Below are 54,015 nucleotides of genomic sequence, written 5' to 3' on the forward strand. Positions count from 1 at the left end.
TGTGCACTTAGATTTTGAACACTATCCCATATGTCTAAAATGCATTCACTTTTTGGAAAAGTATCCACAGGAAATAAGGGGGATTAAAAAATGGAAAATGTAAAGAAATAGGACTGGGGCTGTAGCTCAGTAACAGAGCTAGCAGGTGTGAGGCACAGGGTTCAATGATTAGCACCACATTAAAAAAATAAACAAATAAAGGCATTCTGTCCATCTACAACTACAAAAAAAAAATTAATAAAGAAATAGGAAGAAGATCAAGATTTTATACATAGGTAGCTGAACAAGCTGTCGAGATGAAATAGAGTGGGTTGGGGGGCATTGAATGGAGTAGGGAAAAGTTGTCTCCAGTTCCTGACTGGACATACACATCAGTCATAATTCCCAGGCCAACCTTAGGGATTCACAAACCTGGTATTCTGGAGGAGGCCTAGTGTTTCCCAGTATCAGATCTACTTCTGTCTTCAGGCTGAGAGACTCAGTATTTAAAGCCAAAATTGGGATCTGAGACACTGACATTGGCTTCACTGGGTCCCCAAAGATTGTAGGCCCTTAATGCAAGGCCCCAGTAGCTGAGCTGCTAATCCTAGGGTACTGGATTGGAGGGTACGGGGCTGGTTGAGTGTATGTATTTTTAATCGCTGTCCAAAGGAATGACTTGCTCAGGTTGCTGTGTGTGCCCTCGGTGCATACGTGTGCTGAAAATTCCATAGCCAGCCCTGACGCTTCTTCTCAGGTACATCTCTGTTCCAAACTCCCGTACAAATGCCCCGTGCGCCATTTTCCGCGAGGAAAAGGGCAGGAAGGAACCTCTGGTCACAGGTTCCACCGACAAGAGAGGAAAACCTGACAGTGGGGGTTCCTTTTGGGGGAAGGGTCACATCCCCTGCGCGAAAACATCCCAGTGAGAATGAATATTGTGGGTCTGCGTTGGAGAGGTGGGGACACCCCAGGGAGGAAGTGGCAAAAAGCGAGCTTGGGAACACCCCTCTTTGATCCCACAAGGTGCGTCAGGGAAACTTGGATTTCATTTCGCTCGGGATAGAGGCATCTGCCCCACCGCTACCACCCGTGCGGCCACGAGGCTCAGTGGGTCAAAGGAAGGCGCGCCCCCCTCCCCGCCGCCGCCCTTACCTCAGGTGATGTGTGTGCGACCCCGGCCACGAGTCTGACCTCTTTTTTCCCTCCCTCCCGCCCATCCCCACCCCTTTGAAGGCTGGGACTTTATTAAGACCGGATTCGTAAGGGCCAAGTCATTTGCTTTGAGGAACGCGGAACCCGGCGGAAGCGCGACGTGACCAGTCAGCGAGAGAAGAGCGGGGTCCAAGAACTGGGTAAGGACGGTTGGGTCCGGGGACTAGACGCGGGGAAGGAGCAGCGGATGGCTGCTGGAGCTCGCGGGACCGGAGCTGGTTGGCTGCTCCGCAGGGATGTTGGCCGGTCGTCTGGAAGGCCAGAGGCTCGAAGGAAGCACTCGAGATGCCCGGGGACCCGCGCACAGGCGCACTGGCCTTTCTAAGGCGACAGGAGCTCCGGCACTGCGGAGCGGACGCGATGGCGGTGGGACTGCGTAGTGAGCGTCGGCCAGCAGGGACATGGGGCGGGCCACTGGCCGATGCGCGCAGGGACCTGCTGGCCGCTGCGGCGACAGCCGGCTCGCAGTTCCCGTCACTCCTCGCCCAGCTTTTCCCCGGCGCCCCGCCTTCGTAGCACAAAGCGAAGGAAAGGGGCCGAGCCGAGGTTGGGCCCGCCCTCATACCGCTCCCCGATTGGCTGCTGCAGCTGTCCGTCCAGAATCTTATTTTTTTATTTTTGATGGAGGAGGGGGTGCCTCCCAGTCTGCCCCAGATCACGTTTGCCACCGGCAGCCAACCAGTCAGGCCCAAGTCGGCGGGCAACAAGCGATTGGGGACGAGAGAGCTCGGCTCCCCAGTTCCCCCGTCCAGGTCCCCCCCCCGCCGGGCCCGAGGCGGTATATCCTGCTCTCCCCGGTCACCTCCCACTCGTGGAAGCGGAGCTGCGGCCTCGCTGTAACGCAGAAACGAAATGTAGCCAGCCGGGTGTCGCGGCTGGACGCTCGCCTTGGCTGGGGGTGTGGGGGGGCACGCGGGGGGCCGAGGAGGACTGCCAAGGAAGAGGAGTGATGAGAAGAGGGGGAACCCTGCACCCCCCGAGACCACGGGCCCCTGCTGCCACTCACCAGGCGCCCCCCTTCCTCCCAAGCGAGGGGCAGGTCAGTGCTGTTGGGTCTGGGGACCTGAGTAGGTAGCGGAGGGCGGGAGTCTTGGCGCGTAGCGCATTTGCTGAGTGTGAGTCCTGGAGAGACGTCCGAGGCCACCCAGTTACTTCTCCTCCTCCTTAGGGTTGGGGGGAATACCAAAACGGGTCTTTTTTTGTCCCCTTCTGGGAGGAGGGTATGGGGCGTCTCTGGGCCTGAGGCCCGTCCCAAGTCTCCTTACTGTAGGAGTGGGTGAGGGACCGGCTGCTTCTCCCGCAAGCCCCCCTTTCAGGTTAAGTGGCCTGCCAGGAAACCAGGAGGGGGCGGGGGTGTCAGGTTTTAGCGAACTCAGAAACTTTTCTGGCATGGGCCAGTGAACTCAGAGGTTTCTCCTGGCCCTCTAGTGAAGATCTTTGAAAGGACCCCAGTACACTGATTGGAAAAGGGGTCTTGGTGGTGACTGAATTGATAGGAAGAGAAAATAATTCCCTTGGACCTGTTCCTGGGGTTTGATTCAGCCTTTCCCCAACTGGAGTTGCCTAAGTGTGAGTGTGTGGAATACTTAAGGGCCTGTTCATCCTACCTGTGGGAACCCTCTTTCAATTTATTTTTTATTTGTGAGAGTCATTCTCATGAAATGAAATAGGGTGAAATCAAGGCCCAGGGATCCTTTTAGGCAAAGAAAAGAAGGACCATGACAGCCAAAGACATGATTTGGGAGCAAGTGCATATTAGCTTATGGTGCTTGGGTTTTTGTTTTGCTTCTTTGCTTTTCTTTTTATTTTCTATTGATATTTTGGGGGATTTGTTTTCGTTTTTAGGAATTACACTCTATCAGACTCACTGATTCTGATCTGGAGAACAGGGGGGATCCTAGATTACTGAAATATATGAATAATAATGAAGAATAGTTTTACCCTCTCTCCCTTCAAATGGAGATAACTGCCTTGTCCTGTCTGACAAGCTCACAGGGCCAAACACAGGGAAGAGAAGCAGAGACAGAAGCCTGGACCAGAGTCAGCGTCTGAGCTTTTTGTAACACTGTTGACTCTCAAGGGCAGGAGTGGGTAGGCCTCTGGCTGTTGGCCTTGGTTTGGCAGGCTTGCCCCACTGCCCAGGGAGTCCTCCCAGTTTCGTTGTGTTTTTTCCCCTTAGGGACTGTAGCATTTGGTGGTCTGAGGGCTTTACTCTGATCAGTGTCCTGTCTTACCGTTGCTGTCTTGTGATGGTAAACAGTAACCTTCTGTAGCGGGGTGTCTGTGTAGGAAGTTTACAACTGAATTTGCAATTTTCCCATGGAGAGAGAGATCACACTTAAATAATCCTGAATCTTACTGGAATTCAAAAGGGATCTCCCTGAGGACACCCCTGCCCACCCCAGGCTGCTGAGAAGACTAGGTCTTCCACACAGTCTTCCTGAGGCAGTGGATGAGTGGTTGGGAGGACGGTGGGAGTAGCACCTGCTGGGCCTCTGGATGTAACTGAGCAGGACCAAGTAATTTTAGTGGAAAGAGAAAGGCAAATAGCAAACTCTATATAACAAACTGTTAACTGCCTTGAGGGAGAATTCTGCCAGTATGCGCTGTTCTCTCCTGTATCATAACATATTCTCTCTCTCTCTCTCTCTTCTTTTTTTTCTCTTCTTCTTCCCACATAAGGTGTTCCATACAGATTCTCGTGACTTTAAGGACCAGGCAATTGGGGAGACACAAAGTCTTCCCAGGAAGGGAGGAAATCTCTGGAAGAGAGGGGAAAGACAGCAGACACTGCCCTGGGACCACCGGAGCCTGAGGTGCTGTGGGAAGCCGAAGGCACCGAGCAGGAGGAGCAGGAAGGAGTCCCAGCCCCAGGTGGAGGCTGTGTTCTGAAAGATCTGAACTTGGTCTACTTTTTACGAGAGAGGGGCTGCCTCCGGAGGCACTGCAGCCTTGGGCTGGGTCCTTCTCTGGATGCCCCCTTCCCTGAGGAGCTTGCCGCTGAGAACCAAAGAAGATAAGAGGTCAGACAGACTTCCCCCAGGCAAGAGGCCCGTTGGCTGGAGGCAGGCATCTGCACCCCTAGTGGTGGGCTGCTGAGCCTGGTGAGGAGTTTCTTGCTCCCCTCCAGAACCCGGCTCCAGTGCTTCATGGGGCTGCCTGTTGGTGGATCAGTTTTTGCAGTGCCTGGTAGCAGCAGAGAGCCGTGGGAAGAGGACCCGCGGCACCCAAGCCTCGGTTCCCCCCAAGACTAAGATCTTTCCTGAGTTAGGGAGAGAAAAGCAGAAAAAAAAAAAAAAGAAAGTTCTCCCCTCCTCTCCTCCCTGCCCGTCATGTCCTCTAAGCCGGAGCCGAAGGACGTCCACCAACTGAATGGGACTGGCCCCACTCCCTCTCCCTGCTCTTCAGATGGCCCCGGGCGAGAGCCCTTGGCCGGGACCTCAGAGTTCCTAGGGCCTGATGGGGCTGGGGTGGAGGTGGTGGTGATTGAGTCTCGTGCCAATGCCAAGGGGATTCGGGAAGAGGACGCCCTGTTGGAGAACGGCAGCCAAAGCAATGAAAGTGACGACGTCAGCACGGACCGTGGCCCTGCACCACCCTCCCCACTCAAGGAGACCTCCTTTTCCATCGGGCTGCAAGTGCTGTTCCCCTTCCTCCTGGCAGGCTTCGGGACTGTGGCTGCTGGCATGGTGCTGGACATTGTGCAGGTAAGGCCTGAGCAGGGTGACTCCTTGGGAAACTACAACTCTTGGAACTTCCTCTCTGCCTCCCTGTCAGAAGCATCTGCTGCTTCCTAGAATACTGTTTCCCTTTGGATCACATCCTCAGTTTCTTCTTGGTCTCATTACTTTCTACAGAAGCTGAGTAGGGTAGTATTGCTTAACGGTAACAGATTTAAGTCCAGAGCTCAGGCTTGGGGAGGGAAGAGAGGACAGACAGGGCTGCTTCCTGAGCCTTCCTGCCAAACCCAGCTCAGTAGGAGACATCTAGCTGGGTCTCCTCCTTGTGCCTTCTTTCCCCTTCACTTGAGGTTTCAAGGATACCCAGGGTAGAAAGCTCGGTTTCAAGTCTCTCCTTTATTCCCCTGCTGGGCAGGAATTTATTCAGCTGCCAAGAGGGTCTCAGATGAAGTGAAAAAGCTCTTAAAGGCATTTGTGTTGCTTATCTTCCTGCAACCTTGGCAGAGTCTCCTTGGGGAATGGGGATGGGCACATGCGCTGTATGCACGATTTGGGGCGTTGGCATAATAAGACCTAAAAGAGCTAATTATGTGCTGTAAATTGGAACACAGTGTAACCAGGCCTGGGCAGAACTGTCTCTCCTCTTTGCTCCTCACCTTGCTGTCATGAACCTGCCCTGGGCAAAGAGGGCTATTTATGAGGGTATTGGGTAGAACGAAGCATAAAAGTTGGCAAGACCTGGAAGCTGAGAGCCGGTGACTGCTTAGCTCATTGTGAATTGGGACTTACCCTAAAACCCTAGGTCAGAGAGATAAAGTTGCATTTCTGGCTAAAAGTTTTTGAAGCACAGTATGAAGGTACCCTTTTAATTTTTTATTTGGGGACAGTCTCAATAAGTTGCTCAGGGCCTCACTAAATTGCTGAGACCAACCTCAAATTTGTGATTCTCCTGCCTCAGCCTCCTGAGTCACTGGGATTACAGGTGTGAGCCACCATGCCCTGCAGGTGCTAGGTTTATCTAATTCAATCAACAGTGTGTTTCAAGTTCCTGCCAAGTTCTGGGCTCTGTCCTAGGTACTCAAAATAAGGAAGCAGGAGGAGATCAGGCCTGTGCCTGTTGGGACATCCCCACCAAGGTCCCCACCCACCCACCTGCCCAGTATTTCCTGACATACTCCCAGAGGAACACAAAGCTCAGCATCACTTCCCCATGCCAAGTCAGTACTACAAACCATGCATGTAGTGATGCAGTGACTGCTGGTAGAGTTCACCCTATGTCCCAGGGTACTGAATGTGGTTGTTCTAGGTGATTCCTCCAGTACTGTCCACATAGCCCTTGAGCCCTTCAGGAGAACCCTGAACATTTGGTTATTATTGAGAATGGTGTTTGTGTCAAAATGCCCCATACTGCCTCCCCTCTCCCCAAACCTGTTTTCATGAGAATAGTTTCTACATGGAAGTTAGGCAGCTAGTGCCTGTTGGGACATCCCCAATAGGCACTCCTAGGGCATCGAGGAAGGGAAGGAGAAAGAGAAGAAATGAGCTAGCACTGAGTCTCTCCACCATTTCCATCCCTTTCCTATGGCCTTGGTCTCATTCTTTCAGTTTTGGGGCTAGTTGGTGTCTGTATAAGGGGTATGAGACTGGAAGTGCTGGCCTAGCATGCAGAAGGCCCCAAGTTTGATCCCCAGCACCACAAAAAGAAAGAAAAGGGGGGCGTGGCGAATCAGGATCCGATGGTGAACTCAGAAGGTTGTTTTATTTTCTGGATAATTACAGTAAAGCATTTGGGGGACTTTTCTATAGTCCCATAAGGTAGAAATCATAATCACCTCTATTTTATAGATAGAAAAACTATGGCTTAAAATGATTAGGTAACTACCATTGGTCATCTGTCCCCAGAACCTGTGTCACTAACATCTGAGACCTTCAGCATGGCCGTGGTTTGCCAGTCAGTTAAGCCTGCAGTCTTTATCTTCCCCTGAAGAACAAAGTTATTGGAATCTGGAACAATGGAGCTAGCTTCTGAAGGGAACAAGAACAAAAGTTCTTAGGGGGAGGAAGGGATCCATCGACCCCCTATCCTACACTACACAGCAGAGGATTCTAGAGCCTCTGAATCTGGCCTTACACCTGTCAGCCTGAGACATTGAGAGGCCTTTAATGCTGCCTGATGTGCCCCCAGAGGGCCACCATTTGCCCTCAGAGTAGCGTTTCACATACCTCACCCCAGAGGGTCCAGTTGGTGTGGATGACAATGGCTGGTTTGTCCTTGTCCCCCTCCCCCAGCTTCCCACTACAGCTGAGCTGGAGCAGGCCCTGCAGATGACTGCTACAAGATCACAGGAGGGGGTGAGTGCATAAGGTCAGGGCATGGGACTATAGGAAGATTCTTATTCCACTTCCAGGGGAACAAAAGGGGAGACTGAAGATCTCAGACACAGAATGATTTCTAAGAATTCACACCTGTGTTCCCCCTTCATACACTAAGATGGCTGTCATTGAGACAGCCTGAAAGTATCTAAGAGACCCATCTGGAGGAGGTGGCTATAGAGGATCCCAAAGTCACAGAGCAACAGATAGAAGTCTGTGTGGGCCCTGGTTCAGATGCCTCCTTGGTCCAGGGTCCCCCATGCTGCTGAAGACCCAGTCTCTTCCTGGAAGGCCTCCTCTTACTGACCCTCTGGTCTGCTCTGTGTGTGCGAAGCAGCCTCTGCAGTGAATGTGGAGCTCATGTACCAGCCAGAGTAGAAAAAGGTTAAGTGGACTGCAGTTCCCTCCAGCTTGACCACTGTAGCCAGAAATTCCTGCAGCGTTTGGAAGGGAAGCAGACTTGGGCCCAGTGTTGGCTTCAGAAGGGGATTATATAGGGAACTTCAGGCTGCCAGTGCTTTATGGTCCTCCCCCAAGTTTGGTCCTAGGCTGCTGCGGCACATCCCACTCCCTTTTCCTGTCAGCCTTTGTGGGGATGGAGATGGCAGGAGGTGGTGTGCAACCTCCACTAGGATTTTCAGCTAGGTTAGGATGGGGAACTCCCAGGACCTTATTTTAACTCCTCTTTTTGCAAAGGATCCCAAGAAAAGTAGATAGACACCTGCCCCAATATCTTCTCCTCTGTGTCTACCAAAGAGTCTACAGAGATGAGAATGGATGGCTGTGTAGCCTCAGGGAAGAGTGGGGAGCAGTTCTCCGGCAGCTGGCCTCATGGCTGCCACTGTTCCTGGGCAGGACACTCAGATCCCGTCTTCCTTGACCACCTTCTGCATTTGCCTGTTTTGGGGACCCCCATTTGCTTTTCTCACATTTGAACATACTGTTTGCCTGGGTGTTACCCTGAGTCCCTTCTGTTCAGACACCTCAAGGATGCCTCTGGGACACGTTTCAGACCTATGGAGGCAGGGATACTATAATTTGACCCCGAACCCAGGCCTCACCTTGAAAGGTCAACTACAGCTCAAATCTCTCAGGTTCTTGTGCAGCCTGGCGCCTAGAGCTTGAATCTAAGAATTCAAGTCTTCTTAATGTCTGAATTTCATCTCTTCCTGGCTCGGACTTTCCTCCTTGCTGCTACCCTCCTGGAGCAGAAGACTCAGGCCAGAAAGCTTGAAGACAGCTGGGGGTGGATGTGTGAGCCTGGAGGGGCAGAAGAGGCAGGTTTGATGTATAAGGAAGAGGTACTGGCAGGGCCACTGAGGTTCAGGACTTAGGGTGATTGCTCAGAATCAGGATTAGTTTTGAGTGTGGGAAGAACAGTCTCATCCTCCACTTCTAAAACATCAAGGAGTGATGAGCCTTCCATACCAAGGAGAGAGAGAAGGGAAGGGGGCTGTGCTTCTGAAAAGCAGTGAAAATCCATAGATGCTCCCCATGCCCCTAAGCCAGAGCAGAGCTTCCTGGACCCTTTTTCATCCCCAGCAGAGCAGGAAAGTGTAGGTGGCAACTTGGCTAACTGCTTTGACTTCAGGGGCATACACACTCCCAGCCAGAATGAACAGGAAGGGCCTGAATTAGGCCAAAGGAGGAAGAAGAGCTACTCACTGTCTGTCCCTGCCACATCCTACCCACTCCTAACCCCAGGACACCCTGCTTCCTAGGCTGGTTCCACATCACCAGCCTCTCAGCCACTCTTCCCAGAGCCCTGCACATGCCTACATGTCACAGCCTCCCTGTCTGAACTGCATCTTTGAGAGGGTTTTGTGGGTGAAGAATGTATGTGACTGTTCTGACCCAAGTGCCAACTTTGCTGGGCCAGGGGTCAGGTAGTGAGTTCCAGGCTGCTTCATAGGGGCTATTCCTGTGGCTGCTTGTTCTCCTTACATGTCTCAGCCTATCCCTCCTAAAACCCCATTCCTTCTAGATGTTTCTGTAATTTAAAAAAAGGGTACATGTTTGCCAGGAAGTGAAAAGATTTGGGGATGCTTAGAATGGTAACCAGAAAGGCTTCACTGAACTGTACACATTTCTTTTCTTAAAATAAGGCAAGTAGGGGCTGGAAGTGTAGCTCAGTGATAGAGTGCTTGCCTAACGTGGGAAGCACTGGGTTCGATCCTCAGCACCACATAAAAATAAGTAAAATAAAGGTATTGTGTCCATCTACAACTAAAAATATATTTTAAAAAATAAAGACCAGTAATAATTTCTTACAAACAATTCAGAAAATACAACTTGCATACACCTGAAGTATCTCCCCCCAGGCTTTTTACCCCGCCAGCCCATACCCACTGCACCCACCTAACTGGGAAGCTCAGCTGTGCATGGAGCTGGCATCGTGGAAGCAGACGGGGCAGATGTTTGGGGGCAAGGATACGAGATGAGGCTGTGCTTTGAAAGCTCGCAGTCAGCACCCTCGTCAGGGGAGGGGCAAGGAGGTGAACCCTTCCCCCTTCTGGAACTGTTGTCCAGTTTGGGAAGAAGGAGCCAGTAAAACTAAATGAGGTCAGGACTACAGGGAGCTGGGACCCCAGTGGTGTGCACCGGCCATGTCCAAGAGTAACAGTCCCTGAGCTCCTTCAGGCTGATGGGGCTCACTGGGGCTGCCTCTGAGGTGAGAAGGGATTCACATCCTTGCAGTGTTTGGAAGGGACCACCTCTTCAAGGGGCTGCCTGGAAGCTCAGGAGCTGCTGTTGAGGTGGGAGGTGCTTCCTCCACCTCCGTCATCCTCAGAGAGGGGCTTCCCTGAGGAGAGTCCTGGGTCCTTTCAGACTATAAGAAGAATCCTAGGGTCTACAAGACAAGTGTGTGCTCTGACGCGGATGACATGAGCCCTTCCCCAGGTTCCTGTTATGGCCCCCAACATCCGCACACTGAACTGTGATGAGAAAAAAGAGGTCCCAAAAAGAAAAGAGAGCTCTTTGCATTATGGGACTGCCCAGTGTCCAGCCTCCTCTAGTCCCTTTCCCTGCCCCCAGCCCCCTCTGATAGTCTTAACTCATTTTTAAAATTTTTTTATTATTGTGGTTAAGAAAAAAAACACATGAGGGCTGGGGTTGTGTCTCAGTGGTAGGTCGCTTGACTACCACGCATGAGGCACTGAGTTATATCCTTAGCACACATAAAAATAAAATAAAGGTATTGTGTCCACCTACAACTAAAATATATATATATATAAACACATAAAATTTACTGATTTAACCATTTTGAAGTGTATTAAGTGTATTCACAGTGTTTGGAGTGCAACAAATCTCCAGAATGTTCATCTTTCCTAGCTGAAACTTTATCCATTTAACACTAATTCCTCCCCCACCCACAGCCTTAGGCAACCCGCTTTCTGCTTTTCCTTTTAATGAATTTGACTACTTCAGATACCACATATAAGTGGAATCATATAATGTTTGTCTTTGTGCAGTTGACTTGGTTGGTATAATGTCCTTAAGATTCATCCACAAAGTAGCATCTGACAGGATTTTCTTCCATTTTTAAGTCTGAGTAGTATTCCATAGTGTGTGTGTACTGCATTTTGTTGATCCATTCATCTGTTGACAGACACTTGAATGCATCCATATCTTGGCTATTGTGAATAATTCTGCTATGAACATGGATGGATGTATCAATATCTCAATATCCTGCTTTCAATTTTTTTTTTTTTCCAGCATTGGGGATTGAACCCAGGGACACTGTTCCACGGAACTCTATCCACAGCCCTTTATAATTTTTTTTTTGAGATAGGATTTCACTAAATTGCCAGCTGACCTTGAACTTGTGATCTTCTTGCCTTAGCCTCCAGAGTAGTTGGGATTACAGGCAAGAACCATGGTGCCACCTCCCCACCCCCGTTTTGTGAAACATTTTGCAATCCCACCAACAGTGCACAAGGATTCCAATCTCCACATCTTGCCAACACTCATTATTTTCTGTTTGTTCGCTTGCTTGCTTTCATAGTAGCCATCCTAGTGGGTGTGGGGTGGTATCTCCATATCTCACTGTGGTTGTGACTTGCAGCTTTGCTCATATTTAACGATAAAGTCATGGTGCTAGAATTGCCCTAGAGACCATCTAATCTGGTTCCTGAATTGAGCGTTTTAGTCAGGAGTTTGAGGTCCCCAGCTGAGATCCCCAGCTGGTCTATGTGAGGGGAGCTAGCATGAGGTCCCTCCCTGGGTCTCCTGTAGAAGACCCCAGGCTCTCAACCAGTGCCCTCACCCATTACAGCACTTCACCTCTAGGCCACGACGCTCATACCAACCTGCACACATCCACTTGGCCACCTACCGCCCACCAGCTCCTCTCTCTCCAAAACTGGAGGCTTTCCACTCTAAAAATAAATAAAGGAAACCACATTGCCCATTAAGGCCAAGGAGGGGACGAGGGCTGAGGGAGTGCAGAGGTGTAAGAAAGCCCCTAGATGACCAGCATTTAGAGCCGCACAGTCTGAATTCAGAGCCTGCTCAGGAGCGTCGCCATGGCTGAGGCCCAGAGCCCTTGGAGATAGAAACCAAACAAACGCTCTAATCTTCCCAGCCCCATGGAGCCCAGCTTTCCACAGCTGAGACAACACCGCCCAAGGCTGAGGCCAGGGAGAAACTAGACTAAAGGCAAAGGGCTGGACGCGCAATTGGAGCGGGGATCTCAAAGGAGTTCTGGGGTGTAAGCCAGCTTGAGGTGGCTCAGCCATGTGGGTCCCCACCACCTTTTCCCCTTGGCTGCAGAGGAAGTAGAGCCATGCCAGGGGTCACCCCAATCTGGGGACAGGATGGGGATTATGTTATTAGGAAGCTTGCTTTGCTTCCAGGTTCTTGGAGGGAAGGTGCTTGGTGCTGTCTCCCTGCTCACCCCATTTCCTTCCCAAGACCCTGATCCCAACCATCTGCTCAGCCTCAATGCCAGTCCTTTGGGACGCTGAAATTCCTGAGCTCTGTTTTCACCTCATAGCACTGGGAGGTCTTCCAGAAGGTGACGGAGGTCTTCATCCTGGTGCCTGCGCTGCTGGGGCTCAAGGGGAATCTGGAAATGACCCTGGCATCGAGGCTGTCCACTGCAGTGAGTATCCTGGCTGGGAGGAGAAGATTCTGGCCAACACAGAGCCAGAGACTGGGAGAGGGCCACTCTGCCTTCCTGAAGCATAGACTAGGGCGGGAAGGGAGGGCCTGGGCAGGTGTAGGGAGATCCCAGGATGGGTGGTTCCCAGGCTTGGTTTCTGGATGTCCCAGCCATCCCTGGATGCCTGCCCCAACCCCTGCTTCGCAACCTGCCTCGTGACTGTTTGTACAGCTTTGACAGGCGGGCACCATGCTGGTTTCTCAACCCGCACCGGTGGGGGCCGCCTCTGATCTCCAGCCCTGCTCTGCAGCTGGGCAGGAGCAGAGCCAGGCCCTCCCAGCCCCCCTCCCAGCCCATTCCCTTTCCCCCAGGCATCTTGTTCTTTAAGGAAATAGTCAGGGAGAAACTGCTCATCACTTCCACCTCCCATAATCCCTTAGACCAGCTGTGACCATTCAGGGACGAGCCAGATACAGGGCCACAGAGTGGGTGACTATAAAACTCAGGTGGCCACTGAGTCCCTGCATGGCCAAGAATCTGGAGAAGGTGGCAGAGAGAAGGGGGCACCAACATAACCCATCCAACATTGTCTACCCTGCTCCTGGCCCATGCTACCCAGTCCTTCCCAAACACTTGCAGCCCCAGTCCTACGCCAGCCACTCACATGTCCTGGGAGTAAGAAAGAGATGCAGCTGCCTCTGGAGCCCCCTTCCCAACCCTCTAAGCTGGGGGGGGGGGGGCTCTTTTTGGTTTTTTTGGAACCAGCAATTGAACTCAGGGGCACTCGACCGCTAAGCCATATCCCCAGCCCTATTTTGTATTTTATTTAGGGTCTCACTGAGTTGCTTAGCACCTCACTTTTTGCTGAGGCTGGCTTTGAACTTGAAATCCTCCTGTCTCAGCTCCCCCAGCTGCTGGGATTACAGGCATGTGCCACAGTGCCTGGCTTGTTTTGTTTTTGCAATACTAGGAGTTGAACACAGGTCTTCACACTTCCTAGGCAAGCACTTTGCCACTGAACTACACCCCACCCCTTTTAAAATTTTATTTTGAGAAAGGGTCAAGGTTGCCCAGACTGGCCTTTAATTTGTAATTCTCTTGCCTCACCCTGCCTAGTAGCTGGGATTATAGGTGTGTGCCACTGCATCCACCTTTGCTTCGCTTTCTAGGACGTTCATGTCCTAGCCCCAGAGTCTTAGGCCACATGCACTGCCTCTTGATTGGATCAGGGGTCTAACACATGGAGCCCCAGGCCTTTTCAAGCCTGAAGCTTCAGCCCTTCATCCTTCTTCTCCCAGGCCAACATTGGACAAATGGATACACCCAAGGAGCTCTGGAGGATGATCACTGGAAACATGGCCCTCATCCAGGTAAGAGAGTCAGCATAGAAGCCAATGAGCTAAGCTTCCCCCTTAATCATAAGTCTCTAAAAGACTTAGGTCAGGCCCAGCTGGCTTCTGAGTGAATCTCTAGCACCCTGCAAAGTAACTCTCAGAGCTAAGCAGGAAAATGACCAAGATGGGGAGAGCCATGGCATCTCCCATTCAGGTGGAGTAGGGGCCTTTAAGTAGGAGCAGTCTCAGGAGTGCTAAAGTGTCCGCTGCCACTGTTGTCCCATCTCCCCAGGAGGCCACGCGGATTCCAGACTGGACATCTTTCCCCTTGAATCCCAGGTCTTGACTCTGGCTGAAGTCTTTGGTTTATTGATCTCTGCCCCCGTTCCCAGAGGAACACTCATTCAGCCAGTAACATGTCCTGGGCTCCCGCAGGGTGCACTGCCCAGTCCTAGTGTCTGGTGTGAAACTAAATAAATAAAGACATCCTTCCAGCATGGGAGGACTGGACAATCCAGTCCAGGCTGCCTCCTGGGACTGCCTAGGGCCAGGAAGAGTCTGCTGAGTGCTCAGTGGCCCTCAGCTAAGCAACCTCTGCCCACTCCTCTCCTCAGGTGCAGGCCACGGTGGTGGGCTTCCTGGCATCCATCGCAGCCGTCGTGTTTGGCTGGATCCCTGATGGCCACTTTAGCATCCCACATGCCTTCCTGCTGTGTGCCAGCAGTGTAGCCACAGCCTTCATTGCCTCTCTGGTGCTGGGTAAGGAAGGGAAGGGAGTGCAGGAGTAAGGAAGGCTGCCCCAGAGTTGTTGACTATGCCTGGCACCTCCACTCTCTCTTTTCCTTTCTTAGTACCCCTTTATTTCCACTCACCCTGCCTGGCCCGCCTCCCCCTCCTCTCCAGGTATGATCATGATTGGAGTCATCATTGGCTCTCGCAAGATTGGGATCAACCCAGACAACGTGGCCACACCCATTGCTGCCAGCCTGGGCGATCTCATCACCTTGGCACTGCTCTCAGGCATCAGCTGGGGACTCTACCTGGAACTGAGTGAGGCTGAGGCCACCGAGAGTGGCTCAGGTGGACTCTCGGGTGGGATTGGGAGATGTGGTCATATATTCTTAACTGCTTGGTTTGAACAGATTCAAATTCATGCAGGCAGCAGAGACAGGAAATAAAGTATCAGAAATATATTCCTGCTTGGTCCTGTGGATCTTGTTTCCCTTAGAGGGATAAAGCAGAAAGGATAAAGGAAGGAACTGAAAGCTGGCAACTTGCGAGCTGAAGAAGTGAATAGGAGATAATAACCTCTGAGATCTAGAGGCCTGGAGTCTGATCTCTGCCTCTAGTAAGTTCAGTATCAGGGTAGCTCACTACCTTGGTTTCCTCATCTACAAAATGAACAAGGCTGGTGCTGCTGACCTCTTGGGCTGACAGTGAAGACTAAATGAGGTTGTACAGGTGTTCAGTGTATTATTGCTGGTGATCTGTTGGTCTGTTGGAACATATGCAGGTTGAGCCTGGGTGGGGGCAGGGAGTAGGGAGCCACAGTGCTCATCTCCCTCTGATTTCTGCCCTCTCAGATCACTGGAGATACATCTACCCCCTGGTGTGTGCCTTCTTTGTGGCCCTGTTGCCTGTCTGGGTGGTGCTGGCCCGACGGAGCCCAGCTACAAGAGAGGTGTTGTACTCAGGCTGGGAGCCTGTCATCATTGCCATGGCCATCAGCAGGTAGGCTCAGGCCCTGAGTTCCCACCTACACCCTACAGTAGACTCCATTGAAACCCCTGGAGAGAAGGGTCTAGGGAGGACTCCAGAAATGCATTCAATAGTACATCAGTCTCACATTTTTCCAGTGCAGCAGACCGGCACCACCTGAACTGGGTTTCATTCCAAAGTAGGGTGTTTTGACCAAGGAAACTGAAAAAGCACCACTGGATTCATGGGCACATATGATGTCATCAGGGCCCCAGGAGAGTCTGTCTCTTGGCTCTGCTCTTCCCAGTGATGGCTTACAGCCCAGGTTTACACTTTGCTAACCCCTCCCAAGTCCAGCAGGAAGAGAGATTCTTTACCCCAACAGTTGCGCAAAGTCCTAGGATAGAGTTTCATTGGGTCTCACCTGGTCACGTGACTATCCCTGAACCAATGGGTGGTCAGGAGCTGAGCTATCATTGACACAGTGTCATCTGGACCACAGTGCCTGAATTTGAGAAGGTGGTTCCCTGAGGAGGAGCCTAGTGCTGTTACCAGAAAGGAAAATGAATGCCAAGCAGGCAGAATGAAGGGATCCTCACAGGCAGGCAACCCTGCAGGTGGCTCCTCAAACCAGCTTGGGGGATGGGTTCAGGAAGTGGCTGCCTGACCTGGCACCATCAGCTTGTTCTGGGCTCACTGTGCCAAGTCAGGGTGTTCTGAGCAGCAGCTGGTTCTGGCAAGGGAGGCGAGAACTAAAAGATGAGGAGCTATCATGCTTTCCTTTGTTTCCAAGGCTAGGTGGGTCTGTTCCTTTCATCCCAGAGACCAGGGAAGAACTCTTCAGTGGTCTTGATGTCATTTTGTCTTTGTATCTCTAGTGTGGGAGGCCTCATCTTGGACAAGACGGTCTCAGACCCCAACTTTGCAGGGATGGCTGTCTTCACACCTGTAATCAATGGTGAGGTTTGAGTATCAGCTATCAAGGGGAAGGAGAGGGACAGGGGAAGGAGAGGGACAGTGGGGGACAGGTAGGGGGTGGATTTCTGTTTTAGTCCAAGTTACAGCAGGCAAGAGAATCCAGCTCAGAGTTTAAGACTATATTGAAGAGACTTCTCACAAGGTAGGGGCAGGGTAAAAGGACCCAAAAGGGATATTGAGGTACCCAGAGACTAGCAACAAAGGGAGAGCCTTCAGGCCTGAAAGCCACGGAGACTAGAGAATCGTGTTGCAGGAGCCCATCAACATGGACAAGCCACTGTCAGAAAGCACAGAGGGATCCAGAAAGAAATACCTGACCCCTCTTTACCCCACCATCTGTTCACCTGCTGATACCTCCCACTGCACAAACCCAGGTGGAAGCAGCCAGCAAAGATGGCCAGGGGATCCCTTTGCCACCTCCTCCCAGCCATGTGTCCTGGGACTGCCTATAAATCTGCCATTCAGGACTCAGGGCAAGGCTGAAAAGAGCAAGACTAGGTCAGAATGTGAAGGCAAACAAAGCAACCAGCACAGATCCTGGGAAAAGCACCAGATTTGAGTTTGAAGCTCAAAACACTACTTGAAACTGATTACCGAAAGGAATCCAAGCATAAACACCAGGTGCCCGGGTTTGCTCGGAGCATTAGAGCATACAAGGTGAGGCAGGACTTGTCCCCTGTGCTATGTGGGCAGGCAGGTGCTCACTGTCCTGGTGAAACATCAGGCTCTGAGTCTGCAGATCTGCCTGTTTCCTTGCCATTGCTCTCATAGTCACACTGGGGTCCCTTGGGACCACCACATTGCCATAGCAGGGAGGAACCTAGAAGATCACTGGAACCAGGGGTGTATTCTTCTCTTGAGGACTAGGGACTGGGAAGTGCCTACTGAGGCCTCTACAGATGGACACAAAAAGTAAGAAGGTTGTTTCTCCCCACCACCCTGAGCCTAAGTCCTGTGTGTTCCCTCAGGTGTTGGGGGCAATCTGGTGGCAGTGCAGGCCAGCCGCATCTCCACCTTCCTCCACATGAATGGGATGCCAGGGGAGAACTCTGAGCAAGCTCCTCGCCGCTGCCCCAGCCCTTGTACCACCTTCTTCAGTCCTGGTAACAGCAGATTCGTAGTCTGCTGGTCCCATTCCAGCCTTGGAGTTTTTTGGGGGGCGAGGGGTTTATAATCATGTAGTTTGCTTAAGCTGGGGAGGCCCAGGTCCAGGATTCTCCTTTGCTAAACTGCCCTCTGTTCTGGAGGGCAGAGCCCAGGCCAGAAGGTTATCTTTCCTGGGACATCCTAGGGACTGGGGACCACAGGGTGGAGAAATAGAGACAGTCAGCTGTCTGCAGCCTGGGAGTGGTGAGGGTCCTCCTGACCGTGGCCTGGGACCAGAAATTTTCTCCCCACCAACCTCATGCCCGCTCTTCTCTGGTTACAGATGTGAATTCCCGCTCAGCCCGGGTCCTCTTCCTCCTTGTGGTCCCAGGACACCTGGTGTTCCTCTATACCATCAGCTGTATGCAGGGCGGGCATACCACCCTCACACTCATCTTCATCATCTTCTACATGACAGCTGCACTGCTCCAGGTATGGCCCAGCAAGAGCAGGAGTACAGGGAAAGGCCAAGGCTACTCCCTTCCTGGATAGAAAAGGTGGCCCAGTTTGGGCCCATCAGACACCTCCTTCTCTGGCTCTGGGTAGCTGATAAATACTGAACAGAGTTCAGAAGAATAGACATTGTTTCCAGCAGAATCACTAACATGCTGCATGACTTTGACCTAGTGATTTTACCTCTCTGAGCCTCAGCAATGTACATTTTTTAAAAATTGATTTATTATTTTTTATTTGTAGATGGACATATACCTGTATTTTATTTTTTTATGTGGTATTGAGGATCGAACCCAGTGCCTCACACTGCTAGGCAAATGCACTACCTCTGAGCTACAACCCCAGCCCCCACATTTGCAAATTGAGAGGAAGGGGTGCTCAGCAAGTGTGCTTTGCTACCACCATCACTAGCCTAACCACAGAGTTCCACTTGAAGATCCCTCTGTTTTGCATGCTGGGCTTCAGCTTGAAAAAGCGACAAAACCATTGCACTGGGTAGTCCATCTATAGGAGCCCATCTACCCTGCCATTCCATAATACTGTGACACTTTCTATGTAGTAGGTCCCCTTTTACCAAACCTCCCCACCCCCAACTTTAGAAAGGCTGTGTTAGGAATCTTAGCATGGGCTAGGCTTAGAAACAACCATATGCTGTTTCCCAGCAGGAGTTATTCAAGTTGCCATGCTCCCTTGCGAGTGGGGTCGCATAAAACCCCTAATGGGAAAAGGAGGGGTGGGTGGTTATGCTGAGGGTCTGCAGTGGAGGTTTTCACTTCATTCCTTGGCTGAGATTGGAAGGTGAAGCCCTGGAGCCACTCTCACCTCTGCTCTTTTCTCTAGATCTGTGGAGGGACAGAATATGACACTTAATCCCCTGTAAAGTTCTCCCTGATCCTTTTGCGGCCTCCTCCCAGTGTGTGTCCTGGGACTGCCTGAAGGCTAGAAGTGAGGACAGCTGCTGCCATTCCCATCCTGGAGCATGTCGCAAGGGCCCCCTGGCTGCGTTCTTTATTTGGGACTTTTCTGCAGCTGCTGGAAAGGGTGTGAAGTCATGGGTTCTGGATCTCACCCAGGGCCATAGAGCAAGGCACCTGTGTGCAGTTAAGGGAGAACGTGAAGGGTACTAGAACTGTCACCCCTAGCTTCCTTGACAGAGGACAAGAGAGCAACCAAGTTTGCCTAAAAATAGGTAACAGCTTTAGCTTCTGCCTTCATTAAGGGCTCTGGTCCTGCATCTGAGTCTCTTAGGGCAAAATTTTCATACCACAGTATTTGCAAAGTATAGTTGAGAGTGAAACCTCTCAGATGACTGTCAGGGTTAACGATCTGACATCATTCCATTCTCACATCAACACAGTCATTTAAGGAACCCACATGTCAAGCACTGTGCAGGTGCAGCCTGCCCCACCACAGTATTCTAGACTGAAGTGCATTTTTTTTAATATTTTTTTTTAGTTGTAGTTGGACACAATACCTTTATATCACTTATTTATTTTTATGTGGTGCTGAGGATCAAACCCAGGGTCTCGCTCTACTGTTGAGCCACAACCCCCCCCAAGTGCATTTTAAAGTGTGAGTGAATCTCATTAAAATGCAGATTCTCAGCCAGCACCATGGTACACTCCTGTAATCTCAGTTTGGGAGGCTGAAATGGTAGGATCTCGAGTTCAAAGCCAGCCTCAGCCAAAGCAACTCAGTGAGACCCTGTCTCTAAATAAAATACAAAATAAGGCTGGAAATGTGGCTGAATGGTTGAGTGCCCCTGAGTTCGATCCCTGGTACCAAAAAAAAAAAAAAAATGCAGATTCTTATTCAGGGCCTACTAGCATGATTCTGATCTTGATCATTCTTAATTATATGTAGTAATAGAAGGTAAGTAAAGGCACCGATAAATCAAAGCAGCAGATAATACACAGCATTTTGAATTGCAGTGCATCATCTGCTTTATGTTTAGCCATCTTATCCACAGTTCTGTTTTGCTAAAACTAATGTTAAAGTAAACTTGCATTCTTTGAGCCCACAACAGCAGAAGGGGAAGGGTCAGGAGAAAGCCAACTTGGGATGATCAACTGTTACTCAGACAAACATGCCTACAGTGGCCTCAAATGCTATCCTTATGCCACTCTGCCCAGAGGAGAAAGCCCTGCAGGAAAAGCTCACTCCACTGCCAGCTTCCTGCCAGGCGCCTGGAGAGGCCAACCTGGCAAGGACTGGAGTGACCCAAGAATGGGCTGACCCAGAATTAGAGGCAAGAGGGCTAAATTCCTGTGTGGGGAAGGACTCAGGTTAGGAAGCCCCTAGTTTGGCAAATTTGGGGAGCCGAACGTAATGCCGATGCCGGCTATAGCAGCATCTTACCTTCTAAAAGGCTGTCATCTCGCCTCTTGGTAATTGAGGGTGAAGGAACACAGAGAGGTTGCCACAGTGGGAAATGCACTGTCCCAGCCTAGCCCTTGTGGCTGGCCAAGCCTCGTGATACACTGAATGGGTCCAATTGTGTGGCCTCTGGCTCCCCCTGGAGAGGGGATGGCTACAAGCAGGACCTTCTGTCTCTCCAGGTGCTGATTCTCCTGTACATCGCAGACTGGATGGTGCACTGGATGTGGGGCCGGGGCCTGGACCCGGACAATTTCTCCATACCGTACTTGACTGCTCTGGGGGACCTGCTTGGCACTGGGCTCCTGGCACTCAGCTTCCATGTCCTCTGGCTCATTGGGGACCGAGACACAGATGTTGGGGACTAACTTGGCCACTCAGCCTTTTCCCTCTGCACTTCCTGTTTGAATTTTTTCTTTTGTTTTCCTCTCCCCACCCCACCCCCCACTCTCACCTCTTTCTAGGACTTCACTTTGATACCAAATTCTCATTATTTTCAATGGGAATTTTTATACATTGAGCCAAGTTTGGGTAGGAAGAATTCAGGAAGGACAGATGGACTGAGATAAGCAGTACAAGTAGATTTTTGAGACAATCACCAAGTGCAATTTCATGGTGGGTGCCTCCAGGTGAGGTGGATTGGGGCAGGGGGTTTCTGTCTGGAATCTGGGGGTATATGGCTTAGCTTTAGCAACCTCAGTTGTGGCCCTAATGAGAAAACCTTTGTGAGTGGGTTCTGGTTTTCCGGTTATGTTATTTTCTTTCTTTCTTTCTTTCTTTTCTTTCTTTCTTTCTTTCTTTGGTTGAACAGAGGGATAGAACACACACACACACATACACACACACACACACACACACACACACACACAGAAATGGACCAACGTCAAAGCACTGGGCAGGAGACAACTGCTTCAGGCCCCCTGTGATCCCAGCCCTACTCTCTGCCCTCTGGACCTAGGCTCTCCTGCTCTCAGAGAGAGGAAGGTGGGCTGACTGTTCAATTTGTGCACGTGCCTATTGCCTGACTGCCTGGTCAACATCACCAACACTCCTTCTAATTGTTTTCCAGATGAATGTCATCCAGGAAGTAATAAGCAGTAGCCTGGTCTCCCTGTGGATCTATGTCTACCCATAGGTTTCCCAAGATCCACATCCTCCCTGGGCCTGGAGGTCTGAGTCTTCATCTCTGTTCAGCCCTCCTCTCTAATTATATCTAAGCACTACCTTCCCCAGAGCTTGCCAAGCAGAGTTCCAAGAATAGGGACAGAGCAAGGATATGTGGAGAATGACTGGGAGGTTGAGGGAAACCAAGGGTGTTTGGTTGCTGCTGTTTCCCCTGAGAACATAATCATGTGGTCACCTTGGCCTCTATTACTTCCTAAAAATCACTCATGCTTTCATGGTCATGAAGGTCAGTCTCTCTTGGTTCCTGCCCACAATCATTCATTCACTCATTCAACAAATTCTCAGCCTCCCCATGATGAGCTGTTCAGCAAGTATGGTCTGAAACATGTACTAAGCAGTATTTATTGGGTGCCTACTATGTGTTAGGTACTGTGCCGGGCACTGACTAGCCAGTGGTAAGGGAATCACAGCTCTCACCTCACCTCCTTCCCCAGCTTACATAGGTCACCTGTCCCTTTCAGTATGGCAGACAGATTTCCTCATTGTAGGCATTTGCTTCTCCTTCACCACACCAGGCCTTGCCTTGTTCTTCCTAGACTCCAACACTGCAGTGCTGATCAGACCTCAAGCCACCAGTTCCATTACTTAACCAGTGTTTGTATCTCTAAACTACCATCCTTCACTCTCCCTTCTTGTCCCTCTCCTCCCTAATCATCCCAAAGAGGATTTAGAACTAGCAGTACAGACACCAATTGGCTTCTTCTGCTTCTCAGCCTAGCAAAAAAAAAAAAAAAAAACTTGAGAGAAATCCAGAGCCTCTGCCTCTTTCCAGCACATAGCTCCAAACAGCTCAGACAGCTGTCCACACTCACATGTGCAATCTGGGCATGAGGATGCAGACTTCTTCTGGCCTGTCAGGCTTTTTCCCCGTAAACCCTCTCCTCTGTAACCTAAAGGGCCACCTCCAAGGGAAGAAGGCTAGGCAGTAGGCCTGCTTCTACCAGCACCAGGCCTTACCCTGGGAAATTGCCCCAGACCTCTAGAGACTATTCTTTCTCTCCCATTTCCTCCCAGGCCACCTTCTGGAATCATAGAGCCTTAGAACTGGAAGGAATCATAGAGGTTATCTAGTTGGAGTTGTGTCCAACAGAGTTCATTAACACCAGCCTGGGCCTGTTTCTGCTCTTCCCTCTGACCTCCTTTCATCTTTTCTTCCACCTCAGTACACACTTGCACACAGACTCTTGTACAGGCACCAAACCCTGAGGCTGTACCCCTGTGATTTCCAGTCACCCCTGCTCCAGCCTCTCATACCTTCCTCATCTCTGGAGTTCAGCCAGGCTGTCCCTGGAGAATCAGTCCTCCTTTGCCTAGAAAGCAGAAAGCAGGCACACCCCCTGCTCTGAGTGTGTGAGCAGAGGAGGACCATGGGGCGAGAGGGAAGGAAAATGAAGTTGACATCAATAGATTTCATTTCTCCCCGTCCCGCCACCTCCCATTGTACCAACTGCATGTACCCTTGGCCTGGCTGCAAGGAGCAATATTGGTTTACTCTTGTATCCTTCAAAAGTTAAAGAACTGTCTTCAGAGAATTATTTATAGTTACTATAACTGAATTGACAAATGTCAACTTAACTGATAAATTATATTTGGTAAAATAAAGAGGACGTTTATTTAAATGGTTCTCATCCTGTGTGTCTCATCAAAAAGAAACTCCAGCCATTTCTTTGGCCCCCTCTGAAGTCAAACCCCTTCCTCACTCAGAAATGGGAAGGGACCAAAGCATCTCTTCAGTACAAAGATTGTGTGACAGAAAACACACATTAGTCATTTGTTGAGAATCAGTGGTGCTCGGAATCATTCCCGAAGGCAAAGGCGGAATCTTTGCTTTTAGGAGATCATCTTGTGGTCACCACACATTACCTCAACTTTCTTGTGCCAGGGTTGTGTTCTTTTCCATTCAGAGATTTACAACTGGACAAGGTCAAAATGATAATAGTTATTATTTGTTGTATATTTACTATGGGTCTTCACTATGCTCAACCTCTGAGCCCTTAGAAATTTGCAATTGACTACAAAAGGTTTGCCTGGGCTCAAATCCCAGCTTTCCTGCTTGTATCTGTAGGACCTTGAGCAAATCCCTGACCCTCTCTGAGCTTCGGTTTCCTATCTGTGCAAATAAGCTTTTTTTATATAGGATAGTTAAGAGATTTTAATGAGATAGTGAACATGAAGCACCAAGTTCTGGGCCTGGTACTTACAAAACCCAAAAGTGCCAATCAATATTGCGGTGAATGTGTTGATGAGCTTTCCATTATTGTAACAAAATCCCTAAGATGATCAACTTCTAAAGAAGAAGGATTGATTTTGGCTCACAGTTCCAGGTTTCAATCCATGGGCAGTAGGCCCCATTGCTTTCAGGCCTGTGGTGAGGTGAAACATCATGGCAGGGAGCTAACTGGGGAGAAAACTACTTGCCTCATAGTGGCCAGGAAGCAAACAGAGAGGAAGAGACCAGTTTTCCATAGTCCAAGGGCACACCCCCAGTGACCTAAAACCTCCCATTAGGCCCCACCTCTTAACAGTTTCCACTTCTTTCCAATTGTGCCAAGCTAAGGACCAAACCTTTAATACAGAGACCTTTAGAAGACATTCCAGATCCAAGCTATAGCAGTGGAGGAGCACTGTAGATCAATGCCTAGGCCATGTCCATACGCTGCCCACAGGACTAAATGGAAGGTGGCCCAGGGAGCAGGTAGATGGAAAGGGCACCTAGTCAAGTCATGGGGGTCAGGGACGTAAGACCTCTTGGAGGCTGCAGAGTTAACCTAACAAAAAGCACAAGAACCATCTTGCAGAAGGAACGATGCACTACGAAAGGAAGTGAACTTGATGCTTTGGGGAATCACAGTACCAAAAGTCCGAGTGCAGAGGGTGACCACACAACCTTAGGAGGGGCACATGTTTGTGATGAGGCAATTATTTGAAGATGGCAGATACAAAAAGACAGTGTCAGAGTACAGGTCCCCCCCCGGGTCTGACTGCAAAGCCTCTGATGGGAACCACTGCCCACCCAGAACGCTGGCCCCACAGGCAACTACAAAATATTACAGAGCATATGAACACGTGCTGACCTCAGAGACCAGTCTTTATAGCAAACCTGGGCTCTAGAAAACTCTTCAAAGTAACCATCTGTTAAAAGGCTATTAAGGTTAGGGAGAAAGGATAATTGCCTGTTAATTATTTATAACATGTTTTACAATAGACTATATTATGGTATATAACATGCTTTTAAATAATATTAGCCTTATTTACAACTTCAATATTATCTATAATAACTTCAAAATAGATTATTATCACCATTTTATAAGGGAGAAACTGAGGCTCAGAGGTTAACTATCTTGCCCAAAGTCTTATATTCACACCCAGATCTCTCAACCCATTGTTTTCCTGCTTTGCTTGGAGTCAGATGAGATGACTGGCCAGGTACAGCTTTAAAAGGAACACTAAACAGCAGAAATAATAAAAAAATATGGTGCCTACTATCTCAGGTTTGCTTTCGAGATACCTTACATTACTTCAAAATGTTAATTGTCTACTGAAATAGTCTCTTCCAATGGACATTTTAAAACACACCTCCCAGGCACCAGCCTTTCACTGATGATATTTTTGCAACATAATTGACAGTGTCCAGAAGTTAGTTGTCTCCTTCCCCTAAAACTCAGAAACTGAATAATGCACAGTACAGTGCTTTCACTGAGCTGTATTTTATTATCTAAATATAAATCTTAAGGACTGAGGCTATATCTCAGTTGGTAGAGTGCTTGCCTCCAATGTATAAGGCCCTGGGTTTAAAAAAAAAAAATCTAATTTGGCTCCCAAGGAAATGTCTGACTTCAAAGTTTTGTTTTGTTTTAAGCACTAGAAAGAAAACAGAAATTGCAGAAAAGTGAAGATAGTTTGGCCAACCAGAAAAGAATTCTTAAATATAATTTGAAAGACTCTGGCTATATTCACACTTAGTTAAATGTGGATGATTGATGACTAGCTGTTGGTGGCATTTTTAAAAAGTTAAGTGAAAAATAAGTAGTTGAGAGTTAGGTCAGGCTGCATCATATTCATATGGTATAAATTCCTTATTTTGAACAAATATTTTGCATTATGTTCAAATGTGAGGTAGAGGAAATGAACAAATAGAGAGCATGCTTTAAGGGAACTCCGGGCTATGATCTGAGACACTCACGTGTTTAATCTGTCCTTGAGTCTAACCCAACTGTCAGGTGCATAACTTCAAGCATATTTCCTAAGGTGCTGACTACCTCACAGAATATGCAGAAATGAAGGGTTTGCTTCTTAGAAATCCAACAAAAGAGAAACTAAAGCTTTAAGAAATAACCAACCTTCCCAAAGTGTCAAAAACAGAACATTAGCCAGGCGCTGTGGTGCATGCCTATAATCGTAGCGGCTCAGGAAACTGAGGCAGCAGGATCACAAGTTCAAAGCCAGCCTCAGCAACTTAGCGAGGTCCTAAGCAACTTAGCAAGATCCTGTCTCAAAATTAAAAAAAAAAAAAAGGGCCAGGGATGTGGCTCAGTAGTAAAGCACCTTTGGGTTCAATCCCTGGTCCCAAAACCAAACAAATAAACAAAACAAAACATTAGCTATGATCTCCTGAGTGGCAGGCCAAAAACCAAACTACCCTTCTATACAGGTTCGGAAAGATGGAGGGAGTTGTCACTACAGCCTGAGGTACTCTTGGAGTTCCCACTCCCAAGCTAAGTGTAGCCACTCTTCTTTCTCCCTCTACTCCCATGCTGTGGAAGACAGAACAATCCATCATGCATCTACCCACAGTTCGGTTTCTTTTGCCTTATGTTCAAATGTGAGGTAGAGGAAGTGAACAAATAGAGAGCATTCTTTAAGGGCTTAGCACCTAGGTTATCATCTTTCTGTATCTGGGTCAAGACTGGCAGCCAGAATCTACTGCAATACACCAGGGTCTACCCAGAATTCTCCTCCTCCTCCTCCAACTAGATAAAACTGCCAGGCTGCCTTCTCCAGTCAGGACCATATTCTTCCTCTTTTTCCTTCAGAAAGTAAGGATCATGTTGTCCACTTTCAGAATGAGAAAACCTGGAAAGCACATGGAGGATGGCAAACTCTTCTCTTGGGATGTCTCCTGAAGTTCCCACACACAGCTTCATTTTAAAACATAGTAATAATGAGAGGTAGACACACATCGAAAGCTTTCATGCTTTCTCTGTGGGGTGGTTGGGCACACAGAAGATTTGATGAATAGATACTTTTATTATAATGATGACATAATGTGGGTTGAATTGGTTGAATTATCAGAGTAAGAAGAGAAATTTTCACAATACACAGTGTAGGATAATGTGAAGGAACTGTTGAGTGAGGAAGTTGGTAGACCCTGTGCTACCCTGGGTTTGTTAATTTTTTGGATTTTGTTTTGTTTTGTTTGGGACCTCAGATACCTGAGCCTCTAGGGTTACAGGCATGTGCTACCTTGCCAGCTAAGCCTGGGTTTTATTCATCTATGATGGGAAGGTAGTTGAAGTGGGACACGGCTCTGCAGAGCGGAGCACCAGCCAGCTTCACAGAGAGGTCCCCACTGGGTACATGCACCGTGACTCTGAGCCTGGCCTATGCTCTGAGACTCAGAAACCTGGTCCCTGTAGAAATCATCTCAAGCAGGGAGGCTGACTCAGACCCACAAACTCATAGAGGCCTGTGCAAAAGCTCAGATGCCAATTGGTCAGTGGGTAAGACAGACACATCAGCCTTCCAGCCACACCTGTTCCCAAGCTACAAGGAAGGCAAATGACCGGAAGGTACCTGGGAAGTCTGGAATTCCAACAGAGAAATTAGTTTTGAAACTCCAAAGTCTTTTTGTTGGCTTTGGAGTCTCTTTAATAGGGACACCTAACAGAGGGCCAGCTATTCCTGAATACTGTGGTCTCTCTGCCAGACAGAGCCCTAGGACGCGATTTTTGCAGGCTCTCTCTGCCTTCAGGCTCACTAACTTCCCAGATCAACACCCCTTCTTTAGATATATTTATACTTTCTGTCAGTGTCCTCGCTTAATATTTCTAAGTGCCTGGGGAGGGAAGTTATCAGTGGGCAACTATGTATGATCCACAGGAACGATAACCTCTGCTTCCTTGTGTCCTAGGGAGTTTGAAGGACATAGGAAACTCAATAGAATTATTCCAGCTTCTTCCTTTGACAGATGCTACACTGAGAGCTGGGACCACACATGCAGCTCTTTAAACCAAACTTCTCTCTAGCTTCTGCTCCTTTCCTTCTTCTTTCCCTGGCCATTGTTTGGAAGGTGTCCACACAAGGAGCCAAATATGGCAACAAAAGCAGTAAAAACTATAATTTGGTGTTTTGCCTAGACCCTCCCAGGATCAAAAGTAGCCTAGACTTGGGCACAAACTTGGATAGAGGAGTGATTGGCAGGTTGCCCTTTGAATTCTCCAGAGAGAGTTGGCACCTTGGCACACAGCTTTCCCCCTGAATGCTTAGCTGGGCCCCCGGGGCATTTCACCAAGCTGCCTACCAGGATCCTCAGCAGTCACTAAATGCCGTGATCACTGAAGGGAGTCTGCAGCATGGAGCCGAGGGACAGCTGTAACATCACCACCTGACCCTTCTCTGGGTCTATCCCTCTCCTCTGTGCTGCAGGGCCACTCACCAGGTCCCCTGGGTCTCCACTTCATATTTCAAAGCATTTTTCCACTCTGTTCATAGGACATCGGTGGATCCCCAGGCTCTGAACCTTATATAAATGATTTGAAGTCAAGTTTCCAGGCCCTTAGGAGACTGTCTGACACCATCTCCTTTATGCAAATGTTTGTTGAATTCATTCTAATAGGCATCACCTGACATTACTGACATACTAAGGTGCACACCATGTTCTCTGTGAAAAAAAAAAAGTTTTCCCTATTTTTTTTAATCTTGAGGAAACAGATGATACAGAATGTGAGGTTTGGCTTTTTTTTTTTTTTTTTTTTAAGTGCACATTTGAGCCCAGTGTCTCATGTACGCACATGCTAGGTGAGTGCTCTACCACTGAGCTACATCCAGACCTTTTTAAAAATTATTTTGAGTCAGGATCTCCCTCTGTTGCCCAGGCTGGCTTGGAACTTGCCATCCTTCTACCTTGCCCTCTAGAGTAGCTAGGATTATAGGTGTACGCCACCACAACCTAGCCAGAATGTGAGACTTTCTACAAAACTGGCCTGGAGTCTTTTAAAAGAGAGTCAATGTTATAAAAAGCAAACAAACAAAAAGGCTGATGAGTGGTATAGACTGGTATTGTCCAATAGACCTTTTGGGGTGATAGAACTAGCACACGTCTATGCAGTCTCAATAGGAACCACTAGCCTAATGTGGCTATTGCACACAGAAATGTGGCTAGAGACTAGTGAATTGGGTTTTTAATATATTTAATTTTAATTAGTATAAATGTAATTCCACATGGCTACAAGGTCCTATATATTAGAGACAGCATAATCCTAGGTTCAAAGAGACTGAAAGAAATAGAAAAACCAAATGTTATGCATGGGCCATGATTGCATTCTGGATCCGTGGTGGAAGAGAAACAAGAGAAAAATATTTGGAGACCATAGTTAAATGTTTTAGTCAGCTTTTTTCGCTGCTCTGACTTAAAGACCTGACCAGCACAATTGTAAAGGAGAAAAATTTTATTTGGGGGCTCATGGTTTCAGAGATCTTCGTCCATAGAAATCTGGCTCCATGCCTCAAGGCTCTAGGTGAGGCTGAACACTGTGGGGGAAGAATGTGGTGGAAGGAAGCAGCTCACTTGATGATCAGAGAGCAGAGAGAAAGACTCCGCTCACCATACAAAATCCATACCCCAAAGACATACCCCAATGCCCGCCTTCTCCAGCCACAGTCTACCAGCCTTCAGTTACCACCCAGTTAGTTAATCCCTATCAGGGGATTAATTCACTGATTGGGTTAGGGCTCTCACAACCCAATCATTTCTCTTCTGAACCTTCATGCAAAGTCTCACACTTGAGCTTTTGGGGGACACCTCACATCCAAACCATGACAATACATATAAATGTAAATTACTCAGTTGACATTATAGAACTAAGGGTAATTTTCTTAGGTGTGATTATAATGTTTGGGTTTTGTAGGAGTATTTCATTTTTAGGAACTGGATGCTACAGTATTCAAGGCTGGAGTGCTGCTATTCTCTTTCAAATGGTTCAACACATACATAAAGAGAGGTATGATGTCACAAAATGTTAGTAATTGGTAAAACAGTGGAGTGCGTACTGGTAAGCACTGTACTCCTCTTTTACCTTTTCTATGTGTTTAAATTTTTTTAAAAAGTGGGAAGCATAAAATGAGAGGTACAGACACCCATCAAAAGCATGATAGTAAGAGAGCAAGGCATAGCTTCCAAAACACGGTGTTCCAAACATACACATGCAAAGCAGTTGTTTGGCACTTCACGGTTTTTTTCCCTCTCTTATTTATAACTGTCTCTCTGAGAAATCACCATCAGAATTGCAACTTAGTATGGAAGAAATGCACTTCCCACCTCCACCAAAAAAAGTGATAAAATTACTCCTTTGGTGGAAACTCTGTGATTTAGGGGAGGGACTGAGACTTGCCAATCTTCCCTCCGAAGTCTTGTCTCCCTACGGTTCTGATTTGGAAAAATGGTAGCTCCTTTCACAGATTACCAGGATCAAAGCCAAAATGTTGAAGTCTCTGTTTACTTTGCAACATGAGAGTTATTTATAAGGTAAATAATTATAAATTGGTCACATAGGTGACCAAAAGTCAAATAGAATGTAAATGCCACAGGTGATGAATAACAGCTGACATAATAAGGAAAATATTCAAAAATTAGTTGATGTTGAAGTCAGGCCTTGAAGTACCATTTCTCAACACAGAGTCTGAACTGAAAATCACATGAGTACTTGCCCAAAACAGGTTCCTCTGGGCCCTACCCCAGCCCTACAGAATCAGAATATCCATATTTACAAAGCACCCTCAGATGATCCTTGTGCATGCTAACATTTGAGAATTTCAGTTGTGGTAAGATTTAGATGTGTGGAAAGAAACCTTAAGAGTTTTTTTGGTTTGGGGGTTGTTGTTTGTTTGTTTGTTTGTTTGTTTCAATATTGAGGATTGAGTCCACTGGCCCTCTAGCACTGAGCCACATCCCCAGACCTTTTTATTGTTTGATTTAAGACAGAGTCTCATTATTTTGCCAAGGCTACCCTTGAACTTACAATCCTGATGCCTCAGCCTCCCAAGTAGCTCAGATTATAGGCATGTGCCACTGCATTCAGCTAAACCTGAAGAGTATTTGATGAGTGAAGCATCCTAAACAAAGATACAAAATAAAAACTGAAACTGAGTTTTTAAAGAGTATAAGGGCCCTCATTTTGTAGAAAGAGGAAAATTCCCATTTACGATCAGGTGAGATAAAGTTGGTTAGTGGAGGAGGCAAGCAGGTGTACAGAAAGCTCTGAACACCTGGCCAGTCTCTCACAGGGAGATTAGCCAGTGTGGGGAAGATAGTTGGTTGACAATGAAGAAACAAACAGTAGTGTTTTAGGCCAGGTTGTATAGGATGAATTAAAGAGAAAAAACTAGAATCAGGAAGACCAACGAATATGTAACTGCAATAATCCAATATAGGGGACAGAGACATCCACTCTACCACCCCTTTGTATGTAGCTTCTTTGATCTAGGAACCTAATTTACATAAGACCCAATCAACAAAAGAAAGCATAAAAGTTTTATTAAATTTACATGTACCTAATGATCTTTAAAGAGAGTGAAGTCCAAAGAAATGACTAAATCGTGATGCTTTAATACTTTTTAGACAAAGAACAATGTAATTGTAAAGGAATTACAGGACAGGTGGATATCTGGTTTAGAGTAGTAAATTCTAGGATTTCTACTAAGAGAATCTATACAGGTGAGGTAGAAGCTAGTGGAAAACAAGGTTTACTTGAGAATTTGTTTTTTCAGGTTTACTGCAGCCCCAATTACCCATCTTTGATGATGAAGGCTGTTCTCCAGCTTTGGTATGTGAAGGACATCCCTCCAAAAAGGAAGATGGATGGAAAGAAACCAGAAATTAAAAGTTGATCATCAGGGGATAGGGTTGTGGCTCAGTGGTAGTGCTTGCCTAGCATGTGTGAGGCACTGGGTTTGATCCTCAGTGAAGAAAAGAAAAGAAAAGAAAAGAAAAGAAAAGAAAAGAAAAGAAAAGAAAAGAAAAGAAAAGAAAAGAAAAGAAAAGAAAAGAAAGAAGGAAGGAAGGAAGGAAGGAAGGAAGGAAGGAAGGAAGGAAGGAAGGAAGAAAGAAAGAAAAGAAAGAAAAAGAAAGAGGGAGGGAGGAAAGAAAGAAAGAAAGAGGGAAGGAGGGAGGGAGGAAAGAAAGAAGGAAGGAAGGAGGGAGGGAGGGAGGAAAGAAAGAAAGAAAGAAAGAAAGAAAGAAAGAAAGAAGGAAGGAAGGAAGGAAGGAAGGAAGGAAAGAAAGAAAGAAAGAAAGAAAGAAAGAAAGAAAGAAAGAAAGAAAGAAAGAAAGAAAGAAAGAAAGAAAAGAAAGAAAGAAATTGTGTCCACCTAAAACTAAAATAAATTTCTTTAAAAAAATGTTGAGGGCTGGGGATGTGGCTCAAGCGGTAGCGCACTTGACTGGCATGCGTGGGGCACTGGGTTCGATCCTCAGTACCACATACAAATAAAGATGTTGTGTCCTCCGGAAACTAAAAAATAAATATTAAAAAATTCTCTCTCTCTCTCTCTTTAAAAAAAAAATCAGACTTAAAAATAATTTAAAAAATGTTGATCATCAGAGAAGTAGGATGAAGAAGAAAAACTAGCACCACAAAAGTTATGTGGGAAATACATGCCAAGGTGTGGTCAAGTATGTCAGAGCAAACAGGAACTAAGAAGACTGGATCCTTTAAGATGAGTAGCTGAGGGGCTGGGGACGTAGCTCAGTTGTAGAGCACTTGCCTGTCATGTGTGAGGCACAGGGTTCAATTCTCAGCACCACATATAAATAAATAAAGATCCATTGACAACTAAAAAAATATTAAAAAAAAAGATGAGTAGCTGAACTAAACTTTATGTACCTCGGTAACGTAACAAACATTTTGAACTAAATATGTTGCACACTATGCAAAATTCTTTCCCCAAAGACTATAAGCCTCTCTATCAGGAGTCCTAGGTAGAATTTCATGGTGTCAGGCCCTGGGCTGTCATACCACAGCGTGAAGATTCTCTTCCTCTATTCCCAGGAAAAGCACTAAAAGTGGATCTCATTTTGCTTGTCGTGAAACTCATGTCTCACTAAAGGTCAGGCAAGTCAGAAAAACTACAGGCTGAAAACTTAAAATTATTTGCCCAATTGTAGTTTTATTATTATGCAGGAGCAATAGCAGCAACAAATGGAGAAGTATACTCAAATTGGCTTTCAACTAGAATGTTATATGAGTATATACTGCTATAGGGATTGTGAAAGTGTGAATGAGGAACTGTCTCTTGTTTTTGTTGGTCTTTATTGCTATGGCTAGTTATTAAGTGTTGTAACTTTTAGCATGAGTTTTCCTAATGGTTAGTCTCATGGGTCAAGTTTTCCTGCATTTGCCTGGCGTAGTGTGATACGGAAAATATGAGGCCATGTTCACAAGGTTCTAGACTTGTCTTTCTATTCGAAGGAACAAGAAATGAACTTCTTTGGGAGCAGGATGGGTGAGGTTTGGGTGATTTCTGTTTGTTGCAATACTGGGGGTTGAACCCAGAAGCGCTCTACCACTGAGCTACATTCCCAACTTTTTTTTTTTTTTTTTTTTGTAGTTGCAGATAGAATGCCTTTATTTTATTTGTTTATTTTTATGTGGTGCTGAGGATCGAACCCAGTGCCCCACACATGCTAGGCAAACACTCTGCCACTGAGCTACATCCCCAGCCTCATTCCCAGCCTTTTTAAATTTTTTGAGACAGGGTCTCTCTAAGTTTCAGAGGCTGACCTCAAAATTGCGATCCTCCTGCCTCCACCTCCCAAAGAGCCATTATTACAGGTGTGTGCTACCAATCCCAGTGTCAGTTTGGACTTTTATTAATGGAATAAATTTTAATTTTTTAAAAATTTTAATCTTAACTCCATAAAATGTTTAAAGATATGAGAAAAATATCTGGATTTAGATTTAGATAGGTGAGATCGTGTCGAATAAATCTCTGAAGGGATCTTTACTGACCTACAATTGTTTTAAAACAGGATTCCAGAAGGTTGAAGGAGTTTTGAGAGCCTTCGAATTTAGTGGTTTTCCCTAAACAAAAATAGTGAAGAAACTACATTTCCCAGGAGGCCTGGCGTCAAGTCTACGCATTCGGCTAGGTCTCTTCTCGGCGAAGTGTAGTGGGAAATGTAGTGCTCTGGGCAGGCCCGCACGTGACACTTACGTAGGAAGGCCAGAGGCACCTCGCGGCCGGGGCAGGACCGGGTCTGGGGTATCTAGGTGTGGGCTGCGCCTAGTCTGTAATTTGTTGTGTTCAGTGAGGGGAGGCCACCCATCGTCTGTCCCTAGCGGTATAATAAGCTGGCCCGCGTCCCGGCACTGGCTGGAACCTCTCGGGGGAAATCCGGGTGGGTTTGGCCGGGTGGTGCCGGTCCGATTTCTCGGCAGCCGGGTCGGGCTGGTGAGAAGGTGCAAACCGCGGAGCTGGAGCTGGCGCCCTGCGCCCCACCCAGGCTGCGGCCGCACGGGGAGGAAGCGCACTTAGGTTTAGCACAAAGTTTCCTTTTCTGCTTTCTCGTCAGAGCAGCTTAAAAGGACTGGGGTCTGAGAATGCCTCGCTTTAGTTTGAAGCGGGCTCAAAGCCAAACGGATTAAAATAGGCGATTTCCCGCTTCCCCAAAACGCACGCCCTGCTGGCCATGGGCAGCCGAGATCACCTGTTCAAAGTGCTGGTGGTGGGGGACGCCGCAGTGGGCAAGACGTCGCTGGTCCAGCGATATTCCCAGGACAGCTTCAGCAAACACTACAAATCCACCGTGGGAGGTGAGACGTCTCCAGGGGGAGGGGCGGGCAGGACCCGGGCCCCAACTGGAACCCGAAATGGGGACCACGTCGGGTGCGTGGTGCCCGTGGATCCTTGTTGGGGGTCAGGAAGTAGGTGTCTGGGATTCTCGAGGGAGTGAAGTTTGGTTTGCATGCCTCTCTTGGGTCTCCCTAGCCAGGTTTTCCCAGTCGGAATCGCCTGTCTGGAAAGAGGGCAAAGGTGTAAAGATGAAAAATGGGGGAAGGGAGAGTCCAAGTGAGCAATTGCTCTATACCAATGACCAACTGCGAACTCCCGCAGCGTTCAAGCAGTCCAGGGCCAGTCTCTGAAGAGCAGAGGCAGCTGAGACCCTCTGTAGGGCCGGTTAGGTGCCAGCGGGGTCTTTGCCCAGCTTCTCACGGGAGGTTACAGACAGCTGTTGAAGAAGGAGTAGAGAGGATTTAACATGGCCGAGACAAGGGAATTTAGGGGGCCAACTGGTCTGAAGGACCCAAGGATGGGGCCAGCACTGGGACCCAAAGAGCCTCCGCCGTCTGCCACATTGTCAAATGCCCATCGGAGCCCATAAGCTCTGCCTTCTGTCCACTGATCGCTTGAGTGAAGGTAACCTAGGGATTCTTCAAAGAATGTGAGAAATTCTCCAAAGAACGTAAAATATACCAGTTCTCTGACCTATATTCCCACTCCTTTTCCTCTCAAACTGGGGAAGAGAGGGAACACTAAGGAGTTAATTCACTAAAGAGTGGCCTTTTGGAATCAGCCGAGCAGATTGTTTTTTTCTAGAGGTAGACATGTCTTTTTGTTCATTAGAAGATATTTAACTAAGAAGAGCTGGTGATGGAAAAGAGTAACTCAAAAACTTATCTCTTAAAGTAATTTTTTTGGACTGAAGATGTAGCTCAGTGGTAGAGCACTTGCCTAGCAGGTGCAAGTCCTTGGGTTCAATCCCCAGTAACACACACAAGAACTTTGTTGAGGAAAAAAAACTTGTGCTAATGTAAATTCTGAAAATGTGTCCTGGGGTTCATGTGAATTTTTTTTATTTTTAATTAATAACCATCTAGTTTGCAATTAAAATATCCTCCTTAAGAAAATCCAGCAGCTGGGCACATGCCTGCAATCCCAGACACTCAGGAGGCTGAGTCTGAAGGATGACAAGTTCAATGTTAGCTTGGGCAAATTTAGCAAAAACCCTGTCCAAAAAGAAATGTGTGTGTATGTGTGTGTGTGTGTGTGTGTGTGTGTGTGTACATATCTCCAGCAGAATTGTTTAAGTTTCAGACTATATCCTTACCACTCTGCCCCCTTACTCCTAAATAACATGAGGGACCTTATTTCATAGATTTGGGTTAAAATGTTCTGCTTATTCATCTTTATGAATTGTTCTAGTTTTCTCTTAGTAAATAATATAATTGGATCTGGCTTTTATTTCTGTCACAGATGTGGAAGAATATATTTGCCAACCTCAGGAATTATTCTATTTCCTTATTAAAAACTTGCCCCTGGGGCCAGGGTTGTGGCTCAGTGGTAGAGCACATGTGTGAGGCACCACATCAAAATAAACAAATAAAATAAAGGTATTGTGTCCAGGGCTGGGGTTGTGACTCAGCAATAAAGTGCTCGCCTCACATGTGCGAGACCCTGGGTTCGATCCTCAGCACCACATAAAAATAAATAAGTGAAATAAAGGGATTGTGCCCAACTACAACTAAAAAATAAATATTTTTTAAAAAAATGTATTATGTCCATCTATAGCTAAAATATGAGGGGGAAAAAAAAGCTTCCCCTACCCCATACTTGTTCATCCTTAATTCTCAGAGTCTCAGTATCTCCAGATTTGGTAGGGTTTCAGCATAACTGTTTTTTAAAAATATTTTTAGTTGCAGATGGACACAGTGCTTTATTTTATTTATTTATTTTTATGTGGTGCTGAGGATCGAACCCAGTACCTCACACATGCTAGGCAAGTGCTCCAGCACGGAACTACAACCTGAGCCCTATCGGCATAACTTTTTTTTTTTTTTTTTTTTTTTTAAAGAGAGAGTGAGAGAGGAGAGAGAGAGAGAGAGAATTTTTATTATTTATTTTTTAGTTCTCGGCGGACACAACATCTTTGTTGGTATGTGGTGCTGAGGATCGAACCCGGGCCGCACGCATGCCAGGCGAGCGCGCTACCGCTTGAGCCACATCCCCAGCCCCTCGGGATAACTCTTAAGCATCATCTACGTAGTGCCCTCTTCTTAGGAATCCTTGGGGACCTTCTTCATACATCATGTTCTCACCTACAGCCTTATGGATGTAGAATTCCCCAGGGTGATTTTTTTCATAATACAATTTAATTAAAACCAACAGTGAAATTGAATGTGGATAGTAGAAATGGGACCGTGTTCATCTCATTTCCTCCATTCCCCACCCCCAATACTCCTCCCTGAGAAAATCCCCTAAATCTCCTGAAACTGTTTAATTTGAGAATACTTGAATTCATAATCACTGTCACTACCTGACCTCAGCCTTAGAGACAAGTAGTAGCAAATAAATTGGCTTGACAGGAGAGGAATAGCTGGAGATCTCTTTGGAGAATATGAATTATCTGTCCCACACTTAATGTACAAGTGCAGGCTCATCTCAGCCCATTCAAGGCTTACACATACATAAATGGGATTAGAGTTGCATGTCCCTTGAGTTGTAACTGCATATGTGATCTGAGTTTTGTTTTGTTTTGTTTTGTTTTTTCTGTACTAGGGGTTATACCAAGGGGTACTTAACCACTGAGCCACATTTATAGCCCTTTGTTTTTCTTTTTTTTTAAATTTTGAGACAGGGTCCCCCTAAATTGCTTAGGGCCTTACTAAGTTGCAGAGGCTATCCTTGAACTTGTGATCCTCCTGCCTTAGCCTCCCAAGTCACTGGGATTACAGGTGTGCATCACTCACTGTGCCTGGCCTATCTATCCCTGGATTTTTTTAAAGGTAAATTTTATTAAAGTATAATAAACTTATCTTTTCAGTGGATTTTGCTCTGAAGGTTCTCCAGTGGTCTGACACCGAGATGGTACGGCTCCAGCTGTGGGATATTGCAGGTAAACTGGGAAGGCCAGAGAGGAACAAGGGAAGAAATATTGGTTTAAGCAACAAGATCTCAGAAAAAAAGTGGAGCAGCAAAAATCAGAATTTTTTTTTCTTCTGAAGCTGGAATGATTGAGCTGCTTTGAGGATACATGGAATGAGGAGATAGAACTTTTGCAGATGTTTTTTAGATGTTTTGTCCTGAATAAATGAAAAGCAATCTGTATGGAAGGGTTTGTGAGATGGTGGATTGTCCAGACCCTAGGTAGATGCTTCCATAGCAGAAGGTGGGTGCTTTTTGTAGGTTTTCAGCTGACGGTAGAAACAAGATCCTCAGAAAATAGACAATAATAATAGTGAATCTGTATTATGTGCTACCATTCTTCTGAGTATTTCAAATTTACTGATTCATTAATTCTAACAGTCCTATCATAAAAGCTTTTATCTTCACTTTACAGATGAGAAGTCTGAAGCACTGAGTCTGATTTGCTCAAAGTCACATAGATAACAAATGGCAGGGCAGGGATTTGGACTTAGAGCAATCAGAGTGCAGAATCTGCCTTGGAGATAATTGGGCTTAATAAGGATAGAAAATCCAAGATAGAAAACCAGGAGTCCTCTACCACCTATATGCAAACTGCTCTGGCCCACAGTGAAGGAAGGACAGGCAGGGCATCAGAGGACACTGAAAGTGGTTGTCAGGGTCACCTTCTCAAGAACTTCTCTTCTCCCCAGGGCAGGAGCGTTTCACATCCATGACACGACTATACTATCGAGATGCCTCCGCCTGTGTTGTTATGTTTGATGTTACCAACGCCACTACCTTCAGCAACAGCCAGAGGTGGAAACAGGACCTGGACAGCAAGATCACACTGCCCAATGGGGAACCTCTGCCCTGTCTGCTCTTGGCCAACAAGGTACATGGCCAATCTAAGAAAATGACCCCTGGCCTCTGTGGTCAGAAAGTGGATCTAAGAATGCTCTGTGATAGTGAGCCTCTGTTTCCCCTTTTCGAGTTGGCAAGATCTTCTCTACTTCCTTTGAAGAGGTGTAGAGAATGTGACTTTCTTTCTTTCTTTTTTTTTTTTTTTGTTAAAAAAATATTAGATCTTATAATTTACAAAAAGTTAAACAAATTGAAATGTAGACATTTGATGAATATGTCTATTCATCTGCATTTGAAGTGATAAATAAAACATGAAAATAACCCAGGAAACTTCCTGGTGATCTTTCCTAACCACTATTCTCCCTTTCCTCAAAGGTGACCTCATCCTAATTATTAATGTAATACGTTGATTTTGCCTCTTTGAACCTTGCACAGAAGGAATCATATGGCTCACAGTTTGCTGTGTCTCCTCTTTTGCTCAATGTCACATACATTTGTAGGATTCACCCATATTGTTTCATGCAGCAAAAGTTTTTTTTTTTAATTGAAATAAAGGTATTGTGCCCAACTATAACTAAAAAATAAGTATTTTTTAAAAAAAGGTATTGTGTCCATCTACAGCTAAAATATGAAGGTTTTGCACATTTTCATTGCTCTATAACATTTCATTATATTAATGAAAATTTATGTGTTCTTTGATAGTAGAATGAATCAGACATTAGTACTCTATATGCAAATATGATTACATGACCTGTGTAACGCTACATCATGTACAACCAGAAGAATGAGAAGTTTTACTCCAATTATTTATGATATGCCAAAAGGCATTCTGCTATGATAGGTAACTAATTAGAACAAATAAAAAGAAAATTTATCCATTCTAGTATACATCAACTACTTGGTTGTTTCTACATTTTAGCAATTAAACTACAGCTGTTTTACATGTATTTCTGATCCAGTGTATGTATGCATGTATTTATTTATTTATTTTCCCATTTAACTCACCTTTTTAAATTTTTATTTGTTCTTTTTAGTTGTACATGATAGTAGAATATATTTTGACATATTGTACATACATGGAGTATAACTTCCCATTCTTGTGGTTGAACGTGATGTGGAGTTGCACTGGTCATGAATTCATATATGAACATTGGAAAGTTATGTCCCATTCATTCTACTGTCTTTTCCATTCCCATTCCCCCTTTCTTCCCCCCACAGAGAATGTGACTTTCTTTGGGAAGAATGTTGACTGTAGAGTTTAGATACTGATGTTCTTAGCCAGTGGTAGAGAATTGTTTTAAGCCTACAGGTATCTGAGACATGTTTCTCTTCCTAGGAAGTTTATGGTGTTGCATTTTATGTATTTTTCTTTGTCAGTGTGATCTGTCCCCTTGGGCAGTAAGCCGGGACCAGATTGACCGGTTCAGTAAAGAGAATGGTTTCACAGGTTGGACAGAAACATCAGTCAAGGAGAACAAAAATATTAATGAAGCCATGAGGTGAGTAGTTCATGCTAACCCGGGGACAGGCACAGAGATTTACCCATTGTGTACCGTTGCCCTGTGTACCGTCTTTTCTTGATTCTGATGAAGCAAGACTGAACCACTGGAATGCCAACTCCTGAACATCGGGAATACTGTCTTCTTTCCCATAATGACTGGGGACCAAGAGCTTTTAAACCTATAGCTTTATAGAATGTCATCTGCTTATGAATCTGCCTGATATATCTCTTTTTGCTCCATCCATTTGCTCAGGATTTTTCATTTCTTTATTTGTAGAGTCCTCATTGAAAAGATGATGAGCAATTCCAAAGAAGACAGTATGTCTTTGTCCACCCAAGGGAACTACATCAATCTACAAACCAAGTCCTCTTCCAGCTGGACCTGCTGCTAGTACAATTTGACTTGTTTCTATCCCAGTTCTAGAAGGCCTTTCCATTTACTCCCATTGGGCCCACCCAGCAATTTCATTAAGAATATTTGAACTATTTCCTGCCAGCTATCCAGTAAGAAGGGCCATTGTGGCTTAAAAAGACCCCTGGGACCCATGTGTATTTCGGCATCTCCTGGATATTGGCTCTGACTTGCTGCCAGCTCATGTGGCCCAGTCAGTGACTTCTGTGAATGAATAATCACTTCATCCCTCAATTTGTGATCTGGAACTTTGTGGGAAGAATTAGAAATCAGCATCTGTGTTTTCAAAGTCTTAATTCTCTGCCAGGTGTGGTGGTGCACACCTGAAACTCCAGAGACTCAGGAGGCTGAGGCAGGACGATCACAAGTTTGATGCCAACCTCAGCAATTTAGTGAGACCCTGTCTCAAAATAAAAAAAAATAAAAAAAAAACTGGGGATGTATTTCGGTGGTTAGAGCACTTACCTAGCACAAGGCCCTTGGTTCAAATCACAGTAGAGGCGGGGGACAAAAAAAAAGGAAGGAAAGAAAAAAGGAAAAGAAAGTATTTGAGGCCAGCCTGGGTAACTTAGTGAGACACTGTCTCAAAATAAAAAATAAGAAGGGCTGGAGGGCTGGGGTATAGCTCAGTGGTAGAGCACCCTTAGGTTCATCCCTAGCACTGCAAAATAAATAAATAAATAAATAGAACTGGGGATGTATCTCAGAAGTAGAGTGCTCCTAGGTTCAATTTCCAGTACCAGAAAATAAAAAAATAATTGTCATCTACTTTTGACCTTATTTTACCACTTGATATATGATTGAGAGAAAAATGAGATCAATTGTCTTTTCCTAAATTCCTCATAGGCCAATTGCTTTCAGATTCTTTCTGTCTTGGACATGGAATTTAAACATCTGATTCTGGGATGTAGAAGATGGGGGCTGAACATCTATGGATTGGGGGCTACTGGTGGTGAACTGTATTACTCTATTTTTGAAACTTCTAGTCATGATTAATTTTCTCTCAGCTTCAAAAATAGTCAAGCTTTTAAATTGCCTGCCTTGTGTAATGAGAGCATTTCTTTCCACAAAGAAATTAATCCACATTAGGATTTTCTGGGTTGATGTTCTGAGGCATGATGCTGTATTATCAGTTGGCTTGATAATACTCAAGGGGCTTTGTTCCTCAAAGCTTTGGGGCACCTGAATGAAAGAAAAAAGGGGCGAGATTAACAGAACAGAATCCACTGCAGCAACTTTAGGAACAGTGTGGGTGGCTAGCACAGCCATAGGAAACAAATATTATGTACAGGCCTTGGCCTGGGGGTGGAGAGTGGATAGACAGAAAATCATTAGGTAATTTAAGCACTAAATTGGGCAGCGTTTTTAGTGCCGAATCACTTCTAGACGGTTTAATTTGTTAAATTCTTCCTAGGATGGTGATTTACAATCTACCCAAGGTTATGCATATTCGTAGTGAATCCGGGCCTAAGTTCTTTGGTAGATCTTAAATAAATGTCCTAAGTCTGGCTCATCAGAACCACCTGGGAAACTTTTTTTTTTTAATTTCTTAAAATTTTTAAGATTTTAGGGATCCCAGTCTCAAATCTAGTAAATCAAACTTCCAGGGGTGCAGCCTGGGAATACATTGTTCTTGTCAAAGCATCCCAGGTAATTCTGTATGACCAGATTTGGAAACCACAGCTGGAGAACTTTGTAAAAATTGAGAGTCAGGTCTTTACTGTGTAAAGAATCCTGGGTTTGCCAGGTATGGTGTGCACGCATGTAATCCCAGCGGCTCAGGAGGATCACAGTTCAAAGCCAGCTTCAGAAAATTATTGAGGTCCTAAGCAACTCAGCAAGACTCTATCTCTAAATAAAATATAAAAAAGCGTTGGGGATGTGGGCTCAGTGGTTAAGCACCCCTGAATTCAATTCCCAGTACCCCCCCCCAAAAAAGAATTCTGCATTTGGGGCAGGGGATATAGTTCAGTTGGTAGAGTGCTTGCCTCTCATGCACAGAGCAGTGGGTTCAATCCCCAGCAACACACACACACACACACACACACACACACACACACAAGAATCCTAGGTTTGTGTTTGATCAGTTACTTTCCAGGTGATTCTCATACACACAGGCTTTCAAAGCCACAGTCCCAAGGAAGAGGCCAGGAGCCAAATAAAAGAAGGACAAAGTGGGCCAAGCCTTCAGTAATATGTTGTTGATTTTTGATGTAAAGATTGAACCCAGGGGCTCCCACTTGCAAGGCAAGTACCCTACCTCTAGGCTACATTCCAACCCATTTCTTTTGTTTTTTGGTACTGGGGATTGAGCCACATTCCTAACCCTTTTTAATATTATAATTTTTAAAAATTTTGAGACAAGACCTGACTAAGTTGCTAAAGCTGACCTACAACTTGCATCCTCCTACCTCAGCCTCCCTAGTCCCCACTGTGCCAGTTCCTTGTTTGTTAATGTCAGTTATTATAATTTGCTTGATATTTTAAGACCTTGAAGTTCTTTTTTGTATTACTGTTTTCAGATAAGGTTTTTGTTTTGTTTTGTTTTGTTTTATTTGTGGTGCTAGGGATTGAACCCAGGGCCTTGTGCATGCTGGGCAAGCACTCTACCAATTGTGCCTATCCCTAGCCCATCAGATAACATTTTGATTACAGTGATTCTGAAGATAATAGTAGAGTAACAAATTCCACTTGTTTAGAGAAAATTGATTTTTACAAGATCACAAATAAATGGAAAGTAGGTCTCATATTCATGGTGGTTAATAGTTAATGGCCTTAAATGTCAGTTTGTTAAGGTGCTATTTTATACCAGTAGTTCAAGAATATTGTAGCATTGGAGATTTTATCTTTATAACCTCTGTTTTAAAGAAATTAATTTGCTAGTACCAATGCTTAGGTCCAGTTGCTTAGTACCAATTCAGAAATTGATTTAATGCCCCAAATACTGCTTGGAGATGGGACCATTTTAAAACCAAATATGTTTTCTTTTCCCATTTGCTGACTCAGGATCTGCCTGCCTTTTTGAGCATTGCTGGAGGCTGGCCCGCCAGCCCTTCTGGATTTTTTTTTTCTGCCAACTGGTGAACATTATAGGCCTGAAAAATCATTAAAGGCGGCACTGAAATATAACTAATTCTACTCTATTCCCCTGTCCTTAAAGAAAAGGCACATACCTGTGATCCCAGCTGTGTGAGAGACTGAGGCAAGTCCTGCCTTGATAACTTGGAGAAAACTTGTCTCAAAATAAAAGATATGCCAGGCATGGTGGTGGAGTTTGTAATCCCAGCAACTTGTGAGGCTGAGGCAAGAGGATTGCAAATTTGAGGCCAGCCTCAGCAGCTTAGCAAGACCCTAAGCAATTTAACAAGACTCTGTCTCAAAACATTTTTTTTTAAAAGGCTGGGGACGTAGCTCAGTGGTAAAGTGCCCCTGGGTTCAATCCCTGGTACCAAAAATAAAAATAAAATTTTTTGAAAAAGATAAAAAGTACTGGAGGTGTAATTCAATGATAGAGTCTTGTCTAGCATACCAAGGCTCTGTTTCTAATTCCCAGTAACATGGGGTGGGGGTGAGGAGGAGGAGGAAGAAAATATTTACATGAATGGAAATGTGACTATACTAAAAATAGCTAGGTCCTATCATTTGGATGCCACTCCTTGGTAAAATTGTTTAGAACGTGGACATTTTTGTAGCCCCTCCCTAGAGATGTTTCTATATTTGAGTCAAAATTTCCTTTTGTCATTGGTCTGGTCTTTGGCAAAAAATAAAGTCATAAGAATTTCCTAAAGGGTGTTCTGAGCAACCCAAGGAAGGGCTGAGAACAGAACTGTGGGATAGTGACTGCCCACCTTTGTTCTTTGAACAGAATAGCAAGTGACCCAATAAGTAGGGACAAAGCAATCATAGGGCAGGGATGGCCCTCAGCAATAGGGTGATGAATTCCTTTTTTATCACTTAAAAAGTAATGATCCAAAGCTGGTCCAGGGTGATTTACCTAAGTCATTCTCCCCAGCTAAGTTATAATTGGATTCCTTATTTTTTCCTATTATTTCCATATTAACTTTATTCTGTTGATTTGTGTCTGTGTCCTCAGGACACTGTCCCATCTCATAAGAGACTTTTCTTGCCAACCTTTTATAGACAGTGGCCCACATTTGACATAATCTAAGACCATGGTTAGAGAAAGTAAAAATCTCTATATAATTCCATAAAATCAGATTACCCAAGAAAACAAAGCTCAGTTTCCCTTTCCCCTCCCTCCCTCTTAACTCACTATGTTTGGGTAGACTCCCGCAGTGTAAGTGACTCAATCTATTAAAGCCAAATAATCCCCAAAGGTACATGTTGAAATAAGTAGGAAGTCATTAGAAAGAAATGTATGTTAGAAAGAACTCGACATGTGCTTTTGATTTATCCATAAATACTACAGACTGCAGATTATATCTAGAAGTGATTTTATTGTTAGAAAAATCCTGCTTTCTTTCCTTTAAGGCATTTTAGACATGATTTGAATCCTCTCAAGTTTTGTCTGCAGAGTTTCAGTATAATAATTGTATTGATCTGTATTAGAGTTCTCCAGGGAAATAGAAACAATAAGTGAAAAAGAGAGAGAGAGAGAGAAGCTGGACTTGGTGGTGCACACCCGTAATCCCAGCTACTTGCAAGACTGAGGCAGCAGGATCACAAGTATCAGGCTAGACTCAGCAACTTGGCAAGACCCTCTCTCAAAATAAAAAAGGGACAGGAATGCATCTCGGTAGTAGAGTTCCCCTGAGTCTTATCCCCAGTACTACACCAAAAAAAAAAAAAAAATTTTTGTAGAGAGATATAGATATCAATATATAAAGAGATATGTAGAGAAATATAGATATCAATATATGGAGAGAGCCAGGCATGGTGGCACATGCCTGTAATCCCAGTATCTCAAGAGGCTGAGACAGGAGGATAGCGAGTTCAAAGCCAGCCTCAGCAATCGCAAGGCCCTAAGCTACTCGGTGAGACCCTGTCTCTAAATAAAATACCAAAAAAAATAAGGCTGTGGTCTAATGCCCCTGAGTTCAATCACACTGGCACAAAAAAAATGGAGGTACATAGAAGGGTAAGTGTATATGTATTTATTATAAGTAATTAGCTCATACTGTCATGGAGTCTATCAAGTCCAAATTTTGCAAAGTGAAGGGTTCTAGTTTGAGTCCCCTTGAAGGTCAGCAGCCTGGCAGATCTAGTGTTTCAGCTGTTAAGGAGGAGAATTTTCTCTTGCTTGAGAGAAGACATCTTTATGTTCTGTTCATGTCTTCCACTGATTGGGTGAGGCCCACCCACTTTAAGGAGTCAGTCTGCTTTTCGGGGCCTGCTAATTTATTAATCTCATCCAAAATACTCTCACAGAAAACACCCAGAATAGTGTTTGATCAAATATCTGGGCACCCTGTGACCCAGTCAAGTTGAGATACAAAATGAACGATCACATGCTCTTAACAGGACTCCCTGAGTGAGGGGTACTATTTTGATAACTTTTCTTTGCACAAATTGAATTTGATTCACATTCAAGTTGAGGCCCATCTCATAAGGAGCTAATTAAAGAGGAGAAAGCAGAGAGGAAGAGGAAGGCAATGAGACAGGTATTTTCCGATGAGTGCCCAAAGCACTGGATTCCAATACCTGATTCTGTATAGGACTCTTCCCTCGGCTCTACAAGCTGTATAGGCCTCTCATACTATCTTTCAAACAAGAGAGCCAACAGTTCTTCCCATTTTCCATTTGAGGGAACAAATGTCTCAAAATTTGACTGACTGAAAGGCAGCTGGTTGCATTTGTAATAAAGCCAAGACATAACTGCATGTCTTCTAATTCCCCATCTCCATTCTGTCATTTGGGTTTCTGGGAAACGTTTGGCCTGGAAAACCCATTTTAGAAAATAAGCCTAGACATTTAGAGAAACAGAACTGAGTCCTTTGGGGTTTGAAACTCTTGGTTTGTATTAAGATAGCTTTTGAGAACATGCTTATGTGTGGAATAGTGACATGTGATTAAATTTGGGGCCAAATCGAGTGCACCCTGAAGAGCATGCAGTGCACACGTGTCCTAAGATCTTTAATTGACAGGTTCGACTTACTAAGATATGTCATCACGTGCAGTGACTGTCATTTAATTTCGCATATCACTTTTCTTATTTGCAAGTGCAGGGATTTTAACAGCCATTCTATTTTCAACTGTTGCTGCCAGTAGCTGTGTTCATCTGTGTGTTTGCTGCAAACCACATACTCTCCTAAGCACTTCACACAGAAAATTTTTATTTCACATTGACCTTATGGGACAAATATATGAGGTAACTGGGGCCAAAAACATGACTTTTCTCAAAATGGTGATTTTTAACTTTAATCAACTCCAGAAATAGCCCTTTGCTACATCACAGTGCTTTCCAGTGTGTGTGTGTGTGTGTGTGTGTGTGTGTGTGTGTGTGTGTTGGTGGTGGTAGCATCCTTGAAGTTTTTCCATTTAACAAATTTCAGTGTGGTGGAAAGAGTAAATGTTAAGTGGGTAGATAAATTTTCTAATACCTTTATGATAAGAATGTTTATACTTGCTCATTAAGAAAATGAGAAGGAAGACCCCCAAATTGGCCATAGCTCCACAACCCAATCAAGACCTCTAATTTATTTCAGTAAATTTGCTTTCCATTAATTTTTTAATGCAGACTTTTTTTGTTCAATTGTTTTCATACTTGAAACATCTGATTGCCTGCTATTTATGTATCTAGGGTTGCAGCAGGAATTGTAGGAGATATAAGATCTGTGCCCTAGAAAACCAAAGAAGAAAGAGGTCAAAAAAGAGTTCTTAAAGTAAGTTTGAGATAGATAATGATTGAGAAAAAGGTGGGATAAGATTTCAGGTTGGGCAGAAAGGGAGTTTGAAATGCTTAGGCAAGTTTGGAAAGTAGTCAATGGACCAAAGAGTTTGTGTTAAAAATAAGGTTAGGAGCTGGGGTTGTGGCTCAGTGGTGGAGCGCTTGCCTTGTGAGGCACTGTGAGGCACATGTGAGGCACTGGGTTCGATCCTCAGCACTACCTAAAAATAAATAAATAAAATAAAGGTATTGTATCCATGTGCAACTAAGAAAATATTTTTAAAAAGTAAGGTTAGGGCTGGGGTGTGGCTCAGTGGTAGAGGACACACCTTGCACATGTAAGGCACTGGGTTCAATCCTCAGCACCACATAAAAATAAAGGTATTATGTCCATCTACAACCAAAAAATATTAAAAAAATAAGGTTAGAAAGATGATTGGCAGCTTGTTTAGGTGATTCGTTTGGCCCATGTGGTATGCCCATTTTGTGCCAGGTATTTCTTTAAGTATGTAGGATGCAAGGCTGGGGAGGAGAAGGCTCCTGTCCCAGAAGGGTGATCAGAAAACAGAGGGACATGGAAAGAACTCTTCAGTGTGGAAAGTGCCAAGTCTTTACTACTTAAGAGTGGTAGAGCTTGAGAGGGGAGATCAGAAAAGCCTTATGACAGACAGGACAGTCAAACTGAGTAAGAGTCTGCCAACTGGAGGGCTATGGAAGGAAATGCATTTCAGACAGGTGGAATAAAGGGAATGAAGCCAGGGGAAATGTGATGCACAGCACAACTTGCTCAGAGGAAAGCAGATATTCGTCACAGCTGGAGCTGGAAGTGGGGAGGTGGCAGTAGGATTGTATTAGTCTGTGCATGCTGCTATAACAAAGTGTTAAACTTGGTAATTTTTGAGTACCAGAAATGTATTTATTGCTCACAGTGTTATAGGCTGGGAAGTCCTAGATCAAGACACCAGCCCTAGTAAAGGCTATTTGCTTCATAGATGACACCAATTTTGCTGTATCTAACTGGCAGAAGGGGCAAACAAGCTCCCTCAGGCCTCTTACATAAGGGTGCCAATACCGTTCAGGAGGGCTCCATCCTTATGACATAGTCACCTCTCAAATATCTCATCTAGATACCATCACATTGAGGATTAGATTTCAATATATGCATTTTACAATCAGGCTATTGCAAGAGTAGAGGTGAGAAAACACATTTGAAGTGGGGTCAAATAAAGGATATCTTTGTAGGCCATGCCAAAGCATTTGGACTTCATCTTGTAGTACCAAGTGAAGGGATGTAGTACCTGTGAAAGGATCTTTTTAATCTTGTTTTCTTATTGAAAAATACATAAATACTAGTCTTTTGAAATGTCATATTTAGACACCATTTTTTTTAACCTAATTGTTCTGGATGTCATAAGCGCAACATGGTCTCATTGGGCTGAAATCAAGGTGTGGGCAGGACAGCATTTTTTTAGTTATAGGGAAGCATTCTTTTCTTGCTTCTGGGCCCCCTTTCTTTATTTTCAAAGCCTTTTTTTTTTCATCTCTTATCACTCTGGCCTTTTTTGGCTCCTTTTTCTTTTCTTTTCTTTTTTGCTGTGCTAGGGATGGAACCTAGGGCCTTGTGCATGCTAGGCAAGTGCTCTTTACTGGGCATCACCCCCAGCCCCTCCTTTTTCCACTTTTTTTTTTTTTTTTTTTTACTAGGGATTGAACTCGGGGGCACTCGACCACTGAGCCACATCCACATCCCAATTTTGTATTTATTTAGAGACAGGGTCTCACTGAGTGGCTTAGCACCTCGCTGTTACTGAGGCTGACTTTGAACTCTTGATCCTCCTGCCTCAGCCTCCCCAGCTGCTAGGATTAGAGGCACGCACCACTGCACCTTTTTTTCCACTTTTAAGGAACCCTTGTGATTCTATTGGGGCCCACTTGGATAATCGAGGTCAATTTTCCATCTTAAGATCAACAGATTAGAAGCTGACTTTCCCCTCACATAGTCACAGTTTCTAGGAGTAGAGGGGGCGAGGAACCTGTCCAAGATCATACAGCTAGTTTGTAGTAGGATCAAGAATAAAGACAATTTCACTATTTAAATAATATAGATATTTTTTAAAGGAGATACGATTCTGTAATGTCATCTCTGAAATAAAAATTGATTAAGAGATTGGATGTTATTATAGGTATTTCTCAACATATACAGTCCCAGCTGTGAGCCCCTCCCCCTACAAAAAATAAAGTAAAATAAGAACAGGCTTATATATGGCTTTTGGCAATTTGCTTTTCTCTCTTTAATGTATCTTGGATAGCTTCCCATGTAAGAACACAGAATTCTACTTTCTTGCTTTTCATTGCTACATAGGATTGTATGGAGATATTATAATTTATATATCCAGTTACCTATTATTGGATACTTGGGGTACTCCTTTTTCCTCTATTATGAACTCTTATCTTTGTATATTTATGAATTTACATGAAAACTTTTTTAGGAACTCCTAGAAATACTCCAAAAGGATATACACATTTTGTTTAAATTTTGAATCAAATTTCCCTGTAAAATATATCCATATATACACTTCCATTAATAGGGTCTGAGAGGTCAGTTTTCCAATGTCCTTAACAAGACAGTTTACTGATTTGAGAAGTGAAAAAAACTAAATTATTTGGCTTTTATTTTGTTATAAATGAACGATATGTAATGTGTATTCATCATTTTTATTTCTTCTGTGAGTCACCATCCTGCATCTGTCTGTGCTGGTGATTGAACCCAGGGCCTCTCCACACTAAACACACACTCCACCACTGGGCTACACCCCAGCCCCTTCTTAGTGATTTATTTTATATATTAAGGACAATGATCTTTTGCTATATATTGCAAATATTTTTCCTAATTCATGGAGGGATTTTAGCAAAGTCATGTTAGATCTATGCTTAAGAAATATCTCTCGTAGTAGCTTGAATGCTAGCTTAAGGAGTTAAGACTTTATTATGGAGCTGTATGCACTTAATTTGAGGATGGATGTGAGTGCTGTGCTTTATGAAGGCAGTGTTGCCTGTTAAACCTACCACAGATTACAGATCCCATCCTTCCTTCTAGGTTGGCAGGGTGAACAGAGCCAGTAGATTGGAAATAGAAATTAAAAAAAAAAATTGAAGAGGCTTTCTTTAACTTCCTAGAAGAGTCTTCAAAGATTGGTACCTTTCTGTGTTCCTGTGATCAGTAAAAGCAGGGTCTGTCTTTTTATTTATTTATTTATTTATTTATTTATTTATTTATTTATTTATTTATTTTTCATATTAGGAATTGATCCCAGAGACCCTTTATCACCAAGCTACATCTTCAGTCTTTTCTTTTTCTTTCTTTTGTTTTGTACCAGGGATTGAGCCCAGGGGCACTCTACCACTGAGCCACATTCGCAGTCCTTTTTATTTTTCATTTTGAGACAGCGTCTCACTAAGTTGCTTAGGGCCTTGCTAAGATCTGAGGCTAAGTTGCTGAGACTAGCCTTGAACTTGTGATCCTCCTGTCTCAGTCTTCTAGAGGCACAGGGATAAAAGGCGTGTGCCACCAGGCCTGCCTTAGTTTTTTTTCTATTTTTTATTTTGAGACAGAGTCTCGCTAAGTTGCTTAGGACCCTGCTAAATTGCTGAGGTTGGCCTTGAACTTATGATCTTCCTGTGTGTAGGTGTGTGTGTGTTTGTGTGTGTGTTTGTTTTGCTGGGGGTTGAACCTAGGGCCTTGTGCATGCTAAGCATATATCCCCTGCCTTAGTGTCTTTAATATACGCAATGAAGAAGGAAAAGACTACTTCTCAAGATACAATTAAAATCATAGGGGAAATTAAGCATTGGGATAACAAGCCAAGTGGTTTTTTGTTTGAGACAGGGTCTCACTATGTAGCCCAGGCCGGCCTCAAATACTTGGGCTCAAGTGATCCTCCTGCCTCAGCCACCTGAGTAGCTGGGACTACAGGCACACTCCATCACACCCTCCTCTATATTTCATTTCCGGAGAAAAGGAATAACTGCCTTTTCTGTCAACTGATCATTTTCTGTTTTTATAGCTTTTCAGAGTTTTATTACACATACTGTCTCTTCAGAGTTCTCAGATGGTGCTTTCAAAAGCTGACCTATCATATATGATCCGTGTCTTTCTTCAGATTTCAATAAAATTGTTACGGTTGAGATAGGCACACAGGGATGATTGGAGGTGTAGTAGTGGGAATCTACCTTGGAGCATGCATTCTAGGTTCTGTTAGCTCTAATAGGCAGAAGTTCTGAATTTGTCCAGTAAAAAGTAAACTAGAAGTTCAAATGTTAAGCTACTTCCTTCCTAAAAAACGGTGTTGGTGAAATCTCTTATATCATTACTATTTTGAACTAGGGATTGAACTTGGGGCACTCAACCACTGAGCCACATCCCTGCCCTTTTTTATATTTTATTTAGAGATAAGGTCTCACTAAGCTGCTGAGGCTGGCTTTGAACTCACGATCCTCCTGCCTCAGCCTCCCAAACTGCTGGGATTACAGATATGCACCACTGAGATATGCACCACTGTGCCTGGCCAGTGTTGGCTGAAATATGAGTGAATAAATGAGCAAATGGAGGGGAAGCATCAGCTGAGGCTTCAGTGAAGAGACAGGGAGGACATGACTCACACCTCGGATGGGGAGAGTCTTCATTCAGTGGCCATCCATATGCTGGCCTTGGACTACACAACCAGGCCAAGTCCTGGAAGACCTGTTGTGAACTTTTTCCCTGCCTGGACATGTTGACTATGGCTAGTTCCATTCATTACCTAATAAATGATTAACAAGACTGCTTCTGCCTCGTTTCATAATACTAAATAACGGTGTTTGCTAAAATAATAGCAATTTGTTCTAATAAAACAGCCTCCAACAAAACTACTTTTTGATCACAGCACCACCCCAATCTCGGCACTGACATTCTGATAATAATACCAATGGTAAGACACTTAGTATAAACATATCTGGATATCTATTAGAATAGCTATTATAAAACCAAAACCAAAGCCAAAATAAGTGCCGGTAAAGATGTGGAAAAAGGAGAACACTTGTGCATTGCTGATGGAATGTGAATTGGTACATACAGCCATTCCTGAAAAAATTAAACAGAATTGCCATGTAATCTAGTAATTTCAGTTCTAGGTATATACCTAATAGAAGCGAAAATAGGGACTCAGATATCTGCACACTCATGTGCAGGCACTACCCATAGGTGGGAGCAACCCATGTATCCAGACATGATGAATGGATACACAAAATGTAGTATATACATATAATTTGGCCTTTAAAAGAAGGACATTCTGTCACCTGCTATGATGTAGATGAACCTAGAAGATATTAATTAAGTGCAATATGCCAATCACAAAAGGACAAAAACTATGTGATTCCATTTATAGGAGCTACGTGGAGTAGTCAAATTCATACAAACTGAAGACAGAATGGTGAGGCCCAGGGCTGGGTGCAGGGAGAGGGAGTTAGTGTTTAACCTGCACAGAGTATCTGTTACCTTCCTGGAAGATGGAAATGTTCTGGAGATGGATGATGGTGATGATCACCCAATGACATGAATGTACTTAATGCCATACTACCATACACGTAAATATGCTAATCTTGTGTAATCTTTTAGCCATAATTTTTGAAAAAGCAGGGTAGGGGAGAAGTTGGCAGGACCTGGAGTAGACAAGAGATAACTTGTTTAATGTTTCACTGGTTGGCCATACTATTCTCTTCCCTCAGAGAAGCCACGTTTTACAAAGGAAGACTTTCAGGAGGCAGATGGTGATGTGTTTTGTTGTCGTTTGGGGACTGCATCTTCAGTTGGTTATAAACGCTCTGTGGCAAGGATTGAAGACTATTTACAATGAATGGTGGGGTAAACTTTAGTGGTTCCCATAGGGATCTCTGAAATCTCTGATCTCTGAAATTTAGGTACACAACAAATGTTTGTGGATTTAAACAGAAAGCTCTGACTTACCTTCATTTATGATTTGGGAGTCAGCCCCACCTCTACCCAAGGATGTGGTCATATTTTAAAAATTAAGTGTAACACATACACATTGCACTTATGTATGCCAGACTGTCCTAAAGGCTTTTCACATATCTATTCATTTAACCCTAATAAGCCTGTGCGGTAGGTACTTGTTTCCCATTTGACAGATGAGAAAACTGAGGCACAGTGAGAGAAAGTTATACAATTATAAAGTGGTGGATCTGGGATTCCACAGGAAACATTTTATGATACCAGAGCTCATTCTCCAAATTATTATACACCTCTTGCTTCTTGGAATAGTAACGTTCTAGGCGGGGATTTTAATGACCCTGAAATGGATCTCAAGGTCCAGAATGGAGAACGTAAATTGGGGATGAAGACATCTTTGATTATGATCCTGATTCTCTACTTCAGCGGCGTGGTTGGTCTCCTGAGGGGTAATGCCGGAGCCAGGTTTAAAGGCTTTCGGGTTTAAGGTCAAATTTTTTGAACCTAAGGAATTTCCCTCCAATTCTAAAGCAGCCCCTTAGTGACGAATCTGCGGCGTAGCCCACGGGTTTTGCTATTAGCAGATTTCCTAAGTGATCAAGGCAGACGAAATGAAACACCATTTCATGAACACTGAGCCACGTTGAACCCTATATAAATCTTTTTTCTAGTCATTTCAAGATACAGCTCAAGACGAATCTGCAACTTTGGAGTGGAAGCCAGGGGGCGGGCTGAGCAGCGACCATTTTT

General features: G+C 45.1%; 2 protein-coding genes across 8 annotated transcripts; both read left to right on the forward strand.

Annotated features, from left to right (window-relative positions):
• Nucleotides 1-1,844: 1,844 nt before the first annotated feature.
• Slc41a1 (solute carrier family 41 member 1) lies at nt 1,845-23,140 on the forward strand. 4 transcript variants are annotated; one of them, XM_026387400.2, is made up of 12 exons: nt 1,845-2,233; nt 3,877-4,901; nt 7,164-7,226; nt 12,244-12,351; nt 13,650-13,721; nt 14,300-14,444; nt 14,589-14,765; nt 15,269-15,416; nt 16,262-16,341; nt 17,330-17,464; nt 17,791-17,939; nt 20,519-23,140. In XM_026387400.2, the coding sequence occupies exons 2-12, from the start codon at nt 4,527-4,529 to the stop codon at nt 20,702-20,704; spliced, it is 1,638 nt and encodes a 545-aa protein (XP_026243185.1). In that variant the 5' UTR covers nt 1,845-2,233; nt 3,877-4,526; the 3' UTR covers nt 20,705-23,140. The 4 variants fall into 4 exon arrangements, with proteins under 4 accessions (XP_026243185.1, XP_026243186.1, XP_026243187.1 ...); XM_026387401.2 differs by having other exon boundaries at nt 14,589-14,735; XM_026387402.2 differs by lacking the exon at nt 7,164-7,226 and having other exon boundaries at nt 1,846-2,233.
• Nucleotides 23,141-33,943: 10,803 nt separating this feature from the next.
• Nucleotides 33,944-40,866, forward strand: Rab29 (RAB29, member RAS oncogene family). Of its 4 annotated transcripts, none has more exons than XM_026387455.2 (6): nt 33,944-34,006; nt 34,314-34,549; nt 37,558-37,629; nt 38,351-38,532; nt 39,879-40,000; nt 40,280-40,866. In XM_026387455.2, exons 2-6 carry the CDS (start codon nt 34,426-34,428, stop codon nt 40,392-40,394), a joined length of 615 nt encoding a protein of 204 aa, XP_026243240.1. In that variant the 5' UTR covers nt 33,944-34,006; nt 34,314-34,425; the 3' UTR covers nt 40,395-40,866. The 4 variants fall into 4 exon arrangements, with proteins under 4 accessions (XP_026243240.1, XP_026243239.1, XP_077658557.1 ...); XM_077802431.1 differs by having other exon boundaries at nt 33,989-33,998; XM_026387454.2 differs by having other exon boundaries at nt 33,959-34,549.
• Nucleotides 40,867-54,015: the final 13,149 nt, after the last annotated feature.

This window comes from Urocitellus parryii, chromosome 9 (genome assembly GCF_045843805.1).
Source record: "Urocitellus parryii isolate mUroPar1 chromosome 9, mUroPar1.hap1, whole genome shotgun sequence".
NCBI classification, from domain to species: Eukaryota; Metazoa; Chordata; class Mammalia; order Rodentia; family Sciuridae; genus Urocitellus; species Urocitellus parryii.

What these genes read in the sequence shown, in the direction of transcription:
- Slc41a1 (XM_026387400.2), top strand. Translation starts at nt 4,527, where the DNA reads ATGTCCTCTAAGCCGGAGCCGAAGGACGTCCACCAACTGAATGGGACT. An exon ending in CTACAAGATCACAGGAGGGG is followed by an intron (nt 7,227 to 12,243) that starts GTGAGTGCATAA and finishes TTCACCTCATAG; the next exon opens with CACTGGGAGGTCTTCCAGAA. An exon ending in GGCCACCGAGAGTGGCTCAG is followed by an intron (nt 14,766 to 15,268) that starts GTGGACTCTCGG and finishes CTGCCCTCTCAG; the next exon opens with ATCACTGGAGATACATCTAC.
- Rab29 (XM_026387455.2), top strand. Translation starts at nt 34,426, where the DNA reads ATGGGCAGCCGAGATCACCTGTTCAAAGTGCTGGTGGTGGGGGACGCC. An exon ending in CCAGCTGTGGGATATTGCAG is followed by an intron (nt 37,630 to 38,350) that starts GTAAACTGGGAA and finishes TCTTCTCCCCAG; the next exon opens with GGCAGGAGCGTTTCACATCC. An exon ending in AATATTAATGAAGCCATGAG is followed by an intron (nt 40,001 to 40,279) that starts GTGAGTAGTTCA and finishes CTTTATTTGTAG; the next exon opens with AGTCCTCATTGAAAAGATGA.